Genomic DNA, 59236 nt, shown 5'->3' on the forward strand with positions numbered 1-59236 from the left:
TTTATTTATTTTTGTATTTTTACTTATCTAATTATATATCTGATATTTTTTTTATTATTATTATTATTTTATTTATCCTATAATATCTTTTGATTTATCTTCTCTAATTATCTAGTTTTTTTTTATTTTGATTTTTATTTTGGAGGGCTAGGAATGAAAGTTGAAGAATCCCACTGGGAGTGGGAATTCAATCAGAAGAGTCCAGACTGGATTCAAAGATTGAATTCCCATCCAAAGGGGAATTGGGATTGATCAGGAACTCCTGATCAATCCCTATATAAAGGATCCTGGAACAGATGAAGAAGACAGACAGAAAACAGTAAGCAAAACTACTGATTTGAGAGAAAAAGAGGCGTATAGGAGGCTAGGAAAAGTTTAGGAGTGTTCTGGGAGTGAGAAAAAATTTTTAGAAATTTTTGGCGAAAAATTTTTCTGGAAATTTCTGGGAAATTTCCAGATTTCGACGAAAATTTCAGCGAAATTTAAATTTTTCGGCAACAATTCCGGTGAACATTGAAGTTTCCGATGACCTGCCAGTTTTCGGTGAAGAATCCCAGAAACCGGTGATATTCCGGCCAACTTCCGACGAAATTTCCAGATTCCGGCGACATTTTCCAGAATCCAGCACCGGTGTTCTTCAGATTTTAGAGAGAAGGGAGAGGAAAAGGGAAGAAGAGAGAGAGAGGGGAGGAGCGTTCTGCCGAAAAACGAAGGGGATTGCCTTTTATACCCTCCCAAAACGACGTCGTTTTGGCCTTAAGTAACCAGAGGATCCGCGCGTTTTACCGAACCCTACCCGACCAGAGTGTCGACCCGCTTTCCTGACCCGCGCGTGCTGCCCCTCCTCCGAGCCGAGCCGAGCTGCGCCAAGCTGCCAAGCCGCTCCCTCCGAGCCGTTTCCCTGCCTTGAGCCAAGCCGAGCCGAGCCTCATTCCGAGCCGCTCCAGGTTTTTTTTTTTTCTTTTCTTTGAATTTTTTTATTTGTTTATTTATTTTTTTTATTTATTATATTAGGTTTATTTAATATTCTTTTTATCTTAATTTTATTTTTATTTTTGTTTTACTTTTCTTTATTTTTTATTATTTATTTATATTTTTTATTATTCTATTTTCTTCAAATAAAAATCAAATTTTCCAAAAAAAAAAATATATTTTTAGGGAAAAGTTGAAAGTATCAATTTTCCTTAAGAATAAAGTTTCGAAAAAAAATATTTTTGAGGAAAAGTTGAAAGTATCAATTTTCCTTGAAAATCTAAATTTCCAAAAAATATTTTTGGGGAAAAGTTGAAAGTATCAATTTTTCCTACACAAAAAAAAAATCATTCTTTCATTCCTTTCTATTTTGATTTTTTATTTTGATTTTTCTTTGACTAATCCGACGATGGAGCCTCTGCAAGTGAAACAGTAGTTTTTCTTGCATACTCTTGAGGTGAGAGAATTTTCTCAATTTTTTGCTAAAAGTATTAGAGTCAATTGAGAATAATTTTCAATAATTAACTACTTGGTAAAATTTTAAAGCTTTTGGATAACACAAATTTAAGCTGGTACCATATTTTGATGGGCGTTGTGAGGGTGCTATAACCTTCCTCACACGTAACCGAACTCCCGAACCCTGTTTTGGTTAGTAGACCTGAACCTATTCTTTTAGGGACCCTTAAACTTAGGTGTTCCCTGAAAGGACAGATTCTTTAGGTGGTCAATCGCACCTAGAAAACAAAGATTGGTGGTGACTCCCTAAAGTCAATGTCTAGCGATAGATCCTCGGATCTAGACGTTATGATAAAAGTAAAAAAATCTAAAAATAAAATGAAAATAAAATAGAAAAAGTAAAATAAAATAATAATTAAAGATGAAAATAATAACAATAAGTAAAAATAGAAAAATCTAAAAATAAAATGAAAATAAAATAGATAAAGTAAAATAAAATCAAAATAGAAAATAAGATGAAAGAAAAAAAGGAAAACCAACGATTGGGTTAGGCTTGAAGTGCGGATCTTTATACAAGTCGTTGGGTTGGAGCAAAAACCTTCAAACTTTAACTAGAAAGTTCATCCTAAACCCAAAAAAGTTTTTAGATTCTTAAAAATCCAATAAAAATTCCAGAATCAAAAGCCAACAATAAAACCTCAGCAAAAATCTTAGAAACTCAACAAAATGTGGAATCAAACTCAGAAATTAAAACCTAAATTTGGGAAATCCAAAAATCAAATCAAATTTAGAATGAAATAAAATCATAGAACCAAAAAATTTGTTTTCAGAATTTGCTTGAATGATTCCTCCCAAAAATAGAAAACTAAGATCCCTAGAATTTTTCTTTTTTTTTCCCAAAAACCCCTTTCAGAAGCATGGAAAAACTTTTTTAACAGCTTCGATTCATTGGCCCCCTTTGTGTGTGTGTGTGTGTGTGCTTAAATACCATTTTATAGGGATTTAATCCCTTTTTATTATGGCAAGTAAATCGAATCTAGGATTGCAATTGTATGTGATTTGATTTGATTATGATTTTATTGTGATTTTGTAATATGTGATTTGATTTTAAGTTTTTTCTTTTACAGATTTGCGTGAATCAAGCTAAAATCACTCGTTTTCTGATTGTTTTCTATCTCTTTTGACTTTTTTTTTTTTGAAAACAAGTAAAATCAAATTAAAATTGAAAATTTTCCTTTTGGGCTCAAAGCTTTGTTTTTTGTCCCAGAAAAATCTTGAACAAAATGGGATGTCTACAGTTGTCCCTCTTTGCATAGTTTCTGTGAAATAAGAATTGTGCAAAAACAAAAGACATCTTTGTTTAGGTTTTAAAGCTGAAGTTAAAATAAAAATGTGAAAATGACTGAACTAAGTCCAAGTCAAAACTCATCAAAGAATAACAAAATAGGAAAATGATTGAGACTGAACTATGAAACAAGCAATTAAAATGATCTGAATTGAGCTGAGATCAGAATAGGTAACCGGGGCTAAATCACAAGTCAAAAAAAATAAAATGATTTGGACCTAACCGAGATCACAATTGAGCAATTGGGATTGAACTGTATGTTTGAAAAATAAAATGATTTGACTAAGTTGAGATCGAAATGAGTGATCGAGATTGAATTGTAGGTTAGAAAAATAAAATAATTTGAATTGAGTTGAGATCAAAATAAGTAACCAGGATTAAATAGCGAGTCTAAAAAATAAAATGATCTGGACTGAGTCAAGATCGAAACTACGTGATTGGGATTAAACTGCAACTTTAAAAGATAAAATGATCTGGACTGAGTAGAGATCAAAATGAGTGATCGAAATTGAATCGTAGGTCAAAAAAATAAAATGATTTGGACTAAGCTGAGATTGAAACGAGTGACCATGATTGAATCGCAAGTCTGAAAAATAAAATGATATGGGCTGTGCCAAGGTCGAGATGAGTGACTGAGATTAAACTGTGGGTTTAAAAAATAAAATGATTTGGACTAAGTTGAGATTGAAATGAGTGACTGGGATTGAATCGTAGGTTTAAAAAATAAAATGATTTTGAGCAAGTCAAGATCGAAATTGGGTGACTAGGATTAATCGTGGGCTCAAAAAATAAAATGATCTAGATTGAGCCAAAATTGAAAACGAGTGACCTGGATTGAACCGTGAGTTAAAAAACTAAAATTCAAAATCTCAACTTGAAATTCAAATATTCACAATTTGAAAATTCAAAGATTTGTAAGGTTCCATAATAGAAGTTCAAAGATCCCAATGTTCCAAGTTTTGCAAAAAAAATAGCAAAGATTCAAAATTCGCAAAGGTTTTTATATTTGTAAGTGTCATAACGTATAGATCCGTGGACCTACCACTAGATATCAAATGAAGGGTTGCTACCAATCTTTTTTGTTTAGGTGTGATTGGCGACCTGATCGAATCTGTCTCATTTAAATAGTAGTCCCAAGATTGACTTAAGTATCTTTAAATAGTATATTCTGATCTATGAAATCATATTTTAAGTTTAAAAGTATGATTATGCATGGAAAAAGTTATAGCACTCTTATGATGCTAATCCAAAGGATGGTACCGATTTGATTTCAAATTATCCAAGTCTTAAAAAGTTTTATATTTTACCAAAATATTTAGTATTGAAATTAATCCTAAAATTGTCCCTAATAGTTTGGTACTAATTTAGGATAATTTTTTCACCTCAAGAGTATTCATAGAGACTAGTGTCTCACTCTGAAGAGGTTCCGCCATCGGTTTTATTAATATATTTTATTCAAAAAAATTAGTAAAGTCGTTCAGTATTTTGGTAGGATTTACTTTAAAGCAGATATCCTAATAGTTTAGTGAGATTTTATTTAAAAATATTTATAAAAAATTTATTCTTTTAAAAAAGTTCATTAAATCTTCCAATAGTTTGTTAAGACTTAATTTAGGAAGCAATCCTCTAATAATTTGGTAAGATAAAAATTATTTTTTTATTTTTTAAAATTTATTTATTAAATTTTCTAATAGTTTGCTGGATTCCATAAAATTTAAATCCATAAAAATTTTTCAATAGTTTGGTAGGATTCATAAATTTTTTTGAAAAGATTTTTTTTATTTTTTACTTTTTAGAAAATAATTTTAATACAATATTCAATAAATAATAAATTACTCAATAAAAAAATAAATAATAAAAACTTGTAAAATAAAATAACAAAAAATTCAAAATAAAAAAACTCAAAATATAAAATAGATAAAGACTAAAATAAAAAATTAAAATTAAAATAGAAAAAAAAAACCTGCGATTGAGTTGGGTTGAACCATGGGTGGCGTATGGATCCTATTCGTGTTACATGCGTGTAGACATCCTAATTTGTTTGGGCCCAGGCCTGAATAAATTGGGCCTGATTCAATAGGGGCCTAAGCCCATTGGGTTTAGTTAAGCTCTGGCCCAATTTTAGTTTTTAGTTTTTAATTTTTAATTTAATCTTTTTAATTTTTTTAATTTTTTAATTTTTTAATTTTTATCATTTTAATTTTTTAATTTTGTTTTATTTTTATTTTGGTGTCTTGATCCGAAAATTAAGCTTTAATTCTTGTTTCTTTCTAGAATAGTTTTTGGTAGAGTTGGACTGGGATTAAGGATTGAATCCAAGTCAAAAAAAGGAGTAGAAATTGATCCGAAATTATTTCTGATGAATGCCTATAAATAGAGGCTCAAACAGAAACATAAAGAAAAATCAGAGAGGAATTAGAGAAAAACTTAGACATGGATTAGAAAGAAATAGGGAGAAAGTAGAAGTAAAAGAAAAAGGTTCTAGAGAATTAGGAGCAATTTTTAGGATTTTTGGAAATTTTTTTCAGATTTTTGGACGATTTTTTTTTAGGAATTTTTTGGAAAAATCCAGATTCCAATGAAATTTTCGGTGAAACTTGAATTTTTTGATGTGTTTTCCAGATTTCAGCATGATTTTCCAAAATCCGATGAAAATTTAATCGGATTTTGGATTTTGTTCTAGAGAGAGGGGAGAGAAAAGGGAGAAGAGAGAGAGGGAAGAAGAGAAGTCTGAAGGAAAGGACTGGACTTATGCTTTTATACTAGGGCAAAATGGCACCATTGGCATTAGTAGATACCCAAGATCCGCACGTTTCTATCTGGGTCAACCTGACCTGATCGTAACCCGTTCGACTGACTCGAGTTCCAACCAACCATTTCAACCGAGCCGAGCCACATTCTTTGAGTCGCACCTTCGAGCTGCTTTTTTTGTCTCAAGCCGAGCTGTTCCTAGCCGTAAGCTGAGTCGTTTCCATTTTTTGGTATTTTTATTTGTTTTTTTAATTTTTTAATTTATGTGTTTATTTTATTTAGGAGTATTTTTTACATGATTTAATTTAATAAAATAAGAAAAAAATAAAAATTTTGAGAATAAATATTAATTATCCAATGATGGAATTTGTAAAAATTTCAAATGGTAAATTTTTATAAAATTCTTAGGTGAGAAATTTTGTCTAAATTTGTCCCAAATGGTGGAATAATATAGATAAAATTTCAATAACAATAATTAATATTTATTTTCAAACAAAAAAGGAAAAATAAAAAACATAAAAAGCATAAAAATATAAAAATTTTTGGAATTAAATACAAATTACCCAAGGATGAGATTCTTAGAAATTTCAAATGGTAAATTCCTAAGAAATCTCTAAGTGAGAAATTTCCTCTAAATTTGGCCCAAATGGTGGAATTATTTAGATGAAATTTCAATACAAGTAATTGTATTCTTTTCCAAATAAAAAATTGGATTGAAAATATTTGATAATTATCTAAAGATGAGATTCTTAGAAATTTCAAATGGTAAATTTTTAAGAAATCTCTAGGTGAGAAATTTTCTCTAAATTTGACCCAAATGGTGAAATAATTTAGATGAAATTTCAATAAAAATAATTGTCATATTATTTTCTTTCCAAGGAAAAAAAAGAGAAAAAGGGAATTTTTAAATAGACCCAAATGGTGGAATCATTAGATTTATTTTCAATAAAAATGGTAATAATAAAAAATAAAAAATAAATCTTTTTCTAATGAGGGAGCCTCTTCAAGAAATCAAATGAAATTCTTGAATACTCTTGATGTGATGAACAATTTTTTTGAGAGTACTACCAGATTGATGGAGAATCCTAAAAATTGTTTCCAATATTTGACATAAAATTCGAAGCCATTAGATTCTAAACCTTAGGATAAATTTGAAATAATATGGTACCATCCTTTGGATGGGCATGTGGGGGTGCTATAGCCTTCCCCATATGTAACCAAATTCTCGAAACCTGTTCTGGTTAGTAGACCTGAACCTATTCTTTTAAAAACCCTTAGTTAAGCTTAAGAGTTCCTTAAAAGGATAGATTCCTTAGGTGACCAATCACACCTAATAAAAGATTGGTGGCGACTCCATTCATTTGTTAAATCTAGCTATAGATTTTCGAATCTATATGTTATGACAACGCGGATCTGGGCACTTAGAAACAACATCATGTAGGGACGATATAAAAGCCAAGTCCTCTACTTTTTTTTCAAAAACCCTAGTCTCCTCTCTCTCTAGCTTAAGATGTTTTGCCTTCTCTCTAAAAGACGCAAAAACATTCAATCAAAAACTAAAAAACCCAATGGTTTCTAAAAAATCTCCCTGGAATCCCATCGAAAAGTTCAAAGTCTATTCGAAAAGTCATTGAAAAATTCAAACATTCAACTTAAAAAGCCTATTTTTTCCAAAAATTTTCAAAAAATCCTAGATTTTTCCATAAATTTAAGCTTTAATCCAGAAATCCAAAATCTTAATCCCAACACTCCTGAGCAAAAGTCAGAAATCCAAACCCCTCATAATTACCAACACCTCGAATCCTAAACTTCCAACACCAACATCTCAGAAACAGACCACCAAAAGATTTTTCAAAATTTTAACACAGAGCTTTTTCTCTCAAAAATCAACCGTGTCCTATTGAAATGAACATTGTCTAATTTATAGGCACTCCCCAATAGGGATTTTAGGGATGGGATAGAACCAATTCAGGCTTGAATCCTGAAAATTGGATTTTGTCCACCGTGATATTTGGGATAAGTCTGACCGTCTGTCTGATTGATTTGATTCCATATTAAAAGTCCCCTTATTATGCAAATCGATTAGCCCCTTGTTTTTAGTCAACCCCAAATTTAGTTACCTTGTTCAAACCCCAACCAAAAGAAAAGGAAAGAAAATGAAATAATAATAATAATAATAATATAATATTTATATAATATAATTATATTTATAAGTTTTCTTTTTCTTTTTTTCTTCTTTGTATTTTATACTTTTGAATTTTATTTTTTATTATAATAATACAACAAAAAATCAACAGTCTTATGATTTATTTGTAAAATTTTACACTTTTAATTTAAGTGATCATAGTTCAAACTTATATAAAAGTCAAAGAGATTCATTTGATTAATAAAAAAATTAAATATATTTTGTGCTTTAAAATTATATTAAAATTCGTTCTATGATTATCACTTTAAACAACACTTATAACTGCCTGTTAATATTACTTAGGAAACATATATAGTTTATCATTTACGAATTTATAGCATATTGATTTTTTTTATAGAATCGGAAAAATGTGATAAATATCATCACAATGAACCTGTCTGCAGGAAGTCAAGAAAGATGAAAGATAGATCCCCGCAGCCTTCTGATCATACCTGTTAATAACTTAACATCTTATTGCCATACAAATAAAAGAAAGCTAAAAGTGAAATCTATGCAGTGGAAAGTAGGCATTGTCCAATTTGGCTATCTTGTTTTAATGTAAATCTGGCTATAGTATGTTAATATGGACCCTTAACCATTAATAGAACCACGGGCAATAGGTAATTTTTTTTTTTTTTAAAAGTAACAATCTAATAAGATTGAAGGTAATTGTAGATATTGAAATTTGAATTCTAAACTTATTGGATGTTCATTCTTAAAGATAACTGTATGAACCAATTAAATTAAAATCCGAATTTTATCTAATGCTTTTAACCCAACAGGTAAATTAGATATCATTGGCCACAAAAATTATAAAACAATGCAATTTGAACATTGAGATTGAGTTGGTATTTCTCTTGAATTAACCTCACTCTTTCCCTTCCATCCTTCAATTTCTCAGTCCTTCAACAATGGCTACAATAGATCATCAAAAAAAGCTTGCCCCATTCGATTACAATCCAACACCCCAAGAGCCTGGCATTAGTTTTTTTTGCAAATCATTTCAAAAATACTACCCTCCTGATTTTCCAAGAAAGGTAAAAACAGTTTTGCATGTATCTCAACTTCCGACCCTGTCAAAACAAAATCTTAAATAAAACTATAGCTTTTCCTTTTGTATAAATAACATTAATTGTCTGATAAAATTTTATATGTACATATGTTACAGGTGTTTGCAGAGATCATAGCAACCTACTTGCTAGTGTTTGTGACATGTGGATCAGCTGCCATTAGTTCCATTGATGAAAACAAAATCTCAAGGCTTGGAGCTTCAATTGCTGGTGGGCTTATTGTCACTGTAATGATCTATGCAGTTGGCCATATCTCTGGTGCACACATGAACCCAGCTGTTACTCTAGCATTTGCATCTGTCAGACATTTTCCATGGAAACAGGTACATTATTTTCCTTTTAGTTCTTGAAATCAGTACGTTTTTGTTATACCGGGCGATTCATGTATTTATGTTATGTGAAATATTAAAATTCATGTATTCATATCATGTTTTATATGAAAATTGTATGTCATAATTTGTATCGATACAAAAATATAAAATATAATTTTTTATTTTTTTAAACCTATATATAGTTATTGCTGCAATTTTAAACCCAGTCATCCTTGTATCTTATTTTCGTATTATATTCGTATCATGTCATTGTGTCGTATTTTAGATTATCAGATCTAGTTTTTGCTTAGGAAAGAATAAAAATAAATAATTAGACAAAAAAAATAGCAGAATTCGATCCAGTGATCTTGATTTTCAATTTTTTTCTATTATTTTCTTTGTTGATGATTTCTTATTTTTTTGGCAAAGGTTCACTACTAGAAAATTGAATTTTATGAATGAAATTTTTTGTCAATAATAGAATGTTTTTCGTTGATAACAACATTACTAATAAAAATTACCAACGAAAATTTTTATAAGTGATAGATAAGTCAATAAAATGTTGCTAGGTTTCACTCATAGCAAATTGGATTAGCATGATGCCATTGCAAATAGAGAAGTGGAAAGTTGATAAAATGTTGCTAGGTTTGACTTGGTTTGACATGATGCCATTGCAAATAGAGAAGTGGGGTTGAGCCTAGGTTTCAATTTTTGAATCATTGGAATCATTTTAGCTTTGATGTTGAAATAAATTTTTACGTTCAAAAATTTATTTCAACATCAAAGCTAAAATGATTCCAATGATTCAAAAATTGAAACCTAGGCTCCACTTCTCTATGTTCAAAAATTTATTTTAATTTAAACACAATATTAAAAATAAAAAATAGTTTTTCAGTTTAAAAGTTTAATTTTTCAACTCAAATAAAAAAACTCTTCAAAAAAAATGTTTTTATAGTAAAAAAAATACATTTAAGATAAAAACATTATTTAATTATCTTTTAAATTTCAAAATTTTAATATTTTATATATTTTAAATATTTCAATTACTAATAACACTTTTTTATAATTTTATCAAGCATTTAAAATTTCTAATCACACTTGTTTTATCATATTTTTTAAATGTATTTTTTTTAATTCAAATCTTTTTCGTTGCAGCGACGCTTAACCATTCATCAATAATTTTGAACTCAAATAAAAGCCTCACTTAACCACAATTAGTAAATATACATGAATAATGGAATAATTCATGGCCAAATAAACTATATTCAACATTTATTTTTAACGCACAAAAAACTAAATACTCAACTAACCACATGATTGGAATATATATATCCATATTGAAAATATATAGAATTATTTGAATTTATTTTTATATGCTTATTTCAAAAATATTAAAAGACTCTGGTGGGCGGTCCATACTTATCTCTTGAGTAGCATAATTATGTGTTAAATTAAAAAATAATGCAAATCGCAATGGGGAGTACTCCCTTTCTAAAAAAAAAAAGAAGCACTAAAAACAATGAAAAATACAATAAAATGAAAGAAAAAGGGATGAACAATAACCCGTTATGAATGGATGTTCTTTCATCACGTTCAACCTTTATTTTTCTTTATTAAACAGTATTGGAAAATGCAACATGCACGAAGGTCAAAATATTGCATGAGTTAAATAATTGTGAAGACGGTAACAATTATGGTTAATTATATTCATATTGCAATAATTTTTAAGAACAAATAAATGAAACCCATGGGGTTTTAATTTCTTGCAGGTCCCATTCTGTGCTGCAGCTCAACTAATAGGAGCAATCTCTGCATCATTCACACTTCGTGTATTATTGCATCCAATAAAACATATTGGCACCACATCACCTTCGGGGTCATATTTTCAAGCTTTAATCATGGAAATAGTTGTCACATTTTCAATGATGTTTATTGCGTCAGCTGTGACAATTGATACTAAAGCTGTAAGAATCATCTCAAAGGATTATCGATGCTCTAGTTGATGACTTCTTACCATCAAGACAAATGAATTAATCAATTGAATCAATCAGTTATTGATACACCCATATATTTAATGTCATAACATACTTATATTGTACTTATATAGTAGAATGGTGCATGACATTTTCTTCTCAAAGTTTTGTACTTTTAGAGGTATAATTGGATCTTTCCAGTTTTTATATGTTTCCATATGGACAGGTAGGAGAGCTAGCAGGCATAGCTGTTGGTTCTGCTGTTTGCATAACTTCAATCTTGGCTGGGTAAGCAACTTTAGAAATCTTCATTTATGAGTCAACTCTTCTGATTCCTTTTTCTTAGCTGGCTTTATATGCCCAATTAACCATATTATATGCTCAATTAACCTTAGATTAACGGACAGATTCATTTGTCCAAATTGTTTGTTGAAGATTCTCTTGAAATTGATTCTCCAAAAGATGACAAAAAAAGAAAAACCAGCATCTAGGCCACAACATATGTGCTTAAGCGCACATACAAAAAAAAAAAAGTAATGCTAATTACAAGTTGTCTAAGCATATATATATTTCAGACCAATATCAGGTGGATCAATGAACCCAGCAAGGACCATAGGACCAGCACTTGCTAGTGCTCAGTACAAGGGAATTTGGGTGTATGTGGTTGGACCTGTGATAGGAACCTTGACGGGGGCATGGTCTTACGATCTGATCCATATGACCGACAAGCCGGTGCATGCAATCTCTCCGCGTTCATTTTCATTCAAACTTCGTCAAATGAGAAGCCAAGATGGAGAGGTTCCAAACGAAGAACCCGTCAATGATCTTTGAATTATCGATCCATGTTCAATATTAAGGGCAAGGCAATCCTCACACCCTTTTTATCTCTACCCTGAAAACTAGATTGTGGACATATCTTAAATAAATGTTCTTGTATTATAACTTGAATACATATATAGTTGTATGTAATAGTGTATAGAAGTAGGATTGGAAAATAAAATTATGCTGAAGAAAGCAGAATAGCCTGCTACAGCTACTACAGCATGAAACCAAATTCCCTATATGCCAATGAACTACAACTTTTAGTTCCTGAAATCATTACGTTTTTGCTATAGTTGGCAATTAGAATATTTGTGCTGTGTAAAATATTAAAATTCATCTATTCGTACAATGTTTTACATGAAAATTGCATGTTATAATTTATGTCGACAAAAAAATATAAAATACAATTTTTTATTTTTTAACTCATATATAGATATTGTTATGATTTCTTATTTTTTTGGCAAAGGTTCACTACCAGAAATTTGACTTTTATAAATGAAATTTTTTGTCAATAATAGTATGTTTTCCGTTGATAACAACATTACTAATAAAATTTACCAACGAAAATTTTTGTAAGTGATCGATAAGTTGATAAAATGTTGCTAGGTTTCACTCATAGCAAATTGGATTGACATGATGCCATAGCAAATAGAGAAGTGGGGTTGAGCCTAGGTTTCAATTTTTGAATTATTGGAATCATTTCATTGATGGAGTTTTTGCTTAGGAAACAATAAAAAAAATAATTAGACAAAAAAAATAGCAAAATCTGATCTAATGATCTTGATTTTCAATTTTTTTCAATTATTTTCTTTGTTGATAATTTCTTATTTTTATGGCAAAAGTTCACTACCAAAAATTGACTTTTATAAATGAAATTTTTTGTCAATAATAATATGTTTTTCGTTGATAACAACATTACTAATAAAATTTACCAACGAAAATTTTTATAAGTGATCGATAAGTTGATAAAATGTTGCTAGGTTTCACTCATAGCAAATTGGATTGACATGATGCCATAGCAAATAGAGAAGTGGGGTTGAGCCTAGGTTTCAATTTTTGAATTATTGGAATCATTTCATTGATGGAGTTTTTGCTTAGGAAACAATAAAAAAAAATAATTAGACAAAAAATAGCAGAATCTGATCCAATGATCTTGATTTTCAAAATTTTTCTATTATTTTCTTTGTTGATGATTTCTTTTTTTTTTTGGCAAAGGTTCACTACCAGAAATTTGACTTTTATAAATGAAATTTTTTGTCAATAATAATATTTTTTCCATTGATAACAACATTACTAATAAAATTTACCAACGAAAACTTTTTTAAGTGATCGATAAGTTGATAAAATGTTGCTAGGTTTCACTCATAGCAAATTGGATTGACATGATGCCATTGCAAATAGAGAAGTGGGGTTGAGCCTAGGTTTCAATTTTTGAATTATTGGAATCATTTCATTGATGGAGTTTTTGCTTAGGAAACAATAAAAAAAAATAATTAGACAAAAAAATAGCAGAATCTGATCCAATTATCTTGATTTTCAAAATTTTTCTATTATTTTCTTTGTTGATGATTTCTTATTTTTTTGGCAAAGGTTCACTACCAGAAATTTGACTTTTGTAAATGAAATTTTTTGTCAATAATAATATGTTTTCCGTTGATAACAACATTACTAATAAAATTTACCAACGAAAATTTTTATAAGTGATCGATAAGTCGATAAAATGTTGCTAGGTTTCACTCATAGCAAATTGGATTGACATGATGCCATAGCAAATGGAGAAGTGGGGTTGAGCCTAGGTTTCAATTTTTGAATTATTGGAATCATTTCATTGATGGAGTTTTTGCTTAGGAAACAATAAAAAAAATAATTAGACAAAAAAAATAGCAGAATCTGATCTAATGATCTTGATTTTCAATTTTTTTCAATTATTTTCTTTGTTGATGATTTCTTATTTTTTTGGCAAAAGTTCACTACCAAAAATTGACTTTTATCAATGAAATTTTTTGTCAATAATAATATGTTTTTCATTGACAACAACATTACTAATAAAATTTTCCGATGAAAATTTTTGTAAGTGATAGATAAGTTGATAAAATGTTGCTAGGTTTCACAAATAGCAAATTGGATTGATAAGATGCCATTGCAAATATAGAAGTGGGTTTGAGCCTAGGTTTCAATTTTTGAATCATTGGAATAATTTCATTGAGAAAGTTTTTGCCTAGGAAACAATAAAATAAATGTTTAGACCAAAAACTTAGCAGAATCTAATCCAATTATCTTGATTTTCAATTTTTTTTTTTGTTATTTTCTTTGTTGATGATTTCTTATTTTTTTGGCAAAGGTTCGCTACTAGAAAATTGACTTTTATCAATGAAATTTTTTGTCAATAATAGAATGTTTTTTGTTGATAACAACATTACTAATAAAATTACCAACGAAAATTTTTATAAGTGATAGATAAGTCGATAAAATGTTGCTAGGTTTCACTCATAGCAAATTGGATTGACATGATGCCATAGCAAATGGAGAAGTGGGGTTGAGCCTAGGTTTCAATTTTTGAATTATTGGAATCATTTCATTGCTGGAGTTTTTGCTTAGGAAACAATAAAAAAAATAATTAGACAAAAAAAATAGCAGAATCTGATCTAATGATCTTGATTTTCAATTTTTTTCAATTTTTTTCTTTGTTGATGATTTCTTATTTTTTTGGCAAAAGTTCACTACCAAAAATTGACTTTTATCAATGAAATTTTTTGTCAATAATAATATGTTTTTCATTGACAACAACATTACTAATAAAATTTTCCGATGAAAATTTTTGTAAGTGATAGATAAGTCGATAAAATGTTGCTAGGTTTCACAAATAGCAAATTGGATTGATAAGATGCCATTGCAAATATAGAAGTGGGTTTGAGCCTAGGTTTCAAATTTTGAATCATTGGAATAATTTCATTGAGAAAGTTTTTGCCTAGGAAACAATAAAATAAATGTTTAGACCAAAATTTTAGCAGAATCTAATCCAATTATCTTGATTTTCAATTTTTTTTCTGTTATTTTCTTTGTTGATGGTTTCTTATTTTTTTTGGCAAAGGTTCACTACTAGAAAATTGACTTTTATCAATGAAATTTCTTGTCAATAATAGAATGTTTTTTGTTGATAACAACATTACTAATAAAATTACCAACGAAAATTTTTATAAGTGATAGATAAGTCGATAAAATGTTGCTAGGTTTCACTCATAGCAAATTGGATTGACATGATGCCATAGCAAATGGAGAAGTGGGGTTGAGCCTAGGTTTCAATTTTTGAATTATTGGAATCATTTCATTGATGGAGTTTTTGCTTAGGAAACAATAAAAAAAATAATTAGACAAAAAAATAGCAGAATCTGATCTAATGATCTTGATTTTCAATTTTTTTCAATTTTTTTCTTTGTTGATGATTTCTTATTTTTTTGGCAAAAGTTCACTACCAAAAATTGACTTTTATCAATGAAATTTTTTGTTAATAATAATATGTTTTTCATTGACAACAACATTACTAATAAAATTTTCCGATGAAAATTTTTGTAAGTGATAGATAAGTCGATAAAATGTTGCTAGGTTTCACAAATAGCAAATTGGATTGATAAGATGCCATTGCAAATATAGAAGTGGGTTTGAGCCTAGGTTTCAAATTTTGAATCATTGGAATAATTTCATTGAGAAAGTTTTTGCCTAGGAAACAATAAAATAAATGTTTAGACCAAAAAATTAGCAGAATCTAATCCAATTATCTTGATTTTCAATTTTTTTTCTGTTATTTTCTTTGTTGATGATTTCTTATTTTTTTGGCAAAGGTTCACTACTAGAAAATTGACTTTTATCAATGAAATTTTTTGTCAATAATAGAATGTTTTTTGTTGATAACAACATTACTAATAAAATTACCAACGAAAATTTTTATAAGTGATAGATAAGTCGATAAAATGTTGCTAGGTTTCAGTCATAGCAAATTGGATTAACATGATGCCATTGCAAATAGAGAAGTGGAAAGTTGATAAAATGTTGCTAGGTTTGACTTGGTTTGACATGATGCCATTGCAAATAAAGAAGTGGGGTTGAGCCTAGGTTTCAATTTTTAAATCATTGGAATCATTTTAGCTTTGATGTTGAAACAAATTTTTACGTTCAAAAATTTATTTTAATTTAAACACAATATTAAAAATAAAAAAATTCAGTTTAAAGGTTTAATTTTTCCACTCAAATAAAAAAACTCTTCAAAAAAAAATGTTTTTATACTAAAAAAAATACATTTAAGATAAAAACATTATTTAATTATCTTTTAAATTTCAAAAATTTAATATTATATATATTTTAAATATTTCAATTGCTAATAACACTTTTTTATAATATTATCAAGCATTTAAAATTTTTAATCACACTTTTTTTATCATATTTCTTAGATGTATTTTTTTTTAATTCAAATCTTTTTCACTGCAGCAACGCTTAACCATTCATTAATAATTTTGAACTCAAATAAAAGCTTCACTTAACCACAATTAGTAAATATACATGAATAATGGAATAAACTATATTCAACAGTTATTTTTAACGCACAAAAAATTAAATACTCAACTAACCACATGATTGGAATATATATATCCATATTGAAAATATATAGAATTATTTGAATTTATTTTTATATGCTTATTTCAAAAATATTAAAAGACTCTGGTGGGCGGTCCATACTTATCTCTTGAGTAGCATAATTATGTGCTAAATTAAAAAATAATGCAAATCGCAATGGGGAGTACTCCCTTTCTAAAAAAAAAAAGAAGCACTAAAAACAATGAAAAATACAATAAAATGAAAGAAAAAGGGATGAACAATAACCCGTTATGAATGGATGTTCTTTCATCACGTTCAACCTTTATTTTTCTTTATTAAACAGTATTGGAAAATGCAACATGCACGAAGGTCAAAATATTGCATGAGTTAAATAATTGTGAAGACGGTAACAATTATGGTTAATTATATTCAAATTGCAATAATTTTTAAGAACAAATAAATGAAACCCATGGGGTTTAATTTCTTGCAGGTCCCATTCTATGCTGCAGCTCAACTAATAGGAGCAATCTCTGCATCATTCACACTTCGTGTATTATTGCATCCAATAAAACATATTGGCACCACATCACCTTCGGGGTCAAATTTTCAAGCTTTAATCATGGAAATAGTTGTCACATTTTCAATGATGTTTATTGCGTCAGCTGTGACAATTGATACTAAAGCTGTAAGAATCATCTCAAAGGATTATCGATGCTCTAGTTCATGACTTCTTATCATCAAGACAAATGAATTAATGAATTGAATCAATCGGTTATTGATACACACATATATTTAATGTCATAACATACTTATATTGCACTTATATAGTAGAATGGTGCATGACATTTTCTTCTCAAAGTTTTGTCGTTTTTGAGGTATAATTGGACCTTTCCAGTTTTTATATGTTTCCATATGGACAGGTAGGAGAGCTAGCAGGCATAGCTGTTGGTTCTGCTGTTTGCATAACTTCAATCTTGGCTGGGTAAGCAACTTTAGAAATCTTCATTTATGAGTCAACTCTTCCGATTCCTTTTTCTTAGCTGGCTTTATATTCCCAATTAACCATATTATATGCTCAATTAACCTTAGATTAATGGACAGATTCATTTGTCCAAATTGTTTGTTGAAGATTCTCTTGAAATTGATTCTCCAAAAGATGACAAAAAAAGAAAAACCAGCATCTAGGCCACAACATATGTGCTTAAGCGCACATACAAAAAAAAAATGTAATGCTAATTACAAGTTGTCTAAGCATATATATATTTCAGACCAATATCAGGTGGATCAATGAACCCAGCAAGGACTATAGGACCAACACTTGCTAGTGCTCAGTACAAGGGAATTTGGGTGTATGTGGTTGGACCTGAGATAGGAAACTTAACGGGGGCATGGTCTTACGATCTGATCCGAATGACCGACAAGCCGGTGCATGCAATCTCTCCGCGTTCATTTTCATTCAAACTTCGTCGAATGAGAAGCCAAGATGGAGAGGTTCCAAACGAAGAACCTGTCAATGATCTTTGAATTATCGATCCATGTTCAATATCAAGGGCAAGGCAATCCTCACACCCTTTTTATCTCTACCCTGAAAACTAGATTATGGACATATCTTGAATAAATGTTCTTGTATTATAACTTTAATACATATATAGTTGTATGTAATAGTATATAGAAGTAGGATTGGAAAATAAAATTATGCTGAAGAAAGCAGAATAGCCTGCTACAGCTACTACAGCATGAAACCAAATTCCCTGTATGCCAATGAACTACAACTTTTAGTTCTTGAAATCATTACGTTTTTGCTATAGTTGGCAATTAGAATATTTATGCTGTGTAAAATATTAAAATTTATGTATTCATACAATATTTTACATGAAAATTGCATGTCATAATTTGTGTCGATAAAAGAATATAAATTACAATTTTTTATTTTTTTAACCCATATATAGATATTGTTACAATTTTAAGCCGTGTCATCTTTATATCTTATTTTCCTATTTTATTCGTATCATATCACTGTGTCGTGTTTTAGATTAATAGGTCTAATTTTTGCTTAGGAAACAAAGAAAATAAATAATTAGACAAAAAAAATAGCAAAATCTGATCCGATGATCTTAATTTTCAATTTTTTTCAATTATTTTCTTTGTTGATGATTTCTTATTTTTTTGGCAAAGGTTCACTACCAGAAAATTGACTTTTATCAATGAAATTTTTTGTCAATAATAATATGTTTTTCATTGATAACAACATTACTAATTAAATTTACCGATGAAAACTTTTATAAGTGATTGATTAGTTGATAAAATGTTGCTAGGTTTCACTCATAGCGAATTGGATTGACAAGATGCCATTGCAAATATAGAAGTGGGGTTGAGCTTAGGTTTCAATTTTTGAATCATTGTAATCATTTCATTGATAAAGGTTTTGCTTAGGAAACAATAAAAATAAATAATTAGACCCAAAAAATTAGCAGAATCTGATCCAATGATCTTGGTTTTTAATTTTTTTATTATTTTCGTTGTTGATGATTTCTTATTATTTTGGCAAAGGTTCACTACTAGAAAATTGACTTTTATAAATGAAATTTTTTGTCAATAATAATATGTTTTTCGGTGATAACAACATTACTAATAAAATTTACCGATGAAAATTTTTATAAGTGATAGATAAGTTGATAAAATGTTGCTAGGTTTCACTCATAGCAAATTGGATTGACATCGCAAGTAGAGAAGTGGGGTTGAGCCTAGGTTTCAATTTTTGAATCATTGGAATCATTTCATTGATAAAGTTTTTGCTTAGGAAACAATAAAAATAAATAATTAGACAAAAAACTTAGTAGAATCTGATCTAATGATCTTGATTTTCAACTTTTTTTGTTATTTTCTCTGTTGAGGATTTCTTATTTTTTTGGCAAGGGTTCACTACCAGAAAATTGACTTTTATGAATGAAATTTTTTTGTCAATAATAACATGTTTTCCATTGATAACAACGTTACTAATAAAATTTACCAACAAAAATTTTTATAAATGATAGATAAGTTGATAAAATGTTACTAGGTTTCACTCATTGCAAATTGGATTGACATGATGCCATTGCAGATAAAGAAGTTTCACTCATAGCAAATTAGATTGACATGATGCCATTTCAAATAGAGAAGTGGAAAGTTGATAAAATGTTGTTAGGTTTGACTTGGTTTGACATGATGCCATTGCAAATAGAGAAGTGGGGTTGAGCCTAGGTTTCAACATTTGAATCATTGGAATCATTTTAGCTTTGATGTTGAAATAAATTTTTATGTTCAAAAATTTATTTTAATTTAAACACAATATTAAAAATAAAAAATAGTTTTTCAGTTTAAAGGTTTAATTTTTCAACTCAATAAAAAAACTCTTCAAAAAAAATGTTTTTATACTAAAAAAATACATTTAAGATAAAAACATTATTTTATTACCATTAAAATTTAAAAATTTTAATATTATATATATTTTAAATATTTCAATTACTAATAACACTTTTTTTATAATATTATCAAACATTTAAAATTTCTAATCACACTTTTTTTATCATATTTTTTAAATGTATTTTTTTTAATTCAAATCTTTTTCTCTGCAGGAGCAGTGCTTAACTAAAATAATGCAGATCATAATGGTGAGTACTCCCTTTCTAAAAAAAACAAAATGCAATAAAAAAATGAAAAATACAATAAAATGAAAGAAAAATGGATGAACAATAATCCGTTGTGAATGGATGTTCTTTCATCACTTTCAACCTTTATTTTTCTTTATTAAACAGTATTGTAAAATGCAACATGCATGAAAGTCAAAATATTGTATGAGTTAAATAATTGTGAAGCCAGTAACAATTATGGTTAATTATATTCAAATTGCAATAATTTTTAAGAACAAATAGATGAAACCCATGGGGTTTTAATTTCTTGCAGGTCCCATTCTATGCTGCAGCTCAACTAATACGAGCAGTCTCTGCATCATTCACACTTCGTGTATTATTGCATCCAATAAAACATGTTGGCACCACATCGCCTTCGGGGTCAAATTTTCAAGCTTTAATCATGGAAATAGTTGTCACGTTTTCAATGATGTTTATCGCGTCGGCTGTGACAATTGATACTAAAGCTGTAAGAATTATCTCAAATGATTATCGATGGTCTAACTCATGACTTGTTATCATTGAGACAAATGAATAAATCAATTGAATCAATCAGTTATTGATACACAGATAGATTTAATGTCACAACACTTATATTGTGCATTCGACACAAAGTTTTGTCGTTTTTGAGGTATAATTGGATCTTTCCAGTTTTTGTTTGTTTCCATATTGACAGGTAGGAGAGCTAGCAGGCATAGCTGTTGGTTCTGCTGTTTGCATAACTTCAATCTTGGCTGGGTAAGCAACTTTAGAAATCTTCATTTATGAGTCAACTCTTCCAATTCCTTTTTCTTAGCTGGCCTTATATGCCCAATTAACCTTACATTAATGGACAGATTCATTCCTCCAAATTGTTTCTTGAAGATTCTCTTGAAACTGATTCTTCAAAAGATGACAAAAAAAGAAAAACCAGCATCTAGGCCATAACATATCTGCATAAGCACACATACAAAAAAAAAATTGTAATGCTAATTACAAGTTGTCTAAGCATATATATATATATATATATATTTCAGACCAATATCAGGTGGATCAATGAACCCAGCAAGGACCATATGACCAGCACTTGCTAGTGCTCAGTACACTGGAATTTGGGTGTATGTGGTTGGACCTGTGATAGGAACCTTGACGGGGGCATGGTCTTACAATCTGATACGAATGACAGACAAGCCGGTGCATGCAATCTCTCCGTGTTCATTTTCATTCAAACTTCGTCGAATGAGAAGCCAAGATGGAGAGGTTCCAAACGAAGAACCTGTCAATGATCTTTGAATTATCGATCCATGTTCAATATCAAGGGCAAGGCAATCCTCACAGATTTTTTTGATATTTTTCTCTCTCTCTCTCTCTCTCTTTTGATTTTTTTTTTGAAAACAAGTAAAATCAAATTAAATCAAATTAAAATTGAAAATTTTCCTATTGGGCTCGAAGCTTCGTTTTTTGTCCTAGAAAAATTTCGAACAAAATGGGATGTCTACAGTTGTCCATCTTTACACAGTTTCTTTGAAATAGGAATTGCACAAAGATAAAAGACATCCATTTTGTTTGGGTCTTAAAGTTGAAGTCAAAATAAAAATATGAAAACGATTGAATTGAGTCCAAGTTGAGACTTATCGAAGAATAACAAAATAGGAAAATGATCGAGACTGAACCGCGAAACAAGAAATTAAAATGATTTGGATTGAGCTAAGATCAGAACGGGTGACTAAGATTGAAACGCAAGTCAAAAAATAAAATGATCTAATCCGAGCTGAGATCAAAACTGAGTGATCGGGATTGAACCGTAGGTCTTAAAAATAAAATGATTTAGACTGAGCTGAGATCGAAATCAGTGACTAGGACTGAATTGATTTGGACTGAGTCGAGATCAAAATGAGTCACTGGGATTGAACCGCATGTTCAAAAATTAAAATGATCTGGACTGAGTAGAGATCGAAACGAGTGACTGAGATTGAACAACAAGTCAAAAAAATAAAATGATCTGGATCGTGCTAAGATCGAAATGAGTGATTGGGATTGAACTGTGAGTTTAAAAAATAAAATGATCTGGACTAGGCCAAGATCGAAATGAGTGATCAAAATTGAATCACAAGTAAAAAGAAAATGATTTGGACTGAGCTGAGATCGAAACTAAGTGACTGAGATTGAACCGCGAATTCAAAAAATAAAATGATCTGGACTGAGCCAAGATTGAAAACGAGTGACTTGGATTGAATCGTGAGTTAGAAAAATAAAATTAAAAATTTTAGCTTGAAATCCAAAGATTCAAAATTTGAAAATTTAAAGATTTGTAAGGTTTCATAATAGAAGTTCAAAGATCCCAATGTTCCAAGTTTCACAAAAACAAAAAAATTAAAAAGATTCAAGATTTGCAAAGGTTTTTATATTCGCAAGTGTGATAATATATAGATCCATGGACCTACTATTAGATATAAAATAAAGGAGTCGCTACTAATCTTTTTTGTTTAGATGTAATTAGCCACCTGATCGAATTTGTCCCATTTAAAGAGTAGTCCCAAGATTGACTTAAGTATCTTTAAATAATAAATTATGATCCACGAAACTAGATTTTAAGTTTGGGAGTATGGTTATACATGGGAAAGGTTATAGCGCCCCTACGGCACCCATTTTTCAAATTATTTAAGCCTTAAACTTGTTTATATTTTACCAAAATATATAGTATTGAAATTAATCCTAAAATTGCCCATAATAGTTTGGTAGCAATTTAAAATAATTCTCTTACCTCAAGAGTATTCATGGAGACTAGTTTCTCACTTTAAAGAAGCTCCGTCATTGGATTTATTAATATATTTTATTCAAAAAAATTAGTAAAGTCCTTTAATAGTTTGTAAGATTTACTTTGAGACAGATCTCCTAATAGTTTGGTGAGATTTTATTTAAAAATATTTATAAAAATTTTGTTTTTTTAAAAAAATTCATTAAATCTTCCAATAGTTTGTTAAGACTTAATTTAGGAAGCAATCCTCCAATAGTTTGGTAGGATAAAAATTATTTTTTTATTTTTTAAAATTTATTTATGAAATTTCCTAATAGTTTGGTGGATTCCATAAAATTTAAATCCATAAAAATTCTCCAATAGTTTGGTAGGATTCATGAATTTATTTGAAAAGATTTTTTTATTTTTTTAGAAAAATAATTTTTATACAATATTCATTAAATAATAAATTACTCAATAAAAATGAATATATAATAAAAACTTGTAAAATAAAATAATAAAAAACTCAAAATAAAAAAAAACTCCAAATATAAAATATATGAAAAATAAAATTAGAAAATAAAATTAAAATAGAAAAAAAAAACCTATGATTGGGTTGGGATGAACCATAGGTGGCGCACGGATCCTATTCATGTTATGTGTAGATCTGGGCACTCAAAAACAATGTCATGTGGGGACGGTATAAAAGCTAAGTTCTCTGCTTTTTCTTTAGAAGCCCTAATCTCCTTTCTCTCTAGCTTCAGACGTTCTGCTTTCTCTCTAAAAGACCCAGAAACATTCAATCGAAAATTGAAAAACCCACCATTTTTTGAAAAATCTCACTGGAATTCCGTTGAAAAATTCAAAATCTACTGAATAACTCATCAAAATATTCAAACATTTAACTAAAAAAACCCAATTTTTCCAAAAATTTCTAGAACATCCCAGATTTTTCCATAAATTTAAGCTTTGATCCAAAAATCCAAAATCTTAACCCCAACACTCCTAAGTAGAAAATAAAAAATCCAAACCCTCATAATCACCAGAACCTTGAATCCTAAACTTCCAACACCAACATCTCAGAAATAGACTACCAAAATATTTTCCAGAATTTTAACGCAGAGCTTTTTCTCCCAAAAATCAATCGTGTCCTCTTGAAATGAACATTGTCCAATTTATAAGCACTCTTCAATATGGATTTTAGGGATTAGATAGAACCAATCTAGGCTTGAATCATGGGATTGGATTTTGTCCACCGTGATATTTGGCATAAGTCTAGCCGTTGGTCTGACTCATTTGATTCCAGATTAAAAGTCCCTTGATTATGCAAATCGATTGCCCCATTGTTTTTGGTCAACCCCAGATTTAGTTTCTTTGTTCAAACCCCAACTAAGAGAAAAGGAAAGAAAAGAAAAGAAAAAAAAAAGAAAATAATAATAATATAACATAATATAATATATTATTTACAAAATATAATATTTATACAATATAATTATATTTATATGTTTTCTTTTTCTTTTTTTTCTTCTTTGTTTTTTATACTTTTGAATTTTTTTATTATAATAACACAATAAAATGTCAATAGTCTTACGATCTGTTTGTAAAATGTTACACTCTTAATTTAAGTGATCATAGTTCAAACTTTGATAAAAATGAAAGAGATTCATTTGATTAATAAAAAATTAAATATATTTTGTGCTTTAAAATTATGTTAAAATTCTTTCTATGATTATCACTTTAAACAACACTTATAACTGCTTGTTAATATTACTTAGGAAACATATATAGCTTATCATTTACGAATTTATAGCATATTGATTTTTTTTTTTATAGAATGGAAAAGATGTTATCATTTATCCCCCAACATTTCTTACAAATATTTCTTTATTACTCTTGATAAATATCTTCACAATGAAACTGTTTGCAGGAAGGCAAGAAAGATGAAAGATAGATCCTTGCAGCCTTCTGATCAAACCTCTTAATAACTTAACATCATATTGCCATATAAATAAAAAAAAGTTAAAAGAGAAATCTGTGTAGTGGAAAGTAGGCATTGTCCAATTTGGCTATCAATCAGGCTATAATATGTTAATATGGACACTTAACCGTTAATAGAGCAACCGGCAATAGGAATTTTTTTAATAAAAAAAGTACAATCTGAGAAGATTGAAAGTAATTGTAGATATTGAAATTTGAATTTTAAATTTGTTGGATGTTCACTCTTAAAGATAACTGCATGAACCGACTAAATTAAGATCCGAATCTTATCTAATGCTTTTAACCCAACAGGCAAATTAGATATCATTGGCCACAAAAATTATAAAAGAATGCAATCTGAACATTGAGATTTAGTTGGTATTGCTCTTGAATTAACCTCACTCTCTCCCTTCCATCCTTCAATTTCTCAGTCCTTCAACAATGGCTACAATAGATCATCAAAAAGAGCTTGCCCCATTCGATTACAATCCAACACCCCAAGAGCCTGGCATTAGTTTTGTTTGCAAATCATTTCAAAAATACTACCCTCCTGATTTTCCAAGAAAGGTAAAAACAGTTTTGCATGTATCTCAACTTCCGACCCTGTCAAAACAACATCTTAAATAAAACTATAGCTTTTCCTTTTGTATAAACACCATTAATTGTCTGATAAAATTTTATATGTACATATGTAACAGGTGTTCGCAGAGATCATAGCAACCTACTTGCTAGTGTTTGTGACATGTGGATCAGCTGCCATTAGTTCCATTGATGAAAACAAAATCTCAAGGCTTGGAGCTTCAATTGCTGGTGGGCTTATTGTAACTGTAATGATCTATGCAGTTGGCCATGTGTCTGGTGCACACATGAACCCGGCTGTTACTGTAGCATTTGCATCTGTCAGACATTTTCCATGGAAGCAGGTACATTATTTTCTTTTTAGTTCTTGAAATCACTATGTTTTTGCTATACCTGACGATTCATGTATTTGTGTTGTGTGAAATATTAAAATTCGTATATTTGTGTTGTGTTTTATATGAAAATTGTTTGTCAGAATTTGTATTAACACGAAAATATAAAATATAATTTTTTATTTTTTTAAATCCATATATAGTTATTGCTACAATTTAAAGCCATGTCATCTTTGTAACTTATTTTCATATCGTAATTGTATCGTGTCACTATATCGTATTTTAAATTATCAGGTCTAGTTTTTGCTTAAGAAACAATAAAAATAAATAATTAGACAAAAATTAGTAGAATCTGATCTAATGATCTTGATTTTCAAGTTTTTTATGTTATTTTCTTTATTGATGATTTCTTAATTTTTTGGCAAAGGTTCATTGCCATAAAATTGACTTTTATCAATGAAATTTTATGTCAATAAGAATATGTTTTTCGTTGATAACAACGTTACTAATAAAATTTACTAATGAAAATTTTTATAAGTGATAGATAAGTTGATAAATTGTTGCTAGGTTTCACTTATAGCAAAATGGATTGACATGATGCCATCGCAAATAGAGAAGTGGGGTTGAGCCTCGGTTTCAATTTTTGAATTATTGGAATCATTTCATTGATAAAGTTTTTGCTTAGTAAACAATAAAAATAAATAATTAGACAAAATAATTAGTAGAATCTGATCCAATGATCTTGATTTTTAATTGTTTTTCCGTTATTTTCTTTCTTGATGATTTGTTATTTTTTTGGCAAAGGTTCACTACCAGAAAATTAACTTTGATCAATGAAATTTTTTGTCAATAAAAATATGTTATCTGTTGATAAAAACAGTATTAATAAAATTTACCAACGAAAATTTTTATAACGATAGATAAGTTGATAAAATGTTGCTAGGTTTCACTCATAGCAAATTGGGTTGACATGATGCCATTGCAAATAGAGAAGTGGGAAGTTGATAAAATGTTGCTAGGTTAAACTCATAGCAAATTGGATTGACATGATGCCGTTGCAAAGAGAGAAGTGGGGTTGAGCCTAGGTGTCAATTTTTGAACCATTGGAATCATTTTAGCTTTGATGTTGAAAAATATTTTTACGTTCAAAAATTTATTTTAATTTAAACACGATATTAAAAAATAAAGAATAGTTTTTCAGTTTAAAGGTTTAATTTTTCAATTCAAATAAAACAACTCTTCAAAAAATAATATTTTTATAGTAAAAAAATACATTTATGATAAAAACATTATTTTATTATCTTTAAAATTTTAAAATTTTAATATTATATATAATAAATATTTCAATTATGATTAACACTTTTTTATAATATTATCAAACATTTAAAATTTCTAATCACACTTTTTTATGATATTTTTTAAATGTATTTTTTTTAATTCAAATCTTTTTCACTGCGGCAGCAACGCATAACTATCCATTAATAGTTTTGAAATTAAAGAAAAGCTTCACTTAACCATAATTAGTGAATATACATGAATAATGGAATAATTCATGGGCAAATAAACTATATCCAACATTTATTTTTAACGCACTAAAAATTAAATACTCAACTAACCGCATGATTGAAATATAGATATCCATATTGAAAATATATAGAATTATTTGAATTTATTTTTAGATGCGCATTTCAAAAATTTTAAAAGACTCTGGTCGGCGATCCATACTTATCTTTTGAGTGGCATAATTATATGTTAAATTAAAAAATAATGCGTAATGGTGAGTACTCCCTTTCTCAAAAAAAAAAAAAAAAAAAGCACTAAAAACAATGAAAAATATAATAAAATGAACGAAAAATGGATGAACAATAATACGTTATGAATGTATGTTCTTTCATCGTTTTCAACCGTTGTTTTTCTTTGTTAAACAGTATTGGAAAATGCAATTATGGTTCATTATATTCAAATTGCAATAACTTTTAAGAACAATTATGAGTTTTAATTTCTTGCAGGTCCCATTCTATGCTGCAGCTCAACTAATAGGAGCAATCTCTGCATCATTCACACTTCGTGTATTATTGCATCCAATAAAACATGTTGGCACCACATCACCTTCGGGGTCAAATTTTCAAGCTTTAATCATGGAAATAGTTGTCACATTTTCAATGATGTTTATTGCGTCTGCTGTGACAATTGATACTAAAGCTGTAAGAATCATCTCAAAGGATTATCGGTGCTCTAGTTCATGACTTCTTATCATCGAGACAAATGAATAAATCAATTGAATCAATCAGTTATTGATACACATATTTAATGTCATAACATACTTATATTGTGCTTATATAGTAGAATGGTGCATGACATTTTCTTCTCAAAGTTTTGTCCTTTTTGAGGTATAATTGGATCTTTCCAGTTTTTATATGTTTCCATTATTGACAGGTAGGAGAGCTAGCAGGCATAGCTGTTGGTTCTGCTGTTTGCATAACTTCAATCTTGGCTGGGTAAGCAACTTTAGAAATCTTCATTTATGAGTCAACTCTTCCAATTCCTTTTTCTTAGCTGGCTTTACATGCCCAAATAACCATATTATATGCCCAATTAAACTTACTTTAATAGACAGATTCATTTGTCCAAATTGTGTCTTGAAGATTCTCTTGAAATTGATTCTTCAAAAGATGACAGAAAAAGAAAAACCAGCATCTAGGCCACAATATATGTGCATAAGCACACATACAAAAAAGAAATGTAATGCTAAATACAAGTTGTCTAAGCATATATATATTTCAGACCAATATCAGGTGGATCAATGAACCCAGCAAGGACCATAGGACCAGCACTTGCTAGTGCTCAGTACAAGGGAATTTGGGTGTATGTGGTTGGACCTGTGATAGGAACCTTGGCGGGGGCATGGTCTTACGATCTGATTCGAATGACAGACAAACCGGTACATGCAATCTCTCCGCTTTCATTTTCATTCAAACTTCGTCGAATGCGAAGCCAAGATGGAGAGGTTCCAAGCGAATAACCTGTCCATGATCTTTGAATTATCGATCCATGTTCAATATCAAGGGCAATGCAATCCTCACACCCTTTTTATCTCTACCCTGAACACTGGATTACGGACATATCATGAATAAATGTTCTTGTATTATAAATTTAATACATATATAGTTGTATGTAATTGTATATAGAAGTAGGATTGGAAAATAAAATTATGCTGAAGAAAGCAGAATAGCCTGCTACAGCTAATACAGCCTGAAACCAAATTCCCTGTATGCCAAAATGAACTCTGGCAAAAATAAAGAAAGTAATCCATCATTGGATATGCCAATAGTTCAACATTAAAAAGGAAGAAAAAAAGAAAGAAAGCATAAACAAAGAATCAGCAAATCAAAATCTGTTTTCAGAACGACAAACAAAAAGAGAAACAAAGAAAGATTATAGCTCCCATTAGTTAAAAAAGCAAGTGTGGAATGGAGAAATAAATGTGTTTGAGGAAAATTATAGCTGGTCGACTCATTCTTCTAACATCATAGTGGCTAGTACTAGAGATTATTTGCGTTTTAGGAAGAATAGACGGCTTACTTCTATCAGGCAAGTTCGGCTTATTGCTTGGCAATCTCCTCCTGCGGAGTTTATGAAGGTGAATGCTGATGACTCAACTTTATCTAATCCTGGGGAACTTGCTATAGGAGGCATTGCACGGGACTGTGAGGGGTATAGGAACTATGGTTTGGGTTTGAAAGTTGCTTGGGCACGAGGCATTCAGAGGTTGCTCTTAGAATTGAATTCTCTATTGGCAGTGAAGAAAGTTACAGGCCCTTACTTGATAAGGATCCATTATACCATGTTATTTACCAATGTCACCAACTAATGCACAGGAACTGGGATTGCAGGATTAAACACATTTACAGGTAGGGTTGGAACGGAACATGAACGAATAAACATTTGTAAGTGGTTTGTTTGTTTATTTTTAGAGGTATTGATGTTCAGTTCATGTTCACAAAGAAAATTGTTTTGTTCATTTATGTTTGTTCGTTTAAATAATAAGTTGTTCATGTTCAAGTCATGTTCTTTCAATTAAATTAAATGAACTCATTTGTGAACATTATGTTAGAACGTATAAATCTATGGATCTACTATTAAAATGGATTAAAAGAGTCACCACCAATCTTTTTTGTTTAGATGTGATTAGTCACTTGATAAAATCTGTCCTATTTAAAGAGGAGTCCAAGATTGACTTAGATATTTTTAAATATTAAATTGTAGTATACAAAATCAAATTTTAGGTTCGGAAACGCGATTATGCGTGAAGAAGTTTACAACACCTTCACAGTGCCTATTTAAAGGATGGTACCAGTTTGATTTTAAATCATCCAAGCCTTAAAATATTCTTATAATTTTACCAAATTATTTAATTATTGAAAACTAATCATAAATTTACTCCAATAATTTGGTAGCAATTTAAGATAATTTCTTTAATTTAGGAGTATTCAGGGAGACTAGTGTCCCACTCTGAAGTGACTTATCGTCGAGTTCATTAATATATTTTTATTAAAGAAAGTAATTAGTAAAATCTTTTAATAATTTGTTAAGATTCACTTTGATGTAGATCCCCCAATAGTTCAGATTTCCTTATAAATTTATTTTTAGAAAATATATTAAATATTTCAATATTTTGGTAAGACTTAATTTAAGATACAAATCCTCCAATAATTTGGTAGGATCACAACAAAATATTTTATTAGTAATATTTTTTTTATAAAATTGATCTATGTGATTCTTCAATAGTTTGGTAGAATTTATAAAAAATTTAAATTCACGAAAAATCCTCCAATAGTTTGGTAAGATTTATGAATTTATTTTAGAAACATTTTTTTTCGTTATTATTTTTAAATAAATAAATAAATAAAATAAAATTCATAAAAGTATTTAAAAAAATAAATAATAAAATTTTCAATTTAAAGTAATGAGTAAAATAATAATTAAAGATGAAAATAATAATAATAATAAGTAAATGTAAAAAAAGCTAAAAATAAAATGAAAATAAAATAAAAAAATAAATTAAATTAATAATTAAAGATGAAAATAATAAGAATAAGTAAAAGTAAAAAATCTAAAAATAAAATGAGAAGAAAATAGAAAAAGTAAAATAAAATCAAAACAGAAAATAGGATGAAAGAAAAAAAAAAAAAAGGAAAACCTACGATTGGGTTAGGCTTGAAGTGCGGATTTTCACCTGGGTCATTAGGTTGAGGCAAAAACTTCAAACTTCAATCGAAAAGTTCATCCTAAACCTAAAAAAGTTTTCAGATTCTTGAAAATCCAATAGAAATTCCAGAATCAAAAGCTAACAAAAAAACCTCATAGAAACTTAACAGAATATGAAATCAAACTTAGAAATTAAAACCTAAATTCAGGAAATCCAAAAATCAAATCAAATTCAGAATGAAATAAAATCACAGAACAAAAAAAATTTCAGAATTTGCTTGAATGATTCCTCCCAAAAACAAAAAACTAAGATCACTAGAATTTTTCTTTTTTTTTCCCCAAAAAAAGTTTCAAAAGCCTAGAAAAACTTTTTTTATAGCTTTGATTCATTGGCCTCCTTTGTGTGTGTGTGCTTGAATACTGTTTTATAAACATTCAATCCCTTTTTATTTTAGCAAGTAAATCGAATCTAGGGTTGTGATTGTATGTGATTTGATTTGATTATGATTTTATTGCGATTTTGTAATATGTGATTTGATTTTAAGTTTTTCCTTTTACAGGATTTGCATAAATCAAGCTAAAATCACTCATTTTTTTATTTCTCTCTCTTTTGACTTTTTTTTGAAAACAAGTAAAGTCAAATTAAATCAAATTAAAATTGAAAATTTTCCTATTGGGCTTAAAGCTTCATTTTTTATCCCAGAAAAATCTTGAACAAAATGAAGTGTCTATAATTGCCCCTCTTTGCACTGTTTCTATAAAATAGGAATTGTGCAAAAACAAAAGACATTCATTTTGTTTGGGTCTTAAAGTTGAAGTCAAAATAAATATGTGAAATGACTGAACTGAGTCCAAGTCGAAACCTATCGAAGAATAACAAAATAGGAAAATGATCGAGATTGAACCGCGAAACAAGAAATTAAATGATTTGGATTGAGTTAAGATCTGAATGGGTGATTAAAACTGGATCATGAGTTAAAAAAATGAAATGATCTGGACTGAGTCGAGATCAAATTTGAGCAACTGAGATTGAACTATAGGTCTAAAAAATAAAATGATTTAGACTAAGCTGAGATCAAAAAGAGTGATGGGATTGATTTGTAGGTTCAAAAAATAAAAGGATCTGGACTGAGCTGAGATCAAAATATGTGACTAGGATTGAATTGTAGGTTTGAAAAATAAAATGATTTGGATTAAGCCAAGATCGAAACTGAGCGATAGAGATTGGACTGCAACTTTGAAAAATAAAATGATCTGAACTGAGCAAAGATCAAAACGAGTGACTAGGATTGAACTGCAGGTCAAAAAAATAAAATGATCTAGATTGAGTTGAGATCAAAATGAGTGACTGTGATTGAATCGCAAGTCTAAAAAATAAAATGATATGAGCTAAGCCAAGATCGAGATGAATGATCAGGGTTAAATCACGGGTCTAAAAAATAAAATGATCTAAACTGAGCCGATATCAAAACGAGTGACTGAGATTGAATTGCACGTTAGAAAAATAAAATTATCTCAACTAAACCGAGATCAAAACTAAGTGACTGGGATTAAGCTGTGAGCTTAAAAAATAAAATGATCTAGATTGAGCCAAGATTGAAAACGAGTGACTGGATTGAACCGTTAGCTAGAAAAATAAAATTCAAAATTTTAGCTTGAAATTCAAAGATTCACAATTTGAAAATTCAAAGATTTGTAAGGTTTCATAATAGAAGTTCAAATATCCCAATGTTCCAAGTTTTGCAAAAAAAAAAAAAAATCACAAAGATTCAAGATTTGCAAAGGTTTTTATATTCACAAGTGTCATAATGTATAGATCTATAGACTTACTACTAGATATGAAATAAAAAGAGTTACTATCAATTTTTTTTTTAGGTGTGATTGGCCACCTGATCGAATATGTCCCATTTAAAGAGTAGTTCCAAATTGATTTAAGTATTTTTAAATAGTATATTCTGATCCACGAAACTAGATTTTAAGTTCGGGAGTATGGTTATACGTGAGAAAGGTTATAGAGCTCCTATGGCGCCCATCCAAAGGATGGTACCAGTTTGATTTCAAATTATCCAAGCTTTAAAAATTTTTATATTTTACCAAAATATTTAGTATTGAAATTAATCATAAAATTGTCCCTAATAGTTTGGTAGCAATTTAAGATAATTCTTTTACTTTAAGAGTATTCATGAAAACTAGTGTCTCACTCTGAAGAAGCTCTGCCGTTAGATTTATTAATATATTTTATTCAAAAAAAATTAGTAAAGTCTTTAAATGGTTTGGTAGGTGTAAACATCCCAATCTGTTTGGGGGTCTATTAGGATTAGTTCTGTTAATAAAAAATATAAATAAATTAAAAAATGAAAAAACCAAAAAAATAGGTGATAAAGTTTGATTGAAGTTAGGTATTTGAATTTGAATTGAATTTAAGGGTTGAAGTTGAAATGCAAAAGGAGTTGGAATTTTTGTTTGGATTGGGATTCTATGGTTTTGATTCTATAAATATAGGCAAAAAAGCATACAAAAGAACACAAGAAAGAGAAAACATAAAAACAAGTGATCAAAGAGAAAAATCACACAACAGTATTGAGAGAGAGGAGGAAGCAATCGAGCAAATCCCAGTAAGCATCAGTTACTTCCTAGATAGTCCATTATCAACCGAACCTTTCTTCTAATTCATCCAAGCTACAATTTGCCTTATACTGTTACCAGTAGCCATATCCTATATCACCCACCATTTTCGTAAGACTAGGTTTTTGGTACTTTTTTGTAGAGAGATAGAAGGAGAATAGGTGCTAAAAATAATAAAAATGAAGGTTTATTTCTTTTTAAGAAACAACACAAAAAGGGTAAGTGAAAAAAACAAGGAAAGTAAAGTGATTCGATAAAGCTTGAATTGATTTGAGGACTTTCCAAGGAGACCCATATGCTTGTTTTCATTTTAGTCAAACTTTGGTACTTTTTTTAACTTTTCTTAGTTCATCATTCTTTATTTGATTATTTAATTACTTTATTTTATACACAATTCTTGAAAAGGTGTTTTTATATTTGATATGGACAAAATATATAATAATATTACATTTTGGTATTTATTTATTTGATTATCTTATTTGTTTATTTATTTTTAAATATTTTTGCATGATCAAATTTTAAAGAAAATTCAAAAAAATTGAAAAAATAAAATATTTTTTGAGAATTAGTATTAATTATCCAATGATGGACTTTATAGAAATTTCAAATGGTAAATTTTCTAATAAATCTCTAAGTGAGAAATTTCTTTAAATTTGTCCCAAATGGTGGAAGAATTTAAATGAAATTTTAAGAAAAATAGTCATATTATTTTCTTTTAAAAAAAGAGAAATAAAAAAATTTCTAAATAGGCCCAAATGGAGGAAAAATTAGAAATTTTGAAAAATAAAATATTTCTAAATTGACCTAAATGGCGAAAAATATAGAAATCCAAAAAAAATAAATAAATAAAAAGAATTTTTAAATAGGCCTAAATGGTGGAGAATTTAAAAATTCAAAACAAGAAAGTATTTTTAATTTGGCCTAAATAGTGGAATAATTAGATATATTTTCGACAATAAAAAATATAATGAAACCTTTTTTCTGACGACGGAGCCTCTTCAAGAAATCAAATGGGATTTTTGAATACCTTGAGGTGAGGAAATATTTTTTAGAATTTTATCAGATTGATGGAAGAATCTTATGAATTATTTCCAATATTCAACATAAAAATTGAAACCATTAGAATTAAGACTTTAGGATAAATTTAAAATAAAATGGTACCATCCTTTGGATTGGCATGTGGGGATGCTATAACCTTTCCCACTTGTAACCGAACTTTCGAATCATGTTTTGGTTTGTAAACATGAACCTATTTTTTTAGGGACTTTTAATCAAGCTTAAGAGCTCCCTAAAATGATAGATTCCTTAAGTGGCCAATCACACCTTGTTAAAAAAGATTGGTAGTGACAGCTTTTGTTAAGTCTAGCTATAGATTTTTGGATCTATATGTTATGACAGTAAGATTTACTTTGAAGTAGATCTCCTAATAGTTTGGTGAGATTTTATTTAAAAATATTTATAAAAATTTTATTCTTTTAAAAAAGTTCATTAAATCTTCTAATAGTTTGTTAATACTTAATTTAGAAAGCAATCCTCTAATAATTTGGTAGGACAAAAATTATTTTTTTATTTTTTAAAATTTCTTTATTAAATTTCCCAATAGTTTGGTAGATTCCATAAAATTTAAATCTATGAAAATTTTTAAATAATTTGGTAGGATTCATGAATTTTTTTGAAAAGATTTTTTATTTTTTATTTTTTAGAAAAATAATTTTTATACAATATTTAGTAGATAATAAATTACTCAATAAAAATAAATAAATAATAAAAACTTGTAAAATAAAATAATAAAAAAATTTTAAATGAAAAACTCAAAATATAAAATAGATAAAAAATAAAATCAAAATAGAAAAAGAAAACATGCGATTGGGTCGAGTTAAATCATAGGTGGCACGCAGATCCCATTTGTGTTAGTGCGGATTTGAGCATTCAGAAACAACACCGTATAGGGACGATATAAAAGCCAAGTTCTCTGCTCTTTCCTTAGAAGCCCTAGTCTCCTTTCTCTCTAGCTTCAAACATTTTGCCCTCTCTCTAAAAGACCTAAGAACAATGAATCAGAACTGGAAAACCCACCAATTTTTGAAAAATCTCCCCAGAATCCCATCAAAAAATTTCAAAGTCCACCAGAAAACTCATCAAAAAATTCAAACATTTAACTCAAAAAACCTAGTTTTTCCAAAAATTTCCAAAAAATCCTAGATTTTTCCATAAATTTAAGCTTTAATCTAGAAATCCAAAATCTTAACCCCAACACTCCTTAGCAGAAATAAAAAATCTAAACCCCTCATAATCACCAAAACCTTGAATCCTAAACTTCCAACACCAACATCTTAGAAATAGACTACCAAAACATTTTCCAAAATTTTAGCATAGAGCTTTTTCTCCCAAAAATCAATTGTGTCCTGTTGAAATGAACATTATCCAATTTATAGGCATTCCCCAATAGGGATTTTAGAGATCGGATAGAACCAATCCAGGCTTGAATCCTAGGATTGGATTCTGTCCACCATGATATTTGGGATAAGTTTGGTTGTCTGTCTAATTGATTTGATTCCAGATTAAAAGTCCCCTGATTATGCAGATCGACTTGTTTTCGATCAACCCCAGATTTAGTTTTCTTGTTTAAACCCCGACCAAGAGAAAAGGAAAGAAAAACAAAAAAATATATATAACATAATAGAGTATAATATTTATATAATATAGTATTTGTCGTAACGTCTAGATCCGGGGATCTATCGCTAGACATTGACTTAAGGGAGTCGCCACCAATCTTTTTTATCTAGGTGCGATTGGCCACCTATGGAATCTGTCCTTTCGGGGAACACCTAAGTTTAAGGGTCCCCAAAAGAATAGGTTCAGGTCTGCTAACCAGAACAAGGTTCGGGAGTTCGGTTACGTGTGAGGAAGGTTATAGCACCCTCACAACGCCCATCAAAAGATGGTACCAGCTTAAATTTGTGTTATCCAAAAGCCTTAAAATTTTACCAAGTAATTAATTATTGGAAACTTTTCTCAATTGACTCTAATACTTTTAGCAGAAAATTGAGAAAATTTTCTCACCTCAAGAGTATGCAAGAAAAACTACTGTTTCACTTGCAGAGGCTCCGTCGTCGGATTATTTAAAGAAAAATCAAAATAAAAAGGAATGAAAGAATGATTTTTTTTTTTTGTGTGTAGGGAAAATTGATACTTTCAACTTTTCCTCAAAAATCCCTTTTTTGAAAATTTATTTTTTAAGAAAAATTGATACTTTCAACTTTTCCCTAAAAATATTTTTTTGAAAATTTATTTTTCTTTTAAGGAAAATTGATACTTTCAACTTTTCCCTAAAAATATATTTTTTTTGAAATTTCGATTTTTCAAGGAAAATGGATACTTTCAACTTTTCCTCAAAAATCCTTTTTTGAAAATTTACTTTTAAGGAAAATTGATACTTTCAACTTTTCCCTAAAAATATTTTTTTTTGAATTTTTGCTTTTTATTTAAAGAAAATATAATAATAAAAAATAAATAAAAAAAATAAAAATAAAAAGAATATTAAATAAACCTAATCTAATAAATAAAAAAAATAAACAAAGAAAAAAAAAAAAAAAACCTGGAGCGGCTCGGATCGCGGCTCGGCTCGGCTCAAGGCAGGGAAACGGGTCGGGGGGAACGGCTTGGTAGCTTAGCTCGGCTCGGAGGGGGGCTAGCACGCGCGGGTCAGAAAGCGGGTCGACGCCCGGGTAGGGTCGGGTTCGACAAAACGCGCGGATCCTCTAGGTTACTTAAGGCCAAAACGACGTCGTTTTGAAAGGGTATAAAAGGCACTTCTCTCTATTTTTCGGCAGAACCCTTCTCCTCTCTCTCTCTCTTCTTCCTTTTTCCTCTCCCTTCTCTCTAAAAACTGAAGAACACCGGTGGAATTTTCGTCGGATTCTGGCAAACGTCGTCGAAATCTGGAAATTTCACCGGAAGTTGGCCGAAAGATCACCGGTTTCTGGGATTCGTCACCGGAAACTGGGTTAGTCGCCGGAAACTTCAAGGTTGGCCGAAATTTTCGCCAAAAAATTCAAACTTCGCCGGAATTTTTGTCGAAATCTGGAAATTTCCTAGAAATTTCCAGAAAAAATTTTCGCCAAAAAATTTCTAAAAAATTTTCCTCACTCCCAGAACACTCCTAAACTTTTTTTAGCTTCCTATACGCCTCCTTTTCTCTCAAATCAGTAGCTTTGCTTACTGTTTTCTTTGTGTGTTTCATTCTGTTCCAGGAGGTGCTTTATATAGGGATTGATCAGGAGTTTCTGATTAATCTCAATTCTCCTTTGGACGGGAATTCAATCTTTGAATCCAGTCTGGATTCTTCTGATTGAATTCCCACTCTCAGTGGGATTCTTCAACTTTCAATCACAGCCCTCCAAAATCAAATAAAATAAAAAGATAGATAATTAGAAAAGATAGGAAAAAAAAATCAGATAATAAAAAAGGATCAGATAAAATTAACAGATAATTTAAAAAATAAAATAAGATAAACCTAAAAATATATTATAAAAAAAAATAATAATATAATAATAATAATACATATATAACTATATAAATAAATTACATATAAATATTAACAAAAAAAAAACTAAATAAATCAATATATACATATGTTAGTACATAATAATGATAATAATAAAATAAATAAAACACAAAAGAAGAAAAGAAAATAATAATAATACAAGAAAAAATTACATTGGGCTTACCCCATTTGGGCCAGGCCCAATTGGTCTGGGCCTGGACCCAATTGGGTGTCTACAGCTGCCCCTCTTTGCACATTTTCTGTGAAACAGAAATTGCGCAAAGACGTAGACACCCAATCAAGACCCGACTCAACATTGTCATTTTTTATTTTTTGTATTTTTTTTTTGTTTTTTTGTTTTTATTATTTTTTTTTGTTTTTTAACCAAAGCGAGAGGCACCATGACTTTGGAACTAAATTGCTCCTCTAAACAGAGGCAACGAACTTTGAAAAGTAAATTGCTCCTCTGAACAGAGGTACCACGACTTTGGAAAAGTAAATTGCTCCTCTAAACAGAGGCAACGAACTTTGAAAAGTAAATTGCTCCTCTAAACAGAGGTACCACGACTTTGGAAAGTAAATTGCTCCTCTAAACAGAGGTACCACGACTTTGGAAGAGTAAATTGCTCCTCTAAACAGAGGCAACGAACTTTGAAAAGTAAATTGCTCCTCTAAACAGAGGTACCACGACTTTGAAAAAGTAAATTGCTCCTCTAAACAGAGGCAACGAACTTTGAAAAGTAAATTGCTCCTCTAAACAGAGGTACCACAACTTTGGAAAGTAAATTGCTCCTCTAAACAAAGGTACCACGACTTTGGAAAGTAAATTGCTCCTCTAAACAGAGGTACCACGATTTTGGAAGAGTAAATTGCTCCTCTAAACAGAGGCAACGAACTTTGAAAAGTAAATTGCTCCTCTAAACAGAGGTACCACGACTTTGGAAAAGTAAATTGCTCCTCTAAACAGAGGCAACGAACTTTGAAAAGTAAATACTCCTAGACAATCATGTCCGAAGGAGTTGAAAGTTGTGTTTGAGGGAATTTCAGGAGATCATGCCCAAAGGTCTTATAGATCAACCCTGATACCCAAAAGGCATCCTATTTCAAGGATTAGGAACTTACCTGACAAGTTCCTTCTCCATCTTGCAAAATATCTTCATATTTGTCTTCTCTATATGGGATGTTGGAACACCCCTGCTTCTTGAATTTATACACTATACTTTCCTGAAAGTAGTGTATGCTATGCAATGTGCATGATTTTCAATGCATGCTATGCAAATATTGGCCAATTAATTCATGTTCAATGTATGGTACTCAAGTTTCTCAAGCTTTTTTTTTCTTTCTTGGGTGTCAAGCCCTTTGATTCCTCAAGGATCCAATTGCACTGCTCTTCTAGGATTGAACCAGTGTAGCTCTTAATTGTCTCTTCCGCTCAGATTCTTCCTTATTATGTTTTTCAATACTTTGGAATAAGCTTCATCAATCGATCATCACTTGACCATCATTCAATGAATTTCTCAGCACTAACAAATTTCAAAACAAGTTTCATCCACCATCATTGGGTCATTACTCATAGGTGTCTCAGCATTAACCTTTCTAAAACAGATTTTATCTTCATCATTCAATCACAACTTGCAAGTCATATCGACCAATTCATCCTCGTACTCATCACTTGATTGTATCACTGCCCCATTTCTTCATTTGATCACATCATATATCCTTCTAAATCATCTCCTCTAGGTTTCTACCATTTCTTCATTTTGTCTCCACCATCATCTTAGATTTCTTTTCAAATGAATGCAAGACTCTTTTAAGCACATATTCATTCATTCATTATCATTTCAAATCCTGACAAATACAATGCAATCAAGCATTTTCTCAATTCATTCTAGGGGTGTAATGATAAGAGAACACAAGGTGAATTATGGTAAAGATAAATAATGAAGATCTGTTTTGGTACAAAACAAATGGGAAACGAAATAAATTGGATACATGTCATTGGGGTGAATGGTATGTCCAAATGATGAATATTCAGACAATTTTCAACATTAATCTAGGATTCTTTTTCAAAAACTCATTCCATTTACTGTTGAAGTCAACTTGAGCTTGGCGAACTTTGCCTCAGTCTTTGAGGGATCTTTAGATGTCTTTGATCTTCCATTCATGTGAGCCATTTGACCTGGATCTTTTTTTTTTTTTTTTGGGTACCAAAATCACCCTTTCAGGTTTTCAATTTGGATCTCTTTTTTTATTTTTTTATTTTTTCATTTTTTCATTTTTTCCCTTTTTTTTTTTTTTCTCTTTTCTCATTTTTCATCCAGTGTTGATATCTTTCATGTAGCATGATTCCATTGCTTCATCATGAGCATATCTTTGCTCAACCTGTGATCATTCAAGTTGAGTATTCACATTTGATCCAAATGGACTTTTCAAGGTTGTAATGTAGGCCAAGGTGAAGGGTCATAAAAAAAAGGATATAATAGGCTCAAAACATGTATTAAAAAGGTTCAAAACCAAAGGATCATTTGATACAACTTGGCATTTTACCCCCACATCGTTTCACTACTTTTTTTTCCTCACACAAAAGATTCTCATTACTTTACCCCAAGTCATGTGTGGCTTTTATTTTTCTTTTGCTTTTCTTTCTCTTTCCATTTTTGAGACCTTTTGTGGTGTTTTTTTTCTTTTTTTTTCAAAATTTACCCTCCAGTGTAGAGGGTGATCCTTGGTTGGGGTTCTTCAAAAAAAAAAAATGATAAGCTCAAAGGGGTAACAATAAATGGTTTTTCAAATGGTAAAAGAAAGATGGCCATTTTTCATCTCAATTGTGAATACCTTTCTTGAACATCATCTATTGAACAAAGCTCATGAACTTGTATAAAAGATTGCACATCTTTAAGATATATCTATTTCACCTTCAGTAACAACTTACTTTTTGCTCAAATCATCTCCTCACATTGACGTGGATGAGTTCTCAAAATTAAATCCCAGAATTATTGTTATCATTGTCTAAATATTCATCATCTGAAATCTAAGAAAGGGAGTATAAAGTTATCAAAGATAACAAAGCATGGAGTAATGGTCAAGTGAAAGATAGAAATGTAATGAAATGCATTGACTTGCCTTTATTAAAATGATAACAAGTGAAGTCATATTGCAAAAAAAAAATCTAACATTGTTTGAAAAGAAATCCCAAAAATGACAGAAGAAACCTTCAACCAGCCTTATCTCCATTGACATCTTGCCCCTCAATTCATTGTGAATCTCTGAATCTTTTCTGTTCTTGACTTTCGCTCAGTACACTAACATTAGGTGTTGTTGCTTTTCCTTGATCAAAACTTACCATTCCATCATTGATCAACCGTTGCACCTTATACTTTAAAACAGTGTAATTTTCAGTAGAATGGCCAGTAATTCCATAATGGTAGTCACAACGGGCTGTAGGATCATACCACTTTGGATAGGGTGGTTTAAGCGGTTCCACATGGCTGGGGGCAATCAAGTGGCTATTATAGAGTTCTCGATATAACTCTGTATAAGTCATAGGGATTAGATCAAATATAGGTTTTTCTCGAGTAGTTCTTTGTTCTCGTGAACCACTTGCTGGTTTAGTAGGGTGAATTTGAGTTCTTACAGGAGCTTGAATATTAAGACGGTAAGTGGATGAATAAGATGGTTGTGGAGCTAGCTGGTATGGGTAGGATGAGGCATTATTCACAGCGGGATAGTATGGAGAGTAGCCTTGGGATGGATAAGGTTGATAACCCCTGAATTGTTGTTTATCAAAGCTCACAGCTTGAGCTTGAGCTTCTTTCTTTTCTGATGTTTTCTTGGTTTCTCCTCCTCTCAACTTGCCATTTTTTATGGCACTTTCAATAATTTCTCCAGAGATTACCATGTCAGCAAAATTCTTTGTTGCATTCCCTATCATCTTTTCATAATAGGGAGGCTTTAAAGTGCTAACAAACAGCACTGTGGTCTCTTTCTCTGTCAGTGGAGGTTGTACCTGTGAAGCTATATCCCTCCATCTCTGGGCGTATTCTTTAAAAGACTCATTTGACTTTTTCTCCAGATTTTGCAAAGATAAACGATCAGGGGCCAAATCGATGATGTGTCGATATTGGCTGATGAAGTCATGAGCCATATCGCTCCAGGAGCGAATGTGGGTTCTATCCAACTGAACATACCACCTGGCAGCAGAACCAGTAAGACTATCCTGGAAGACATGCATCAAGAGTTTTTCATCATGTGCATGAGCTGCCATCTTCCTGCAATACATGGTGATGTGGGTTTTAGGACACTTTGTACCGTCATATTTTTCAAATTTCGGTACTTTGAATTTATAGGGGATAACCACATCAGGAACTAGGCAGAGCCCAGCAGCATCAACTGACCCATAACAGCTAAATCCTTCCACAGCCCGTAGCCTCTGCTCTAGCATGCTAATTTTAGAGCTTTCCTCAGCTTCCACCCTTATCTTTTCCTTCTCCTTCTCTTCTAGATCAAGAATTGGTTCTGCTGCCTTTTCAGTGAAGACAGGATTTATATAGCTATTATACTGCCCTGGGTTGAAAGCTGATGGCATTCCAGGACATGTTGGATATGCAAAATGTTGTGGTGGGACCTCTTGGGCAGACTGGGCTTGAGATGGGCCAAAACCTGGAGGGTACAATGGGTCAGCCACTTCTTGTTGGCTTGTACTTCCTTCAACTCCTTTTCCTTTATTCATATTATTGAAAGCCTCCAGAATTTTGCTAAGTTCATTTTCAATCTTCTCCTGAGCTTTTTCTAGCTTTTCAAATCTATGAGAACTTTCCTCCTCCATTTGCCTTGCTCTGGATCTTGTGTTGTATGGATGAGCAAGGTTTTCGCTAGATGGAGCTATCCTCGGACCTTGAGTACATACTTATGATTAGAAATGTTATGCTATACCTTATGTATGATGCTTTGATACACAAATGAAATGTACATTTTTTGAATGAAATCTAGTATGAAATGAATGCAAATGATTGTGTTGAAACATGATCATGAAAAGAATACAGATGCATACAATCAGACAAACAACATAGTTAGTTCCGTGATGAAACGAAAGTGATGCTGATGCATAATGTTACATATAATAAAAATAACACACAAAGTTAAACAATCAAAATGATTAGACAAACACCCTTTTTGTGTCCTAATTTCAGGGCATATCTATCATTGGGTAGAAAGGGCTCTATCTTAGGTGTAGGCACTTCTAAGGTTCACTATATGTGGTTTAAGGTCAAAGTCTAAAGGTCCTCAAATTGTTCCTTACATCCTTGTCCATCACAGACTAGTAAGGCACCCTAATCCTCACCCATTACAGGCTACAAGCGGAAAAGGTTCAATTTGAGTGGGAGTATTTCGCTAGCCACTGCGGAGGCATTAGACCTCGCGAAAGTAATAGGTACTTTACTCCCTCCTAGAGGGACGGAGCTCGGGTATAGAGCTCATGTTATGCACATGCACATGAATGACATAATTAACAAGATAAATAAACAGGAATGAATAATAACACATATATACAAAAATGGTTCAATTTTATTAGGCTTTTGGATAACATAAATTATTTGCTGGCCTGACTCTCAAAGTCCCCAGTGGAGTCGCCAAGCTGTCGTAACGTCTAGATCCGAGGATCTATCGCTAGACATTGACTTTTAGGGAGTCGCCACCAATCTTTTTTATCTAGGTGCAATTGGCCACCTATGGAATCTGTCCTTTCGGGGAACACCTAAGTTTAAGGGTCCCCAAAAGAATAGGTTCAGGTCTGCTAACCAGAACAAGGTTCGGGAGTTCGGTTAAGTGTGAGGAAGGTTATAGCACCCTCACAACGCCCATCAAAAGATGGTACCAGCTTAAATTTGTGTTATCCAAAAGCCTTAAAATTTTACCAAGTAATTAATTATTGGAAACTTTTCTTAATTGACTCTAATACTTTTAGCAGAAAATTGAGAAAATTTTCTCACCTCAAGAGTATGCAAGAAAAACTACTGTTTCACTTGCAGAGGCTCCGTCGTCGGATTATTTAAAGAAAAATCAAAATAAAAAAATCAAAATAAAAAGGAATGAAAGAATGATTTTTTTTTTTTTGTGTAGGGAAAATTGATACTTTCAACTTTTCCTCAAAAATCCCTTTTTTGAAAATTTATTTTTTAAGAAAAATTGATACTTTCAACTTTTCCCTAAAAATATTTTTTTGAAAATTTATTTTTCTTTTAAGGAAAATTGATACTTTCAACTTTTCCCTAAAAATATATTTTTTTTGAAATTTCGATTTTTCAAGGAAAATGGATACTTTCAACTTTTCCTCAAAAATATTTTTTTGAAAATTTACTTTTAAGGAAAATTGATACTTTCAACTTTTCCCTAAAAATATTTTTTTTTGAATTTTTGATTTTTATTTAAAGAAAATATAATAATAAAAAATAAATAAAAAAATAAAAATAAAAAGAATATTAAATAAACCTAATCTAATAAATAAAAAAAATAAACAAAGAAAAAAAAAAAAAAACCTGGAGCGGCTCGGATCGCGACTCGGCTCGGCTCAAGGCAGGGAAACGGGTCGGGGGGAACGGCTTGGTAGCTTAGCTCGGCTCGGAGGGGGGCTAGCACGCGCGGGTCAGAAAGCGGGTCGACGCCCGGGTAGGGTCGGGTTCGACAAAACGCGCGGATCCTCTAGGTTACTTAAGGCCAAAACGACGTCGTTTTGAAAGGGTATAAAAGGCACTTCCCTCTGTTTTTCGGCAGAACCCTTCTCCTCTCTCTCTCTCTTCTTCTTTTTTCCTCTCCCTTCTCTCTAAAAACTGAAGAACACCGGTGGAATTTTCGTCGGATTCTGGAAAACGTCGTCGGAATCTGGAAATTTCACCGGAAGTTGGCCGAAAGATCACCGGTTTCTGGGATTCGTCGTCGGAAACTGGGTTAGTCGCCGGAAACTTCAAGGTTGGCCGGAATTTTCGCCAAAAAATTCAAACTTCGCCGGAATTTTTGTCGGAATCTGGAAATTTCCTAGAAATTTCCAGAAAAAATTTTCGCCAAAAAATTTCTAAAAAATTTTCCTCACTCCCAGAACACTCCTAAACTTTTTTTAGCTTCCTATACGCCTCCTTTTCTCTCAAATCAGTAGCTTTGCTTACTGTTTTCTTTGTGTGTTTCATTCTGTTCCAGGAGGTGCTTTATATAGGGATTGATCAGGAGTTTCTGATTAATCCCAATTCTCCTTTGGACGGGAATTCAATCTTTGAATCCAGTCTGGATTCTTCTGATTGAATTCCCACTCTCAGTGGGATTCTTCAACTTTCAATCACAGCCCTCCAAAATCAAATAAAATAAAAAGATAGATAATTAGAAAAGATAAGAAAAAAAAATCAGATAATCAAAAAGGATCAGATAAAATTAACAGATAATTTAAAAAATAAAATAAGATAAACCTAAAAATATATTATAAAAAAAAAAATAATATAATAATAATAATACATATATAACTATATAAATAAATTACATATAAATATTAACAAAAAAAAAACTAAATAAATCAATATATACATATGTTAGTACATAATAATGATAATAATAAAATAAATAAAACACAAAAGAAGAAAAGAAAATAATAATAATACAAGAAAAAATTACATTGGGCTTACCCCATTTGGGCCAGGCCCAATTGGTCTGGGCCTGGACCCAATTGGGTGTCTACAGTATTTATATAATATAATTATATTTATATGTTTTCTTTTTCTTTTTCCTTTTTTTTTTCTTTTTATTTTATACTTTTGAATTTTATTTTTTATTATAATAATACAACAAAAAGTCAACAGTCTTATGATCTGTTTATAAAATGTTACACTCTTAATTTAAGTGATCATAGTTCAAACTTATATAAAAATCAAAGAGATTCATTTGATTAATAAAAAATTAATATATTTTGTGTTTAAAATTATATTAAAATTCGTTCTATGATTATCACTTTAAACAACACTTATAACTGCTTGTTAATATTACTTAGGATACATATACAGTTTATCATTTACGAATTTATAGCATATTGACTTTTTTTTAGACTGGAAAAAATGTTATAATTTAGCCCCCAACTTTTCTTACAAACATTTCTTTATTACTCTTGATAAATATCTTCAAAATGAACCTGTCTACAGGAAGGCAAGAAAGATGAAAGATAGATCCCTGCAGCCTTCTGATCATACCTGCTAATAACTTAACATCATATTGCCATATAAATAAAAAAAAGTTAAAAGTGAAATCTGTGTAGTCGAAAGTGGGAAGTGGAAAGTAGGCATTGTCCATTTTGGCTATCTTACTTTTAATGTAAATCTGGTTATAGGATGTTAATATGGACCCCGAACCATTAATAGAGCCACAGGCAATAGGTAAGACTTTTTTTAATAAAAAAAGTCACAATTTGAGAAGATTGAAAGTAATTGTAGATATTGAAATTTGAATTCTAAACTTGTTGGATGTTCACTCTTAAAGATAACTGTATGAACTGATTGAATTAAGATCCGAATTTTATCAAAGGATTTTAACCCAACAGACAAATTAGATATCATTGGCCACAAAAATTATAAAAGAATGCAATTTGAACATTGAGATTGAGTTGGTATTTCTCTTGAATTAACCTCACTCTCTCCCTTCCATCCTTCAATTTCTCAGTCCTTCAACAATGGCTACAATAGATCATCAAAAAGAGCTTGCTCCATTCAATTACATTCCAACACCCCAAGAGCCTGGCATTAGTTTTGTGTGCAAATCATTTCAAAAATACTACCCTCCTGATTTTCCAAGAAAGGTTAAAACATTTTTGCATGTATCTCAACTTCCGACCCTGTCAAAACAATATCTTAAATAAAACTATAGCTTTTCCTTTTGTATAAACAACATCAATTGTCTGATAAAATTTTATATGTACATATGTAACAGGTGTTTGCAGAGATCATAGCAACCTACTTGCTAGTGTTTGTGACATGTGGATCAGCTGCCATTAGTTCCATTGATGAAAACAAAATCTCAAGGCTTGGAGCTTCAATTGCTGGTGGGCTTGTTGTAACTGTAATGATCTATGCAGTTGGCCATGTCTCTGGTGCACACACGAACCCAGCTGTTACTCTAGCAATTGCATCTGTCAGACATTTTCCATGGAAACAGGTACATTATTTTCTTTTTAGTTCCTGAAATCACTATGTTTTTGCTATAACTGGCAATTCATATATTTGTGTTGTGTGAAATATTAAAATTCATGTATTTGTACCATGTCGTATATGAAAATTACATATCATAATTTGTGTCGACATGAAAATATAAGATATAATTTTTTATTTTTTTAAACCCATATATAGTTATTGCTACAATTTTAAGCTCTGTCATCTTTGTATCTTATTTTCGTATTGTATTCGTGTCATGTCGCTATATCATGTTTTAGATTATTATGTCTAGTTTTTGCTTAGGAAACAAAGAAAATAAATAATTAGACAAAAAAAATAGCAGAATCTGATCCAATGATCATAATTTTCAATTTTTTCTCAATTATTTTCTTTGTTGATGATTTCTTAATTTTTTGGCAAAGGTTCACTACCAGAAAATTGACTTTTATCAATGAAATTTTTTGTCAATAATAATATGTTTGTGCTGATAACAACATTATTAATAAAATTTACTGAAGAAAATTTTTATAAATGATATATAAGTTCATAAAATGTTGCTAGGTTTCACTCATAGCAAATTCGATTGACAAGATGCCATTGCAAATAAAGACGCGGGGTTGAGCCTAGGTTTCAATTTTTGAATCATTCGAATCATTTTAGCTTTGACGTTGAAATAAATTTTTATGTTCAAAAATTTATTTTAATGTAAACACAATATTAAAAAAAAATAGTTTTTCAGTTTAAAGGTTTAATTTTTCAACTCAAATAAGAAACCTCTTCAAAAAAAATTTTTTATAGTAAAAAAAATACATTTAAGATAAAAAGATTATTTTATTATCTTTAAAATTTTAAAAATTTAATATTATATATATTTTAAATGTTTCAATTACTAATAACACTTTCTTGTAATATTATCAAACATTTAAAATTTCTAATCACACTTTTTTATCATATTTTTTAAATGTATTTTTTTTAATTCAAATCTTTTTCACTGCAGCAACATCGCTTAACTATCCATCAATAGTTTTGAAACCAAATAAAAGCTTCATTTAACCACAATTAGTAAATATAAATGAATAATGGAATAATTCATGGGCAAATAAACTATATTCAACATTTATTTTTAACTCACTAAAAATTAAAAACTCAACTAACCACATGATTGGAATATAGATATCCATATTGAAAATAAATAGAATTATTTGAATTTATTTTTTTATGCTCATTTCAAAAATATTAAAAGACTCTGGTCGGCGATCCATATTTATCTTTTGAGTAGCATAATTATATGTTAAATTAAAAAATAATGCAAATCGTAATGGTGAGTACTCCCTTTCTCAAAAAAAAAAAAAAAAAAAGCACTAAAAACAATGAAAAATAGATTAAAATGAAAGAAAAATAGATGAACAATAATACGTTATGAATGTATGTTCTTTCATCGCTTTCAAACGTTATTTTTTTTTTGTTAAACAGTATTGGAAAATGCAACATGCATGAAGGTCAAAATATTGTATGAGTTAAATAATTTTGAAGACAGTAACAATTATGGTTAATTATATTCAAATTGCAAAAATTTTTAAGAACAAATAAATGAAACCCATGGGGTTTTAATTTCTTGCAGGTCCCATTCTATGCTGCAGCTCAACTAATAGGAGCAACCTCTGCGTCATTCACAATTCGTGTATTATTGCATCCAAAAAAACATGTTGGCACCACATCACCTTCGGGGTCAGATTTTCAAGCTTTAATCATGGAAATAATTGTCATATTTTCAATGATGTTTATCGCGTCAGCTGTGACAATTGATACTAAAGCCGTAAGAATCATCTCAAAGGATTTTCGATGCTTTAGTTCATGACTTCTTATCATCGAGACAAATGAATTAATCAATTGAATCAATCAGTTATTGATACACACATATATTTAATGCCATAACATACTTATATTGTATTTATATAGTCGAATGGTGCATGACATTTTCTTCTCGAAGTTTTGTACTTTTTGAGGTATAATTGGATCTTTCCTGTTTTTATATATTTCCATATTGACAGGTAGGAGAGCTAGCAGGCATAGCTGTTGGTTCTGCTGTTTGCATAACTTCAACTTGGCTGGGTAAGCAACTTTAGAAATCATCATTTATGAGTCAATTCTTCCAATTTCTTTTTCTTAGCTGGCATTATATGCCCAATTAACCTTACATTAATGGACAGATTCATTTGTACAAATTGTTTCTTGAAGATTCTCTTGAAATTAATTCTTCAAAAGATGACAAAAAAAGAAAAACCAGCATCTAGGCCACAACATATGTGCATATGCACGCATACAAAAAAAAAATGTAATGCTAATTACAAGTTGTCTAAGCATATATATATTTCAGAACAATATCAGGTGGATCAATGAACCCAGCAAGGACCATAGGACCAGCACTTGCTTGTGCTGAGTACAAGGGAATTTGGGTGTATGTGGTTGGACCAGTGATAGGAACCTTGACGGTGGCATGGTCTTACAATCTGATCCGAATGACAGACAAGCCGGTCCATGCAATCTCTCCGCTTTCATTTTCATTCAAACTTCGTCGAATGTGAAGCCAAGATGGAGAGGATTCAAGCGAAGAACCTGTCAATGATCTTTGAATTATTGATCCATGTTCAATATCAAGGGCAATGCAATCCTCACACCCTTTTTATCTCTACCCTGAACACTAGATTACGGACATATCATGAATAAATGTTCTTGTATTATAAATTTAATACATATATAGTTGTATGTAATAGAATATAGAAGTAGGATTGGAAAAAAAAATTTTGCTGAAGAAAGAAGAATAGCCTATTACAGCTACTGCAACATGAAACCAAAATCCCTGTATGCCAAAATGCACTTTGGCAAAAATAAAGAAAGTATTCCATCATTGGATATGCCAAAAGTTCAACATTAAGAAAAAAAAAAAAGAAAGAAAGCATAGACAAAGAATCAGCAAAGCAAATTCTGTCTTCAGAACGACAAACAAAAAGAGAAACAAAGAAAGATTATAGCTCCCGTTAATTAAGAAAGCAAGTGTGGAATGGAAAATAAATGTGTTTGAGGAAAATTATAGCCGGTCGAATCATTCTTCTAACGTTATAGTGGCTACTACTAGAGACTATTTGCATTTTAGGGAGACTAGACGGCTTGCTTCTATCAGTCAAGTTTGACTTATTGCTTGGCAACCTCCTCCTGCGGAGTTTATGAAGGTGAATGTTGATGACTCAACTTTATCTAGTCCTGGGGAACTCACTATAGGAGGCATTGCTCGGGACTGTGAGGGGTATTGGAACTATGGTTTGGGTTTGAAAATTGCTTGAGCACGTGGCATTCGGAGGTTGCTTTTAGAATTGAATTCTCTATTGGCAGTGAAGAAAGTTACAGGCCCTTACTTGATAAGGATCCATTATACCATGTTATTTACCAATGTCACCAACTCATGCACAGGTACTGGGATTGCAGGATTAAACACATTTACAGGTAGGGTTGGAACTGAATATGAACGATTAAACCTTTGTATGTGGTTTGTTTGTTTATTTTTAGAGGTATTCATGTTCAGTTCATGTTTGCTAAGAAAATTGTTTTGTTCATTTATGTTCGTTCATTTAAAGAATAAGTTATTCATATTCGATTTGTGTTCTTTCAGTTAATTTCAATGAACTCATTTGTGAACATTATTTCATAATGTATAAATCCGTGTATCTACTATTAACATAGATTAAAGGAATCACCACCAATTTTTTTTATTTAGATGTGGTTGGTCACCTGATAGAATCTATCATATTTAAAGAGAAGTTCAAGATTAACTTAGGTACCTTTAAACAGTAAATTCTAATCTACAAAATCAAAATTTAAGTTCAGAAGTACGATTACACATGAAGAGGTTACAACACCTTTACAGTGGCTATTCAAAGGATGGTACTAGCTTGATTTCAAATTATCCAAGCCTTAAAATACTCTTATAATTTTACCAAATTGTTTAATTATTGGAAACTAATCCTAAATTTGCTCCAATAATTTGGTAGCAATTTAAGATAATTTTTCACCTCAAGAGTATTTAGGGAGACTAGTATTCCACTTTGAAGAGACTCGTCATCGGTTCATTAATATATTTTTATTCAAGAAAATAATTAGTAAAATCTTTTAATAGTTTGGTGAGATTTGCTTTGATGCAGATCTCCCAATAGTTTGGTGAGATTTCTCTATAAATTTATTTTTAGAAAATATATTAAATCTTTCAATAGTTTGGTAAGACTTAATTTAGGATGCAAATCCTCCAAAATTTGTTAGGATCACAACAAAATATTTTATTAGTAAATTTTTTTATAAAATTGATTTATGAGATTCTTCAATAGTTTGGTAAAATTTATAAAAAATTTAAATTCATGAAAAATCCTCCAATAGTTTGGTAAGACTTAATTTAGGATGCAAATCCTCCAAAATTTGTTAGGATCACAACAAAATATTTTATTAGTAAATTTTTTTATAAAATTGATTTATGAGATTCTACAATAGTTTGGTAAAATTTATAAAAAATTTAAATTCATGAAAAATCCTCCAATAGTTTAGTAAGATTGATGAATTTATTTTAGAAACATTTTTTTGTTATTATTTTTAAATAAAAAATAAATAAAATAAAATTCATAAAAGTATTTTAAAAAATAAATAATAAAAATTTCAATTGAAAGTAATGAGTAAAATAATAATTAAATATGAAAATAATAATAAGTAAAAGTAAAAAAATCTAAAAATAAAATGAAAATAAAAGAGAAAAAGTAAAATAAAATAATAATTAAAGATGAAAATAATAATAATAAGTAAAAATAAGAAATTGTAAAAATAAAATGAAAATAAAATAGAAAAATAAAAATAAAATCAAAAAAGAAAATAGGATGAAAAAAAAAAAGAAAACCTACAATTGGGTTAGGCTTGAAGTGCAGATCTTCACGCGGGTCGTTGGGTTCATGCAAAGACTTCAAACTTGAACTGAAAAGTCCATCCTAAACCCAAAAAGGTTTTCAGATTCTTGAAAATCCAATAAAAATTCCAGAATAAAAAGCTAACAAAAAAACCTCAACAAAAATCTCAGAAACTCAACAGAATATGGAATCAAACTCAAAAATTAAAACCTAAATTCAGGAAATCCAAAAATCAAATCAAATTCAAAATGAAATAAAATCACAAAACCAAAAAAAAAAAAAAAACTCAGAATTTGCTTGAATGATTCCTCCCAAAAATAGAAAACTAAGATCTCTAGAATTTTTTTCCCTAAAAAAACTTTAGAAGCTTGGAAAAACTTTTTTAATAGCTTTGATTCATTGGCCCCTTTTGTGTGTGTGTGTGTGCTTGCATACTGTTTTATAAAGACTCAACCCTTCTTTATTCTAGCAAGTAAATCAAATCTAGGATTGTGATTGTATGTGATTTGGTTTGATTATGATTTTATTGCGATTTTGTAATCTATGATTTGATTTTTAAGTTTTTCCTTTTACAGGATTTGCATGAATCAAGCTAAAATCACTCATTTTTTTATTTCTCTCTCTCTCTCTCTTTTGACTTTTTTTTTTAAAATAAGTAAAATCAAATTAAATCAAATTAAAATTGAAAATTTTCCTATTGGGTTCGAAGCTTCATTTTTTGTCCTAGAAAAATCCTGAACAAAATGGAGTGTCTACAATTACCTTTTTTTGCACCGTTTTTGTGGAATAGGAATTGCACAAAAAAAAGACATCCATTTTGTTTGGGTCTTAAAGTTCAAGTCAAAATAAAAATGTGAAAACAATTAAACTGAGTCCAAGTCAAAACTCATCAAAGAATAACAAAATAGGAAAATGATCGAGACTGAACTACAAAATAACAAATTAAAATGATTTGGACTGAGATGAGATCAGAATGAGTGACCGGGACTGAACCATGAGTGAAAAAAATAAAATGATCTAGATAAAGTCGAGATCAAAACTGAGCAACTAGGATTAAACCTTAGGTTTGAAAAATAAAATGATTTAGACTAAATTGAGATCGAAATGAATGACCGAGATTAAATTGTAGGTCTAAAAAATAAAATGATCTTAACTAAGCTAAGATAAAAAAAAGTGTTCGGGAGTGAACTGCGAGTTTGAAAAATAAAATGATTTGGACTAAGCTAAAATCAAAATGGGTGTTCGGGATTGAACTGTGGGTTTGAAAAATAAAATGATATGGACTGAGCAAAGATCAAAATAAGTGACCAGGATTGTACCACAGGTCAAAAAAATAAAATGATATAGGTTGAGCCAAGATCGAGATGAGTGACTATGATTGAATAGCAAGTCTAAAAAATAAAATGATCTAGACTGAGTCGCGATCGAAATGAGTGACTGGGATTGAATCGCAGGCTAAAAAAATAAAATGATCACGATCAAGCTGGGATCGAAACTAAGTGATTGGTATTGAATCGTGAGCTTGAAAAATAAAATGATATGGACTAAGTCGCGATTGAAATGAGTGACCTGGATTGAACTGCGAGCTAGAAAAATAAAATTCAAAACTTCAGCTTGAAATTCAAAGATTCAAATTTTAAAAATTCAAAGATTTGTAAGGTTCCATAAAAGAAGTTCAAGGATCCCAATGTTCCAAGTTTTACAAAAGAAAGTTGTAAAGATTCAAGATTTGCAAAGATTTTTATATTTGTAAGTGTCATAACGTATAGATCTATAGACCTACTACTAGATAAGAAATAAAATAGTTGCTATCAATATTTTGTGTTTAAGTGTAATTGGTCACCTAATCGAATCTGTCCCTTTTAAAGAGTAGTCCCAAGATTAACTTAGGTATATTTAAATAGTATATTTTGATCCACGAAACTAGATTTTAAGTTCAAGAGTGTAGATATCCAATTTGGTTCAGGCCTGGATCAATTGGGCCTGGTCCAAATGTGTAGGCCCATTTTATTTTTTATTTTGTATTTTATATATATTTCTTTTTTGTATCTTATGTATTTTTATTTATTTATTTATTATTACTATTTATTAATATATATATATTTATTTTTTATTATTTATCTGTTAGTATATGTATTTATTATTATTTATCTATTTATCTATTAATATTTTTATTTATCTAATTATTTTCTTTTAATTATCTATTAACATTTTTTATTTTTTGATTTGATTTTCTTTTTCTTTTTATTCAGTTGAGATTGGGATGGAATTTGAGAATTCTACAGTGGATTTAGGATTCAATCAGAGTCCATATTGGATTCAAGGATTGAATCTCAATCCAAAGAGGAGTTGGGATTGATCAGAAACTCTTCTGATCAATCCTTATAAATAGATCCACGAATCAAAGGACCAAAGGACAGCAACGCAGACACATAGAGAAGAAACAGAAGCTAAAAAAGGGTTTTAGTGCGTTAGAATAGCTTTAGGAATTGATGGGAATTTTTTTTAATTTTTGGTGATTTTTTTTTTGGAAATTTTTGGAAAATTTTCAGATTTTGGTTGAATTTTTTGACAAAGTTTGAATTTTTCGGTGACTTTTTCGGCCAAGTTTGAATTTTTCGGTCAGCTACCCAGTTTTCGATGACCATTTCCAGAAATCGACCAACTTTTTGGTGAACTTCTGGCGAAAAACCCAGATTTCGATGATATTTTTCAGAATTTGACGAGATTCAACCAGAGTTTTTCGTTGGTTTAGAGAGAGGAAGGAGAAAAGGAAGGGAAGAGAGAGAGAGGGGAGGAGAGATCTGTTGAAAAAACAGAAAGGATAACTTTTTATACTCGTTGAAAACGACGTCGTTTTGGTATTACTGTTCCCAGAAGATCTATGCATTTTGAAATCGGGCGACTTGACCCAAGCGCTGACCCACATGTGACCCGAGTGCTATCCGACCCCTGGAGCCGAGCCGTTCCTAGGTTTTTTTTCTTTTTTCATTTCTTATTATTTATTTATTATTTATTATTTTTATTATTTTTATTTATTGATTAGATTAGAATTGTTTAATACTTTTTATTTTACTTTTCTTTATTTTTATTTTTATTTTATTTTCTTTTCTTTAAATAAAATTCAAAAAAAAAATTTTAAGGAAAAGTTTAAAATATCAATTTTCCTTGAAAATAAGTTTTTCAAAAAAAATATTTTTGAGGAAAAGTTGAAAGTATCAATTTTCCTCGAAATTAAAGTTTCTAAAAAATCTTTTGGGGAAAAGTTGAAAGTATTAATTTTTCTTGTACAAAAGCAATCATTTTTTTTCCTTTTTATTTTCTTGAATTTTTTTTAATTTTAAATAATCTAACAATGGAGCCTCTGCAAGTGAGACAATAGTTTTCTTACATACTCTTAAGGTGAGGAGATTTTCTCAATTTTCTACTAAAGTATTGGAGTCAATTGAGAATAATTTTCAATAGTTAATTACTTGGTAAATTTATGAGGCTTATTGGATAATACAAAATTAAGCTGGTACCATCTTTTGATAGGCGTTGTGAGGGTGCTATAACCTTCCTCACAAGTAACTGAACTCCCGAACCCTGTTATGGTTAGTAGACCCGAACCTATTCTTTTAGGGATCCTTAAGCTTAGGTGTTCCTTAAAAGGATAGATTCCTTACGTGGCCAATCACACCTATAAAAAAGATTGTTGGCGACTCCTTAAGTCAATGTCTAGTGATAGATCCCCAGATCTAGATGTTATGACAGTTTGACGACTCCACTGGGGACTTCTGAGAGTTAGGCCAACAAATAAATTTGTGTTATCTAAAAGCCTAATAATATTGAACCTTTTGCATAGATTCTTTTATTCATTCATGTTTATTTACTTTATTAATTATGTGATTCATATGCATATGCACAATATGAGCTCTATACCTGAGCTCCATCCCTCTAGGAGAGAGTAAAGTACCTATTACTTTCGTGAAGTTTAATACCTCCGCAGTGGCTAGCGAAATACTTCCACTCAAATTGAACCTTTTTCCTTTGAAGCTTGTAATGGGTGAGGATTAGGGTGCCTTACTAGTCTGTGGTGGACAATGATGTAAGGAGCAATTTGGGAACCTTTAGACTTTAACCTCAAACCACATATAGTGAACCTTAAGAGTGCCTTACCTATAGATAGAGCCATCATTCTTCCCTTTTTAGAATTGACCAAAAGCATAGGATTCATTCATCTTATTCTGTGTGATGTTTTAATTTACTTAGTTATGTATTTATTCTTTTTTTTCTAGGTATACTAACCTTTTCTCTCATTCTTTTGCATTGGTTCATGCTCATACCATACAGTTGCATAAAGAACATTTGCTTGAAAGATAGTCTTCAGTAAAAATTTTTCATGGACTCTACAAAACGACTAGTTTGTTCTTCATCTGTATTAGCACATTGTGAGTCACCCAACGAAGTAAGGGTCCAATCAGAAAAGATTAAACTAAAGATGGGGGATTGTTTACCAATCGGATATGATTCAACCTTGTCTCAATAAACATCTATCATTTTCAAACAAAATAATCTAGAGGATTTGGTTGATATATGGAAGAAGATGAGTCTGTTAAAATAAGAGTAGTTTCGCCAGAGACACAGGTATATAGCACACCTTATCGCAGTAGTTGTCGGTGACCAACTAATCAAAGCTGTATCTCAACTCTGGGATCCTGCATACAAGTGTTTCATCTTTAATGAAGTTGATATGACACCAACCATCGAAGAATATTCGATTTTATTGGGTTTGCACCTCAAGGCTCCTGATAAGATATATGTCAAAAAACATAAGTCAAGATTTCATAAGGGTTTGGCTCAACTCATGAGGATAGATAAAGAAGTTATGGATTCTCATATAAAGAAGAAACAAGAACAGGTTTGCCTACCTTAGAAGTTTTTTCATCAGTTTCTAGTGCAACATGCCAACAAAAAATAGGGGTTAGGTATATTTGCCTTAGCCATATACGGAATGGTGATATTTTCAAATGTTTTGGGTTATATTGATATAGCGATGGTTGACTTTTTCGAGAGTGTGATCAATAGTTATAATCATTTAACGATAATATTAGCAGGGACTATCAGATCTTTGAGTTACTATCGTCGAAATGGAGGGCGCTTTATAGGCTGCATGCAGTTATTATACTTATGGATGAAAAGCCATTTCGAATGGGGAAAATGTGCTTTCTCGAAGCTTTATGTCCGCAATCGAGCTCCGATCAAGAAATTTTGTGAAAGTGGGTGGTCAGAATGAAAGTCTAAAAAGGAATGGATAACTTTCCTATAAAAATTAACCAGTGTCGAAGTAAGATGGTTGGCCCCATGGATGAATCGTGAGCCTATGTTGTATCAATGTAGGGATAATACAGTGGTCCCACTTTTGGGTTTATAGGGAGTGACAAATTATGCACCACTCCTAGTGAGAAGGCAGTTTGGGGCAGAACAGTTCATTCTTATAATGCATGGGCTTCATCAGTTGGATTTCTATTACAGTGAGCCAAAAGCATTTCAGATGATGAATGAGATGATTAAAGCATGGAAAAATCCCTGAAGAGTGAGTCCTGGACCATTTACTGATAAAGTCACTCCAGGGTATTTAGTTTGGAGAGCAAAATGAAGACAAGAAATGGTATTCACTTGTGAAAGCTTTCAACCACTAATAGGAGAAAAACTTGAAGAGACACCATCAGAATTAGAGCTTGCGACAAAAGAATTTGAGTTTGAAAAGGGTAAGTTAAAGAAAGAAATCCAGAAGCTTCGAGAAGAAAAAGACTAGTGGAAAGATAAAGCTGAAAGTCATGAAGCCAGAGTTCACAAAATTGCTAGAGAATGTGGTACAACTGTTGAAGACTTAACAGAGCTACACCAAGAACATAAAAGGTTATGTGTGAGAGAAAGGGCCAAAGAGATAACCATTGTTGAACTGACTGAAGAGAATACAAGATTGAAGCAAGAGTATGCTGAATTGGAAGAAGAAAGCACCCAAGTACAGACAGAAAATAACTTGCTGAATAGCTATCTAAGCAGGCTAAGACAAAAGTTAAATGAACAAGAAGATCACATTGCTGCATTGGTTAGAGAGCATAGAAAGTTATCATACCAAGTTTGGTGTGGTAAAAGAGAGAACATAGGAAGACAGAAATACATTGAGCACCTAACGACTCAAATTTGTAAAGGGGTATGCAAGGCAAGAGAGATGGTGGAAGAGGCAGAGGCATTGAAACAAGTGGTGACCCCAGTAGGAGAGCATGGGCAGCATTTATTAAACTTTATCGAAGAAGCTAAGGCCTAGTATAAACAGATCAAACAATTTTATGGTTATAATTCTAGGATGATAAACTCTATGTAAATAAAAGTTTTTTACAATAAATGAAATCTTTTAGTTAAATACCGTCTTTAAGGCAAATGTTCTTTACATACATGCATTCTCATTCATTGCATTCTCACTCATTACACTTAATAAAGTAACCATGAGATAGTCATGCAAATTTACTAATTCTAAGATATGGTACTTAAGGTTCAAGGATAGCTCCATCTAACGAGAACTCTGTCCATCGATAAAACACAAGAGCCAGAGCCAGACAAATGAAGTAGAAAAATTCTCATAGATTTAGAAAGCTAAAAAAAGCACAGGAAAATATTGAAAATGATTTGAGTAAGATTTTAGATGCTCTCAATAAGCTGAACAAGGGAAAAATAGTAGAAGAAAATACAAGCCAACAAGTTCCTCTATTACAAGAAGTGGCTGACCTTTTGTATCCTCTAAGTTTTGGTCCACTTTAAGCCCAGTCTACACAAGAGGTTCCACCATAACACTTCGCATATCCTACATATCCTGGAATGCCATCAGCCTTCAATCTAGGGCATTACCATAGCTATGTAAATCCTGTCTTTACTGAAAAGGTAGTAAAATCGATTCCTGATCTAGATGACTTGAAAAATAAGGAGAAAGCAAAAACGACAGAGTTTC

The 59236-nt window shown here is 30.4% G+C and overlaps 4 protein-coding genes and 1 pseudogene across 4 annotated transcripts; all 5 read left to right on the top strand.

Moving 5' to 3' along the window:
* The first annotated feature begins 8620 nt into the window (after positions 1 to 8620).
* Positions 8621 to 12167, top strand: LOC149516554 (aquaporin NIP2-1-like). Its single transcript, XM_089766271.1, has 5 exons — positions 8621 to 8746; positions 8878 to 9102; positions 10860 to 11054; positions 11290 to 11351; positions 11639 to 12167. The coding sequence occupies exons 1-5, from the start codon at positions 8621 to 8623 to the stop codon at positions 11892 to 11894; spliced, it is 864 nt and encodes a 287-aa protein (XP_089622397.1). The 3' UTR covers positions 11895 to 12167.
* Positions 12168 to 16944: 4777 nt separating this feature from the next.
* Positions 16945 to 18213, top strand: LOC111292290 (aquaporin NIP2-1-like). The gene is made up of 3 exons (XM_022884588.2): positions 16945 to 17160; positions 17396 to 17457; positions 17744 to 18213. Exons 1-3 carry the CDS (start codon positions 16945 to 16947, stop codon positions 17997 to 17999), a joined length of 534 nt encoding a protein of 177 aa, XP_022740323.2. The 3' UTR covers positions 18000 to 18213.
* Positions 18214 to 20110: 1897 nt separating this feature from the next.
* On the top strand, positions 20111 to 21768 carry LOC111293381 (aquaporin NIP2-1-like; annotated as a pseudogene).
* A 3330-nt stretch (positions 21769 to 25098) lies between these two features.
* On the top strand, positions 25099 to 30262 carry LOC111293382 (aquaporin NIP2-2-like). Its single transcript, XM_089767303.1, has 4 exons — positions 25099 to 25403; positions 25535 to 25759; positions 27757 to 28245; positions 28532 to 30262. Exons 1-3 carry the CDS (start codon positions 25278 to 25280, stop codon positions 27991 to 27993), a joined length of 588 nt encoding a protein of 195 aa, XP_089623429.1. The 5' UTR covers positions 25099 to 25277; the 3' UTR covers positions 27994 to 28245; positions 28532 to 30262.
* Positions 30263 to 46593: 16331 nt separating this feature from the next.
* LOC111292757 (aquaporin NIP2-1-like) lies at positions 46594 to 50800 on the top strand. Its single transcript, XM_022885304.2, has 5 exons — positions 46594 to 46953; positions 47085 to 47309; positions 48927 to 49121; positions 49357 to 49421; positions 49683 to 50800. Exons 1-5 carry the CDS (start codon positions 46828 to 46830, stop codon positions 49888 to 49890), a joined length of 819 nt encoding a protein of 272 aa, XP_022741039.1. The 5' UTR covers positions 46594 to 46827; the 3' UTR covers positions 49891 to 50800.
* The last annotated feature ends 8436 nt before the right edge of the window (positions 50801 to 59236 follow it).

Source organism: Durio zibethinus, chromosome 10, assembly GCF_047325235.1.
Source record: "Durio zibethinus cultivar Kanyao isolate XHJ-2024 chromosome 10, ASM4732523v1, whole genome shotgun sequence".
Classification (NCBI taxonomy): domain Eukaryota; kingdom Viridiplantae; phylum Streptophyta; class Magnoliopsida; order Malvales; family Malvaceae; genus Durio; species Durio zibethinus.

What these genes read in the sequence shown, in the direction of transcription:
- LOC111292290 (XM_022884588.2), top strand. Translation starts at nt 16,945, where the DNA reads ATGGGGTTTAATTTCTTGCAGGTCCCATTCTATGCTGCAGCTCAACTA. An exon ending in TGACAATTGATACTAAAGCT is followed by an intron (nt 17,161 to 17,395) that starts GTAAGAATCATC and finishes CCATATGGACAG; the next exon opens with GTAGGAGAGCTAGCAGGCAT. An exon ending in ATAACTTCAATCTTGGCTGG is followed by an intron (nt 17,458 to 17,743) that starts GTAAGCAACTTT and finishes TATATATTTCAG; the next exon opens with ACCAATATCAGGTGGATCAA.
- LOC149516554 (XM_089766271.1), top strand. Translation starts at nt 8,621, where the DNA reads ATGGCTACAATAGATCATCAAAAAAAGCTTGCCCCATTCGATTACAAT. An exon ending in GACATTTTCCATGGAAACAG is followed by an intron (nt 9,103 to 10,859) that starts GTACATTATTTT and finishes AATTTCTTGCAG; the next exon opens with GTCCCATTCTGTGCTGCAGC. An exon ending in ATAACTTCAATCTTGGCTGG is followed by an intron (nt 11,352 to 11,638) that starts GTAAGCAACTTT and finishes TATATATTTCAG; the next exon opens with ACCAATATCAGGTGGATCAA.
- LOC111293382 (XM_089767303.1), top strand. Translation starts at nt 25,278, where the DNA reads ATGGCTACAATAGATCATCAAAAAGAGCTTGCCCCATTCGATTACAAT. An exon ending in CTCCTGATTTTCCAAGAAAG is followed by an intron (nt 25,404 to 25,534) that starts GTAAAAACAGTT and finishes CATATGTAACAG; the next exon opens with GTGTTCGCAGAGATCATAGC. An exon ending in GACATTTTCCATGGAAGCAG is followed by an intron (nt 25,760 to 27,756) that starts GTACATTATTTT and finishes AATTTCTTGCAG; the next exon opens with GTCCCATTCTATGCTGCAGC.
- LOC111292757 (XM_022885304.2), top strand. Translation starts at nt 46,828, where the DNA reads ATGGCTACAATAGATCATCAAAAAGAGCTTGCTCCATTCAATTACATT. An exon ending in CTCCTGATTTTCCAAGAAAG is followed by an intron (nt 46,954 to 47,084) that starts GTTAAAACATTT and finishes CATATGTAACAG; the next exon opens with GTGTTTGCAGAGATCATAGC. An exon ending in GACATTTTCCATGGAAACAG is followed by an intron (nt 47,310 to 48,926) that starts GTACATTATTTT and finishes AATTTCTTGCAG; the next exon opens with GTCCCATTCTATGCTGCAGC.